This window comes from Ixodes scapularis, unplaced genomic scaffold, assembly GCF_016920785.2.
Source record: "Ixodes scapularis isolate PalLabHiFi unplaced genomic scaffold, ASM1692078v2 PGA_scaffold1__304_contigs__length_218370807, whole genome shotgun sequence".
Lineage (NCBI taxonomy): Eukaryota > Metazoa > Arthropoda > Arachnida > Ixodida > Ixodidae > Ixodes > Ixodes scapularis.
In genome coordinates this window covers 62,143,964-62,216,052 of record NW_024609846.1, presented here as the reverse complement: position 1 = coordinate 62,216,052, position 72,089 = coordinate 62,143,964, and the positions used below count along the sequence as shown (strand labels likewise).

Sequence of the window (72,089 nt, the reverse complement as noted above, 5' to 3'; positions counted from 1 at the left end):
GACGCATGTTCATGGCCCTCAGTCTACACATCATTTGAAAGACTAGGATGGATGTGCGCCATGCTGACGCCAACGTCCGCGAAGTCAGAAACAATTTCATTGAAAGTGTTGCAAATATTCGTGCTGTGTACCAAGCGAAACCTGAACCACCCGACTGAATGCCTGTTTTAAATGAATTAATGCAGCTGAAGGGATTTTGGTATAATAAAGTAGAAAGAGAGAGTATATCGCGCCTGCGAGTATATCGCAGGCGCGATATACTTGCGCCTGCGAAAGTGAAGCCGACGTGTTTCAGCTTTTTTTCGTGTGTGTGTTGTGTGAGGTTAGTTCATGTCCATGCAGAAAAAAAAAAAGAATAAAAAAAGAAGGGGATCGATGGCTGGGTTATGGTGGCTAAAAGGTACGTGTACCTGACGCCCCTTTAACCTGGGAAAAGTGGCGCCATTCATACTTGTGGAAATGCTCAAGACACGTGCCGCGCGTCGCTTCTGGGAAGAACATGGCGTCTGAAATCTAGCCCAGTGCTGCACTGTGCCGCCATGGTCTTCCCTAGAGCCACTCTATATGGCAGCGTAGCTGCCAGAGTAGCGACACGACGCAAAATTATCTAGATGCACGACGTCAGAAGCGCTGATAGTGATCTCCATTTTGGGCCTGGGAGGTTGCCATGGTAACCATGCTTCTACCGACGCCAAGCGGCAACCTTTGTAGTCTAGTTGATATCTCCATTCGTTCATTGAAATGTGGTATAAGATGCTTGGCATCGCGGTACGGCAAGAACCTCTGGAGGAACGGTGCCTGTTTTCTCTGAAAAGTGAGACGATTTGAAGCCCAGGGACTGTCGGGCGACAAGAGCTGCTATGGTATTGTACGTGCACGGACAAGGCGAGTGGTTTTCGGCGCCTTTGGGATGGCGGCCGCTTCGTGGGACGAACGTACCGTCCTAGTTCTTTCGGACTTCGCTCCGATGGAACGAAATCCGATTGCGCCGGCCTCGACGGGACGATTGGCTCGGAACATGACTCCTGCTCGACTGCCCTATAGTGAGCGAGTATATATGTTTAGCATCATACTTCTTCAAGACCCGATCATCCCTTCAAGATGAGATTTTGTAACCGACTGGTGAGGAGCGACGTCGACGGGGTTCAACCAAGAAGTACGGCATGGTGGTCTCTAGGGAATTGTTGACGGCATAAAAAGAGACGGACGCCGGATATGAGGTATTCTTGCCGACAGGCCAAATGGTCGTTCGGAAGTTTACCGGCATTCAAAAAGTCAATATTTTTATCTGGTGTAGCACACACATCCGTGTTAAAGGGGCCACGAAATTATTTTTAAACTTCTTCCTTACCTGTAATCCTCAACTGAGGGTGAAGCGCTTCAAACGCTTCAAACTAATATCAAACACTGCAGCGAAGTTCTAGTAGATACTACTGAGAAGGGAACTGTGAACTCACGCAGTCGTGACATGCTAGGGCACCGGTGCGATGACCCCAAGCTTTCACCGTGCTTTTTAAGCACACCGTAGAACTTGGCATTCGCAAGCAATGATATGTTCCGTCAGGGCACTCATTTGACAGAAACGCGAATTCAAATATCCATGGACGAATTGATTGCTGACGAGCGCATACATCCGAGCGACGCAGTTTTCGTGTCCAATGCGTGAGTTGGGGTCGGCTGACGTCATTTTGGCCTTTGTAGGCATTGTAAAGAGGATATTTAGAACCATACACACATGATGATAACGTCATAGCACAATGACATTAAGGAGCACAAAACGGGCCCAGCTACAGAAAATAAATATTACACGCGTAAGAAATAAATACGTCTGTAACTTGATAGTTACAAAGACGAACACACCTCTGAGCATCTAACTCAAACTCTTTATTTCTCTCCGTTTGGAAGTCTAATAGTGTGTGTTGATGCATTGTCATATAGCAGGACATTTCATATACGTCACTTGAGCAAACGCCAGCTTTTCACTTGAAGAACAAACAAAAAAACACTGCGATCAACGAAAGCAAGTTATATCGAAATCTTCAGATCTGCCGATTCGTAAAATTGGCGATTAGTAAAAAACGTTAAAGATCGCAGGAGCTTCCTCGCTGAAAAATGCTGTGATTATTCGGTAACCCAGGGCTGAAACAACTTCCCCTAGGTCCTACACGCGCCGTATACCTTTCTTTAGGATTCTCAGAAATTCAGACTTTCAAAGGAAGCTAGAAAAATGCGAAAATTTTATCCTAAAAGCTATGTGGAGCACGAACTTGTGCTCCACATAGCTTTTAGGATAAAATTTTAGCATTTTTCTAGCTGCTTCTTTTTGCAGGGGTTGTGGTGACGTCAGAACGCCAAGATCTGAGTGGCTCCGATTGAATGAGAGTGGGTAGACCTAAAAGCAAGCTGCCTTGAGGTCTACCCATTATTCTTTAATCAGAACCAATCAGAGCTCGGCATTCTGACGTCACCACAACCCCTACTAAAAGAAGCAGACGAACGTGCGCTACGCAAATCGTAAAATCGTTGATTTGTGTACTTGGGAGTTGTGTGAATATTTATACAGCGTGTACTTGGTCAGCCATTTCAAAGTTGCGACGAGTCACTCGATGTAGATGAGAAATTTAGCCAATGCAGTATAACCGCTAGCTTTATAGGTCTTTAACGTGCACCACGCAGTAGTGATACACAACCGCAGGTCGGTACGATGCTCATCCAGATCGAAACGGGCAGGGGTGGGGATTGAACCCAGGTTCCCTGGTTGATTAGTACAAAACGTAAACATTGCAGGAGCTTCCTCGCTAAAAGTTTGTGATCATGCGGTTACCTGTTGCTGAAACAAATTCCCCAAGGCCCAACATGCGACGCATAGATTTCGCATCGATTCTCAGACACTCCAACGTTCAAATAAAGCTAAGAGAATGCGAAATTGCATGCTAAATGTCTTATCGATCCTCAAACACATCCGGAAACCCGAGCACCGCTAAGGCGATATTAATGATGCTGTCGCACAGGTGCTAATATCCAGAGCGCTCTTGCACAGAAAGGGTATAAAGTATCATTCTTTCAGATCTTCACGTTATACCTACGTCAGAAAGCACGAAGAAGCCCTAAATCGTCGGCAAGCTGCGGCACATCACAACTCCGCGCATCGAACAAACTCGCATCCACCAGCTCTGGGCGCTGCCATCTTACCGATGACATCACGGCTCTTGAGAGGTCACATGACGAGTCGTCACTCGGTTGCTACGGAAACCGAGCCAGCTCAGCTCGTTGCTATGGTACCGCGTGTGACCAATCGCGGTGAGAGGCGGCACAGGGAAAAGCGTGGCGCTACTCTGGCAGCTACGCTGCCATATCGAGTGGCTCTAGGTACACCTAAAGCCCCTTCATGTTTTAAAAGTAGCTCAAGGTGCGTCGATGCACGAGGCACGTGCAGCGTGCAGCCCTTGGGAAGACTAGGGCCACTCGATATGGCAGCGTAGCTGCCAGAGTAGCGCCACGCTTTTCCCTGTGCCGCCTCTCACCGTGATTGGTCACACGCGGTACCATAGCAACGAGCTGAGCTGGCTCGGTTTCCTTAGCAACCGAGTGACTACTTGTCACGTGACCTCGCAAAAGCCATGATGTCACCGGTAAATGGCAGCGCCCAGAGTTGGTGGATATGAGATTGTTCGGTGCGCGGTAGTCGTAATGTGCCGCTGCTAGCCGACGATTTCGGACTTCTTCGTGCTCTCTGACGCAGGTATAACGTGAAGATCTGAAAGAATGTGACTTTATACCTTTTCTGTGCAAGATCACTCTGGATATTAGCACCTGTGCGACAGCATCAGTCATATCGCCGTAGCGGTGCTCGTATTCCTGGATGTGTTCGAAGATTGATAAGACATCTTGCATGCAATTTTCGCATACTCCCAGTGGAATGTCTAAGAATCAATGCGAATTGTATGCGTCGTATGTTGGACCTTGGGGAAGTTGTTTCAGCCCCAGGTAACCGCGTAATCACAAACTTTTAGCGAGGAAGCTCCTGCGATCTTTACGTTTTGTACTAATCAACGATCTTACGATATAGCTTTTAGGATAACATTTTCGCATTTTCTAGCTCCCTTTGAATGTTGGAATTTCTGAGAATCGAAACGAAAGGTATACGTCGTGTGCAGGGCCTAGGGGATGTTTCAGCCCTGGGTCACCGAATAATCACAGCAACTTTAAGCGAGGAAGCGCCTGCGACCTTTAACCTTTTGTACAAATCGACGATTTTACGAATTGACAGTTCTGAAGACTTTGATAAACGTCCTTTCGTTGCCAGAGCTTGCATTTGATCGCAGTGTTTTTTGTTTTTTTTTCAAGTGACATGCTGGCGTTTGCTCAAATTACGTATATGAAATGACCTGCTCTCAGTGGCGTACCAACTTGTTTTTGAGTGGGGGGGCAAACCAGACCCTCTCCCCCCCCCCCCCCCCCCCCAAATCGAAAATTCGGCGCAACTTTTGTCCAACTTTTCTAAAGATTTGGCAATGATTCGGCAAAATTACAACGTTACCAGACTTAACATTAATATTTTGTTTTTCCTCACGAAAAAAAATTTGCTTCTTCTTCTTAAAATAAATACAACTTGTAGTGCCTATTGAAAGAGTTATGACTAAATAAGGTGATATTCTAGAAGATAATTGTATCGATGTCGCTTTTGTGTGTTTACTTCTAATTTCGGTGTATGCTTCCAGAAAGTGGCGTGACAACGAGGTTGGGTAGTAGCCGGCACAGTCACGAATCACACTACGAGAGCTTTGATTTTGAGGCTTCATCAGCGCACGCCTGCAAGTGTGTTTACATTGTTAAAATAAAGGCAATCACTGCGCTCTTACTTTCTCTGGTAGTCGCCGTTTCGTGCGCGAAAACGGATGCAACAGTTGCTGAGCCTTCACCAGAAGAGATAACAATATTGTAAATATGCATGTTTTTCGATTTGAGTCACTTGACGTCAGCTTTGCATGAAAGTACGCGTTCCATATTCGCAACGTGCCGTTTTTAACCTTTAAAATTCCGGTTTCTGGTGTTCGGACACACACGGACGTTTAGGAAGATGGGGAGAGTTAGGAATGGTCGGATGTGCAACGTCGACCATGATAGTTCTGTGTTTAACGAATATTTTTCATCAGTGTTTACTAACGAGTGCTTGGACTCCGTCCCCACTCTGCCTGAAGAGCTTTACGAGCGCATGCACCCTATTAACGTTAACTCCGCCGGTATTATAACATTGATTGATAAACTAAAACTTACTTCGTCCGCTGGAACCGATAACATCAACTCTAAAATTTAAAAGAAACACCAGTGTTATTTCGAGTGAGTATTTAAAACTTATCTTTATTCAGTCCTTATCTCAAAGGTGCCTTCCATCTGACCAAAAGGTGGGAAGGGTAATTCCCAGTCTTTAAACAGGGCAGCCGCTCTTCCGCATCTAATTATCGCCCTGATTCATTGACTTCAATTTCTTGCAAACTACTTGAGCATATCCTCTACTCCAATATCATGAGGCACCTATCATCCCATTTCTTTTCTTTAAACAGCAGCACGGTTTTCAAAAAGGTACACGCTCCGGCAATATGAAAGACCCACTGGGAGCGCGTGGCCGAGGCGGTGGCTGGCGGGGGCGCTGCGAGCCCTCCGGGCAATTCCATTCTGCTTCGAGGGGAGGACGCTCACTCGGGCTCAGATAAAGCGAAAGGCGCTTATCAGTTTGTGCCGAGTGCCGAATGAGCGTCCTCCCCTCGAACCAGAATGGAACTGCCCGGAGCGCTCGCAGCGCCCCCACCAGCCACCGCCTCGGCCACGCGCTCTCAGTGGGTCTTTCATATCGCCGGAGACTGTACTTTCCTGCGAAACACAACTCTGCGACTTCATCCATGACTTGCACACTAACCTTGAACCTTGAACCTTAAAATGAAAAAACTGACGCAGTTTTTTTTTTTTTTTTTTTTCCAAAGCGTTCGGCCGTGTTTTTTATCAACGCCTTCTTTCTAAGCTATCATCTTTTTGCCTCGACCAAATAACCGTTTGCATAGATTCGTGACTTTCCTTTTTCCCGTGTACAGGTCACGTCCATGATGATCATGAATCTTCCTTAATAAATGTATCTCCTGGTGTTCCCCTGGGGTTCGTACTTGGGCCCTTACTCTTTTTAATATTTATTAATGACATCCCCATTGGGATTTCTTCAAAAAACCGCTTTTTCGCCGACGACTGCGTCATCCATAACAAAGTCACTTGTGTGCAAAATAATAACCAGCTTCAGGAAGATCTAGAGAAAATTAACAATTGGTGCAAAGAGTGGATTATGTCATTAAACAAGTATAAACGCAAACTAATCCACTTCACCAAGAAAAAAAAACACTGTCATTTAATTACTTCTTGTACTCCGATCTGATTGAGACCGCTACTGTGTATAAATACCTTAGTGTAAGACTAACATCTGACCTTCCCTAAAATAACCACATTGAAGTCATTACTGCCGATTCATCTGGAACTCTTGGACTAAGCAGACGTAACTTAAAAAGGGCTCCACCCTTTGTTCGTAAGCTAACCTTGGACACGTACGTCAGACCAAAAATAGAATATGCTTCAACCATCTGGAATACCCATCGACTGTACCTCAGCAATACCCTGTAGAGGCAGTTCAGAACAGAGCTGCTCGCTTCATTTCATCCACTTATGACTTTTTTTTTCAGTGTCTCAGCGCTAAAAACTGAACTAACCATGTCCTCTTTGCAGCTTCGCAGAAAAGTCTCTCAGCTGTGCTTTATTCACAAAATCTACTACCACATTCCCGACCTCAAAACCACTTTGTTATTACCCCCCGACCGAACATCTTCTCGCCTCAACAACGTCTGCACCATCAAGCACATTTCTGACTCTACTAACGCTTTCAATTGCTCATTCCTTTCTCAAGCCATCAGCCACTGGAACAGTCCCCCATCCTCAATTGTCACCATCTTGGACCCTGCTGATTTCTCCTCTGCAGTAAAACTACAGCTTTCTTGGCCCATGTGATGGTGTGCGGGGCTAGGCAGATAGGTGAAAACCCTTACGCAGAGCGCCTGCCGGGCCAGACTTGTACGTAGTTCAACTACTTTACTCAAGTTACTGTAGTTTAACTACTTTTCTGGGTAGTTTAGTAACTTTTAATTACATTTATATTCTAGTAATTCGTAGTTTACTTTAACTACTTTTCCGAGTGACTTCCACTCAAATTACAAATTACTTTCTAATTTTAGTGGTTGTTTTGCCTATCAACACAGAAAAGATGTCGGAAGGTCAGCTGATATTTGCAGAAGGGGAAGCATGCGGAGTAGAAAAGGGGGGGGGGGGGGGGGATGGGAAGGAAGAAAGTGATTTAGATAGTCCAAAAAACCCCAAAATTTTAACGAGCCCCCCCACTGCAACAACACTGCTACGAGGCGCGGGGAGCGAACAGACACGACGCAAGAGAGGTCGAGTAACTGTGGGATTAGCTCCGAATAGTGGCGTTTCTTTGTATTCCGAAGCTCAAGGAGACTTGACGCATTTGAAGAAAGGGATTGTCCCCGCTTCTCTCCAGTGTAGGAATTCTTGCCCACTACAGGAGGTGCACACACTGCTCCTTTTACGGTGCAGGCGATAGAACCCCTAACAACGACGCTCACGCCGGATGGGCTGCTCGTGTATCACTCGAAGCGCGTTAACCCACCCCCGCGCCTGCGTTCACGCCGCTTCGCGGTGACGGTGTGCGGCTGCTAATTACAAATCTATTAACCCACCTAGCCCCCCCCCCCCCCACCCCCCCCCCCCCCCCCCCACCCCCCGTACACGCCGCTTTGCGGCGTCCGGTCGGCAACCCAAGCCCCGCTGCCCCCCATGCACTTCCGTAAATAGAGTCGATACGATTTAGTTTAGCGATGTTTCGTCAACAACATTCGTTTTCTTAGTGTTAATGGTAAAAAAGAAATGTAAATATCGCCAAATGCCTCGACAAAACAAAAAGGTTCGAGAAAAAAAATAAAAAGAAGTAAGCCGGCCCACAGCATAAATAGAACCCGGGTCTGACACGTATAAGGCAGACATCTCACCACTAAGTTACGCTACCTCTTCGGAAACTCGCATTGCATCCGCTGCCTATGTTGACGGCGGCAGCGCCTATCTCCAAGCAAGCAAGCAAAACTTTATTTTGTGTAAGGGCCTACGTCCTGGTCTGGACGGCCCGTCCGGCACATGTCTCGCGGATGGATTCCGTTAGGTTACCGTGTAGCCTTGTTCGTGGGGCAAGGCTCCACAAACCAGCCAATCCGGCGTGCGTGAGCACCGTTGCTAGGGTTTGTATCGCCTGCGCGTTAAAAATATGCCCGCGCGGGTCGGGGGGCAGTGCCCTTGGTATTCCTTGGGCGCCGCCGGCCTGTGTCTGCTCTGCCCAGTGGCGGCCGTTTCAGGGGGGGCAAAACGCATGCCTTGCCCCCCCACTCTGAGAACTGAGGGGGCAAGTGCCCCCCTTGCCCCCCCGGTTGGTACGCCCATGCCTGCTCTAGAAGAATGCATCAACACACACTATTAAATTTATATGCTCAGAGGTGTGTTTGTCTTTGTAATTAACAAGTTACAGAAAATTATTTTTTACGAGTGTAATATTTATTTTCTGTAGCTGGGCCCCTTTTGTACTCATTAGTGTCCGTGTGCTATGATGCTATCATCATGTGTGTATGGTTCTAAATATCCTCTTTGCAATGCCTCCGAAAGCTAAAATGACGTCAGCCGACCCCAGCTCACACATCTGACACGAAAACTGCGTCACTCGCTCGTCATCAATCAATTAGTCGATAAATATTTGAATTCGCGTTCGTGGCCAATGAGTGCACATGAGTGCACTTGCGATTGACAAGTTCCATGGTGTGCTTAAAAAAACACGGTGGAAGCTTGGGGTCATCGCACCGGTGCCCTAGCATGTCCCGACCGCGCGATTCCACTGTTCTCTTTTGAGTTGAGGATTAAAGCTAAGGAAGAAGTAGTTAAAGAATCATTTCATGGCCCCTTTAACACGGGTCTGCGTGCTACACCAGATAAAAATATTGACATTTTGCACGCCGGCAAACTTCCGGACGACCACATGGCCTGTCGGCAAGAAAACCTCATACTCGGCGTCCGTCTCTTTTGATGGCGTTAACAATCCTCATGTAGACCACCGTGCTGTCCTTCTTGGTTTAACCCCGTCGACTGTTCATCGCCCAAAACGAGGGTGATACCGTCGTCGACGTCGCTCCCCGCCAGTCGGTGAAGTAATGTCATCTTGAATGAATGATTGGGTCTTGAAGAATTATGGTGCTAAGCATACATTCTCTTACTATAGGGCAGTCGAGCAGCAGTCATGTCCCAAGGATATCGTCCTGTCGTGGCCGGCGTAATCGGATTTTGTTCCATAGGAGCGAAGTCCGAAAGTACACAGACGGTACGTTCGTCCCACGAAGCCGCCGCCATCCCGGCGGCGCAGAAAACCACTCGCCTTGTCCGTGCACGCTGCAAACCGTCTCATTTCACAGAAGAAACAGGCACCGCTCCTCCAGAGACCCGTGCCGTACCGCCATGCAAAGCCTCCTTTAGGTCTTTTACCACTTTTCAATTAACGAATGGAGATATCAACTAGATAAAGGTTGCCGCCCGGCGTCGCTAGCAGTGCGGTTACCATAGAAACCCCCCAGGCCCAAAATGGAGATCACTATAGGCGCTTCTGACGTCGTGTATCTAGATAATTTTGCGTCGTGTCGCTACTCTGGCAGCTACGCTGCCATATAGAGTGGCTCTAGGTGTACCGAGCGCTCCGCATTCTTGGGTAGTTCCAGGTGCAGCCGCTTCATGACGAAAAAGTGGCGGTAGCAGGCTACCGGTGCATTTCTGCTCGAAGGGTCGTGGCGTGAAGCGTCTCAAGTGTTGTGCGCGAGCGCACGGGGCACGAGCGTCTCGCACTCCGCGTGCTCGTGCAGGACGCCCTTACAAGCGTGTTGCCATAGTACGCCCCCCGATGGCACCACGCACAGGGTACCGGCTCTGGGTACCGGTAGGTACCGGTGCCATCGGCGTCATGAACAAGTTGCTTGCTAACGATTTTCTGTTCGGCTCACTTCCACCATAGCCAGGTCAGCCTAAGGTCACTGAATCCTGGGAAAGTAGCGCCAAGCGCCCCGTGTGGTCGTCATATTGGTCCGTGAAATTAGCAAGCTCTCCTTGACACCTCCGTTCTTGGTGAGCCAATGAAAATTCGCGTGTGACGGGAAGCTTTATGGAGACGTTTCTTGTATACCGAGATTTTGCTATCCACACACAGGTAAAACAAGCGCACATCTTCTTACCACCACCACATGCTGTGCTTCGAGGCACTGAAAAATAAGTTTACTGTTTTAAAATACGCAAAAAGAACAATATATTTGTAAGAGATCCGTGGAGATGGGCATGATTGACAAGTTAGTTGCATACACAGTGCCAAAGACGCTTATATTTGTGAGGAACGCTTCCAGCACGATGATACATCATATTGTACCTACGCGACTCTGACGACCTTGGCGCGGCGCTACAGTACTTCACGACGTACGGCTCACCCTCAAAGCCCTCAACGAGCAAAAGAGCAGAGCGTTGTGGGCCAGCCGGCCACCAGACCCAGCCTCCCCGCTCCCGGCGACTGGTGTGGTGAAGATATCCTAGGCGTAACGTACAACCCAATTGGAATCTCGCCCGAGATGTAGACCCGCGTTGCGCGCGACATCACGGCAAATGTGGATCGCGCCCGCGACTACGCTCTCCTTATGGCCGAGCGCCGGTACCTGGCCCAATCGGTGCTCTGCGGTCGTCTCTGGTACCTAGCGCAGGTGGAGGTGCCACCGCGAAGCTTAATCAGAGAAGTGCGAAGTTCTCTGTCCAGATTCTTCTGGATGGAGAAGACCGAGCCCGTCACTCGTCAAGTGCTCTCCCTCCCGCGCGAGAAGGGAGGATGGGGCTTCCCCTGCGTGGATGGCACGTCCGCGCTGCCCACGTCCCCGGCGCACTGGAAAGCGCTTCAATTGCACCGCCACCTCGTGGAGCAGGCGGCACAATTGGACATCACGACAACACCAGCATCACGCCTCGCCCAAACCCTGTTGGAACCACAGCTCACTCCCGTGCAGATCGGTATCTCGTATTTGTTCCCATGGGTCCGCCTCACGTCCTCCAACCTTCCAGGACACCTGCGAGACTTCGAGAGGTAGCGCGGCTGGGGAGTGGTTCCCACACAAGATTGGCTACTTCGGTGGGGCATGTCTCGCGCCGATCAGCGCCCGAACTGCGACGACCGAGAGACGAACGTGCATGTTGTGTCGGAGTGTGTGGTCTCAGACAACACTTGGACATCCCCAGGATGTCCTCAGGACAACCTTTTGAGGACATTATGATGTCCTGAGGATGTCCTCAAATGCTCCTGGAAACATCCTAAAAACGTCCTATTGTCCGGCCTCAGGACATCCTTAGAACGTCCTCTGGAGGGCAGCCAAGGATTTTTTTAGTACATTTTTAGGACAATGCACTGCAGGTGCAGCTGTTCACTGAGCTGTTAGGATGCTTTAATTTTTATTGTTTCTAGGTTTTCTCCAACTGGATTTTGAACCTGAAGATGCCTGCAAGAGCTGCCTGCAGAAAAAAAAATGCATTGTTGTGCACTATTTGAAAGAGAAATTCACACACTAATTCTAGATTACTAGTCAGTGAGAGGCTAAGAACACAGGGAAAGGAAAGGAGGAAGAAAGCTGGCGGAATGCTGAAGAGAAGAAAACCTCTCACCTCCAGCATCCCGTCGGCTTTCTCCTCTGCGTATTTCCTTGCGCTATGTTCTTAGCCTGGAACTATGAGCATGATCGTGCCATTCATTATTGCAAACAAAGGTAATTGTTCAAGAAATACTTTATTGGAGAGCAAATGTTATACATGACTTTTTTCAATGTCTGCACCAGACGTGCAGTCTGGCTTCGCATCTTGGCCAGCACTAGTCCGAATATTCAGCGGGATCTACAAAAAAAAAAAAAACAATTTCATAAGCATTAATAACAAAACAGGTAATGTGAGAAACTTACCATTATGTCGAACACCTCCGGCCTTTGACTGCAGCTTTTTCAGTTTCTCTTTAGCGTGGCGCAGCCATACTTTGATGATGGTCTCCACGTCAGCTTTGTTGGCGCACTCAACATTTGATTTCACTGATCCTAAAACACTGATTTGTGATGAAAGTCACGGCAGAAAGCTACGATGGTCTAGAAAAAAATCACAATTAATGTTCGGCGAGGAAGATACCCTTGGTACCGAGTCTACTTTCGCACAGTTGAAAAGCTCGAAGCATTCGTTTACGCGCCGGCATCTTTCGCGCCGAAATTGCCGTTCATTGCTTTCCGCCATTTCGAAGAAGTACTAGATTTAAAAAACACACTAACCTTTGTCACTGCCTTGCATTGCTGCCATCATCAATTTGAATGGAACAGCGCGGATATACAGACTCGCAGCGCTGACTGCACTCCGTTTCTCCTTATGTTGTACCGCAGCGAAGGCTAGAAGCGCGAGCTCAGAGCGTTGGCAGCTGCCCTTGGTGCACGAGAGCTTGTGCCGCCGCGATGTGCCATAGAGCAAGGAGCTCGCGCTTGTAGCCTTTCCTGCGGTACAACACAAGCTGAAACAGAGTATAGAGAGAGAATAGATCTTTATTAAAACAAAACGTTCAAAGTGGAGATTTTAGCAGCTGCAGAACCAGCGCCGGCTACTCCAGACCATTGATTGAAATTACAAGCAGCATATAAATTTTACAAAAAAAAAAAATTATGTACATACATACATACACATACATACATACATATACATATATACACATATATACATATATATATATATATACATACACACATACACGCATACATACACGTACACGCACATACATGCATATATATATGCAATAAAATAATCATTTACATATTTACAATATCGAAAACCCGACGTCACAGTACGTCCGACCATCCCTGGTGGGAGGCACCGTCCGTGGACTAAGCAACCGTCCTCACTATGAGGAGGTATCCACCTTGTCCTCGGACCGGCAGCCTCTAGAACGGTGTCCTGTCCCTTCCAAAAATAGGCCGCAGCACAGTGACGGCATGCCAGGAGCGTACACTATATGAAATTTGTTGTTGTCAATAGTTCTCACTTAACTTTGTGTCCTCCAGATAATCTACAAGATACCCGATCACAGTTTGTTGGGTCCTTCGTGTGTTCCATGGACCAAGGAGTGTTGTGAGGGACAATGGGCGGTTATCGATAGTAGACATTCGTTCTCGAAGATGGTCTCGTTCATCTGTGTACCTTCGGCAGTTGATTAGTACGTGTTCTGCATCGTCTATTTCGTCACATGTGGTGCACAAAGGGGAGGTAACTTGTCGTATTCGATGTAGGAAGTGTTGTCCAAAAGGAACACCTAATCGAAGTCTGTGTATCAATGTTTCAGAAGCTCTTGAAATGTTTCTTGGCATCCAAAATTTTAAGTTAGGGTCAATCCGTTCGAGGTGGGAGTTTTGAGGAGCGTCTTTATAACAAGTAGCCTCGGATCTTTTCCTTGATGTCCTTCTGAGCAGGTTTAATATGTCTCCTTTCGTGAAAGTAATTGCAGTCTTGGTATTTATATTGTGGGCATTTTTGGCTGCCCGATCGGCCGCTTCATTTCCTTGAATGCCACAATGTGCAGGGATCCATTGAAAATGAATTTTATGTCCAGTTTCAATAGCTCTCGAGAGGTGGAAACAAATATTAATGGCAATAGATGAACTTGTTGGTGATATGTATTTTATCATGTTCAGTGCGCTCATTGAATCCGTGTAGAGAGTCCAACTGGTAATACTTGTTTTCTGAGTAAAGTAGAGAACCGCTTGCAAAATAGCAAATAGTTCTGTGTTAGTTGAGCTTGTCTTGTGTGAAAGTAAGAAGCTTTTTTCTATATTTAAAGATGGAATTATAAATGCTGCTGTAGATGATAAATCGCTTGTTGACCCATCCGTGTAGACCGCAGTAACGTCCTCCGGGGCTTCAGAAAGCATTGAAAGTGTCATTTGCTTCAGCGTGGTTTGGTTTAAAGTCGATTTTTTCACAACTCCAGGTACTGATGTAGAAATATTTGCAGAGTAAAATGTCCAAAGCGCAGCTGGAGGTTCAAATGGGAGTGCGAAGTTTGCGGGAACTATATCTGCATTAGCCATTATTACCTTATGTACACTGGAAAATGTCCTACGGCGGATAGTTGCAACGAGTGGGTGATCATGATGTCGTGTAAGAAGGCGAATGAAATGTCGGAGAGTTTCCCGTTCACGTAGAATCGGTATTGTGAGGGCGTGAGCTTCTGCAACCACCAAGGAGCTTGCTGCGGCTCTTGGTACTCCCAAGCAGATTCGGAGGCTGCGGGCTATCAGATGTTTGAGTCGCGCTTCAAGAGTCCGGGAGAGCCCACATAATGCTGGAAGTGAATACGAAAGGGACTGTGTAACGAGTGCTCCGTGGAGAGTTAAAAGTGCTTTCGAAGAGCCACCCCATCTGGTTCCAGAGCAGCAGCGTAAGATATTGATGTATGGCGTAATTTTTCTTTCTAAATATTTTACATGAGCTGTCCAAGACAGGTTCCGGTCAATGTACACCCCTAGGAAACGATGAGCCTTCACCAAAGGCAAAGGTTTCCCTCCAAGCGTGAGTTCAAGGTTATTGAGTCTTCGTCGTGTAAATGGAAGGACCGCAGATTTCTCAGTAGAAATCGACATACCTCGTTCAATGAGAAATTGTTCAATTATTAAAAGTGAAGTTTGGAGACGAGTCTGAATTGCACTGGGATTAGCATCTGATGACCAAATAGATATGTCATCAGCATACATGGAAATTGATACATTATCTGGTAATAGACCAGGAAGTTCTGTCAATACAAGGTTAAATAATGTGGGACTTAATACGCTTCCTTGAGGAACTCCTTGTGAAACATAGTGCTTTGATGTAAAACCATTGGGCGTCCGTGCGTACACCGATCGATCATGGAGGAAATCACTCATCCAGTTCACTAGGTGGTCACTTACTTCTAGTCGCTGAAGCTGTCCGATAACATGGCAGTGGCTAACAGTGTCAAATGCCCGCTGAATGTCTAGAAACACTGCTACTGTGATTTTGTGAATGCTGCGTTCGTGTTCTACACAGGTCACGAGATCGAGTACAGAATCTATAGCTGACATATTCCGCCTAAAACCGGTCATTTGGAACGGCAATATTCCACTGGAATCTAACCACCAATTTAGTCGCTGTAAGACCATATGTTCCATCGTCTTCATCAGCACGCTGGTGAGGCTCACTGGACGAAAAGATGAGATGCTTAGAGGGGATTTTCCAGGTTTTAAAACAGGCACTAAAATTGCTTCTTTCCAGGCAAGGGGTATATAACCACTAGCCCAGCATTGGTTATACATATCCAGTAAAAAGGGCATTGCGTGCTTCCCAATATTCGTTAGTGCAGCCGGAGTGATACCATCTGGTCCTGGGGCACTTTTTCGCCTGAGCTTTCTCAATGCCCATTTCAGTTCACTTTTGTTAAATGGCAAATTCATGATATGGTTGTGAGCTGTTGATAGCCGCGGGGATGGGGTTTTCTGATCCGTGTTTGCTATGGCTGTAGAAACGTGTTGCGTCACTGCTCTGCAAAATTCTTCGGCTATATTCATATCGCTAACACCTCGATGAAGTGCCAGCGCGCGCAATGGTTGGCGTTGTAACACCGGCGATTTTAATGAGCGAACTATGCGCCATGCTTGTATTTCCGGGGTGTTCGGTAATATTGAATCCCAAAGACTCTTCCATCGGCGTTTTCCCAAATATTCGAGCTCGTGTTTTGTTTTCGTCTGAATTCGTCGGGCTTTCATTTGATCTTCAAGTATTCCGCTCCTTCGAGCTTTTCGTTCCGCCTGTCGGCGTTGAGCACGCAATTTCTGGTACTCAGGATCTACCCCTAGATGTCCTTGAGGGACTTTTAACGTTTGTGATGATTTCTCAAGGTTAATTTTTATCCCAGAAACGAAATCATCTAGTGTCTTCAAATTTGTCATTGAGTCAGCGTTCAGTGCACGGAACTTGGACCAGTCAGTTAAAACTGTATGTCTATGTTTCACAAATGGATGTAATTTTGTGTGACTTATATAGATAGGTAGATGATCGCTTCCCCTGGTGTCGCAGTCGGTATACCAATTGGCCTGAGCTACCAAGCCTGCAGAGCAGATGGTCAAGTCTAAACAACTAGTGTATCCGTCTCCTTTAAGGAATGTCGGAGATCCGTCGTTTAGAACGCAAAGATTGTTTGAAATGAGTATTGAGTCTAACATTGATCCTCTCTTTGATGTATGAGAGCTGCCCCAGGTTGGACTATGTGCATTGAAGTCTCCACACAGTATGTAAGGTGCATCCAAAGAAGCAATGAGACCTTCTAGGCGTTGTAAGTCTGTTGTGCTTCCTGGTGGTATATATACGCAAACAATATTAAGTACCAGGCCACGAATGCGTACCTTACAAGCTACAAATTCTCCAGAACTATCAATGTCACTCACAATTTCTACTGATGAAAGATCGGATCTTATACCTAACATTACTCTTGAGGAACGGAGCTGAGCGTTTGAGGGATATAGCACGTAATCAGGCAGGCGAAATTGTTCGGATACGTGGCCTTCACAGATAGCTAAAACCGAGAATTTGTAGCGACTGACAAAATCCTTGAAATCGCTGCGTTTTGGCATTAGGTGACGTGCATTCCATTGTAATAAAAAGGAAGTGGCGTATACCTCAGTTAGATGAGTCATTGAATGCCGTTGAGAAGTGGTTCCATGGCCAACAGAGCTTTGATGGATGATTTGGAACCGATTTTCGGGTATTCTTTGATGATTTCTTTTATGACTTCCATCATGAGAGGTAGGAACATGTGAAGGATGCCTTTTGCACTGCTTTCTTGATCTGGATGGGCAGACTCAATGTGATGCGCGGTTCTAGAACTAGTACGGCGTCGATTATCCAGATGGGAAGGTACTTCCTCTTCGGTATCTGCAGTTGCTTTTGGGTTTGGTGGTATGACGTGGGAACTTCCTTGTCTTGTCTTGTGATCTGTTAGTGTTGTGTTGCTGCCGCTTGGAATTCCTTGCAGAACGTCGGAAAAGGTAGGCCGTGATGTTTTATTTTGCGTGGTCATTTTGTCACTTGCCCTAATAACATCCGGATTAGGAGCTGGAGCTTTCCGTGGAGTAGGTTTGCCATAAAAAAGCTCATTTTTCTTAGCAGCATGCGCCGCCTGTTTTCGTATACAGCCTGCATAGGTTGATACATGGCGCGAGCCGCAGTTTGCGCATTGCGGTTCACGTGGTGTCGGGCATTCTTTGTGGTGATGAGGACCTGCGCAGATCTTGCAGCGACGGGAGCTGCGGCAGTCGCGAGCCAGGTGGCCATATCGTTGGCAGTTGTAACATTGAGTTGGTGCCTCGCAGTGTTCTTGCACGGGGAAGCTGTGGAATCCTAGTTTGGTTCGTGCAGGTAGTTGTAGGTCTTCACGAAATTTAAGGATTACTGTTGTCAGTGGATGTTTTGTTACGGGACCATCTTCCCGTCGAGTGTACTTCATTTGTCGTTGTGCAGAAATGACTCCGTCGTCTCGTAGGTATTCACCGAGTTGATCATCACTGTAGTCAAGTGGCACACCCCAGATTTTCCCCAGATTTTTCGAGTACGACTGTGGTACAACGACATCCACCTTGATTCCCGCGAGGGCGTTTAGTTTTAGCAAATTATTCGCTGCTTCGGCGGACGCCACAGTGACAGTTAGTCCTCCATTTTTGTCAATTCGTTGAGACAGGACTTTCTCTTGGGATGTTGCGACGATTTCTTGCGCTAACTTATTAGGGTTGACCTTCCAGAACGACTGGGATGGATCATTGAGTTTGAACAACACCGGAATGCCAGCCTTGCGAGTCTTCTTGTAAATCACCTCAGTGAAAGGTGTCTCCTCATCGGTGATGGACTGCTGATGTTCCATAGTTTGAGCAGGTGGCTCTTGATATTCATCAGCGCGCCGTTTTCTCGGAGGTATGGCACTTGTTTGGGCAAGGCTTGAACCCGAGTCATGGGATACTGCGGTTGGTATTACCACAGGTTGGGAGGTGCGTAGAATTGTTGAGGAGGCATGTTCGTGCGGTACAGTGCCAGCGGGGCTGATGACAGATGTCATCGCCACAGCGGCCGGTAGTGGTATACCGATTAACTGTCACTAATGGGTATAAATGCTGAAAAGCTTGCCGAATGGTAGAAAGAACAGGTTGCTTCGATCGCACTTCTTCTTTTTCTCCCCTGAAACAGAGTATAACAACTCGGTGATATATTTCTTCTTCCTCAAATCGTCATCATCTTCTCCTTCGCCGTTAATGAGAACATTTTAAATTTTTAAACACAAGAAACCAAATAGCCAATAAACATTAATAAGTAAATAATAAATAAATAAATGACAGCTAAAAATAAATAAAACTAAGAAAATGGAAAAAAATAAAAAATAAAGTTAAAAAATATTTTTAGAAAATAAATTACAATGAAAAAAATTAAACTTAAAAGAAATATTTCTTTTTATTTTGTATGTTTTATTTCTTTTTAGTTATCATTCATTCATTATTTAATTTTAATGTGTATTGGCTATTTGGTTTCTGGTGTTTAAAAATTTTAAATGTTCTCATTCACGGCGAAGGAGGAGAAGATGACGATATGAGGAAGAAGAAATATATCACCGAGTTGTTAATCAGCGCTGCGAGTCTGTTTCCTTCTTATGTGCCTGTGAGTGTGACTGTATACTCGCGCTGCTCCATCCAAGCATGAATTACCAACTAGCCCAAGCACCCACATTATCAAGCCATCATCAACCTGGACGCTATTTCTGTTTCTGTCCTGGCTTGGCTTGGCTTGCTCGAGTCTCTCGGATGGGTGGATAATTGCCATAACGGTACACCTTGTAGTAGGCGGTAGCTTACGTCACCTAGATTGAATGTTGCCAATAGAACTGAATTTCGAAATACTGCTCAAATAAAAAACTAATAATAATTGTAGTGCGTCCTGGTTTTATTAAAGAATTGTTTGATGAAAACTATAGTTAAAATATGTCCTAAACTTACACAACTACATGTAATAATTTGTATGTGAAATTTAGTTGAGCAGTGAACGTGAACTGTGTATACTACCGCCATTTCATTCATTTATTTTGTTAAAAACGTAATCAAATTGAGGACGTATATATTACTTACAACTTTGTATCCTTCGTCCTCAATAAGTCCTCGAAAGGACGCTTCTAGGATGATCCAGCGACTGACGTCCTCAGGATGTCCTGAGGACGTCTTGAAAACCGTGAGGACGTTTGTACCTTTCGAGGACGTCCTGAGGATGTTGGGTGTTGTCTGGGCGCGCCCGTTCTGGCGGGTGGTTCGCGCTAGTTTCCGGGGGTTGGGTGTGGCACTGTACCTCCTACGCAGACGCTGTCCTTCAGGGCTTTTCGCCTGGGTCTGCTCGCCGCGAGCGAGTACGTCCTTTGGCGAAACCGGTGCTGCGCCGTGGGACAGGGATGGAGGTTGCGTGCGCTCTGGCCGCTTTTATTCAGGCTACGGCGGGAGCTCGTGCCGCACCTCGAGGAGACCTGGGGTGCTAGGGGTAAAACCTTCACGGACCACGGCGCCAGTTTGCGTTCCTCAATGTGCGAGTTGGGTTCGGCTGACATGCTTGGGCACAACGGATGCATCACAGTGAAAAGGCACAGAGCTTTCAAAGGAAAGGAGGTACGAAACAGACTGCTATATTTTCAAATTTGCGTACCAAAAAGCAGGCTTTAGCGGCTTTAGGCTTTGCACGCTGATGCACTATTGGTTATAATTTCGTGCACTAAACGATATCCGATGAGTGAAATCAGAATTTATCCCACCCGAAAATTCATTTTATGGTATCTTTAAAGGGAAACTTAGTCGGTTTTGTATTTGAGAAACAAACACTTAAACCATCTTCATTTGTCCTCCCAGGCGTGATACACATGTGAGCAAGAATCGGGTTGAGTCGCGTTGCCAAGTAGCGTAACCATAGGAACCGCCACCGACAGCCCAATGCCGTGCCGTTCCGTGATAGCGTCAGCGATGGTTGCTATGTTTACGCTACTTGGCGGCGCCATTTTTGCTCCCATGTGCTCCAGGCTTTATCCGAGCAGTCAAAAGCGCTACACGCGCTCCTTCAAAAGCGGCGTGCGCAAGACAGCTGAAAAAAACCCCGTAAGCTGTTTTCCTTTTTTTTTTCTTTGCGTTATGTTTGGGTCAAATGCTTGTGATACTCCAATGCACAGGACGAAAATACGTTTTAGCGTGTTTTCATGGCCCCCGATTTGCCTAAAAAATTTGCCCAACACACACAAAAAAAAAAAAACATGCTGAATTAGTAACCTAAATATTAGGTCGATATAGTATACAAATATTTTTTTTCTTTTTTTTTTTGTGAAATCATTGAATTTACAATTTTCTCCTTCACCCTGTTTTGCAAGCTGAGTCTCTACTGGTAATAAAAAAAAAAAAAAAACTGATGCTAGTGGCAGGCAGGGGTTATCTTTTTGGACTGGAATAAATTACCTACGCATCAAGGAGGATGTAGGGATTGGTTTTCCACGCGCCACACCCGCACGCCTTCCCCGTATAAAAGATTCGAAGTAAATAGCCAAAATAAAGCATTGACGAACGCGTGTGCAAGATGCAATTTGTTTCAGGCATTTGCTTTAGAAAAGGTACTATTGCTGAGGCCAGCACGTGCGGCACGTGGAACACCAAATCCCTGCATTCTCCTTGATGCTCGGGTAATTTCGTAATAGGCCTATTGATCACAAGCAGTTCCATGGTATCAAATGAATGCGTTGAAGCTCGCTCCAGCACCCGCGCAGCAGCGTAAAACAAAAGATCTGCATAGTCTGTTTTTTTGTTTTTTAGACTGCCTGCCAGTGACATTACGGCCCTGAAAAGTGTGGGTATTTTTTAATGTTGGTTTTGGCATCATTTTCCATTTACAGATTTCACAATAACCATTTTGAATTTCGTAATACTAAATAGCACACGGGAAAGGGTAAAGGCATATCATGCGGAAAATCTAGTTAGTTGGAGTAACTCGAAAAATCGCCTAGAATACCCCTTTAACACAACTCAGCTGAGCACAGTGCAAACAGTAAAATTACCCGTGAACATATCTGTGTTTAATTAATTGAAGGTTGCCTCGTAACCATCTTCAAGCTATCAAACAAACACACTGAGGATTAACTGTCGCATCACAAAACAGTGCGCAGCAACGAAATCTCTTTTTGACATTTTTCGAAAAGCTATAGACTTAAGTGCATGGCACTTCGCTCATTCATTTTATTTAAAATAAATTACAAAAAATAAAACGTCAATTTATTGTAGGAAATTGCTTATAAAGATGACAAGCTTGATGAAGTCAATATAACTGTCATGACAAAGGGAACAACCACAGCCAGACTCGATAAATTGCTGCCCCAAAACAAACTGCCCACTCGAAAGGTTATTTACAAGATCTCAACGCGTAAATGCGGCTCCCGCCAACAAATCTATAAAAACAAACAAAAAAGAGAGCCATGTGGGAAACATCCTTGTTTTTTATTGTTTTTGACACGTCGACTGTTCATTTCAAGATCTCAACACGTCGATCGTTTATTTAGCCGTTTAAGAACAGCAAAACATAATCTCAGTTTTGCTGCACTCTATTCCATTCAAGAGATTCAAGAGATAAGCGACACATTCTAGCCCTTATTGCTGCCAGATATTCAATAAGGCACCGGAAGACGGTAAAAAAATAAAACCCCACATCTTACCTGTGTATGGCACACTCTATGCCAGCTTGAGATAAGAGTTGAACAGCAGAAAAGATGCCTGCCCAAATTTCTACCCAGTAAGCCCGCCTCCTTCATACACCATACACCTCACATGCACTACTCCCAGGCACTTCATGAAACGTTTCAGCCAGATACAGCCCGTTCCACCTTACGACGGACCACAGAGGACACGCTTTGGGTCACCTGAGGCAATCCAGCGCACTGCGAGTGCCACGCGACTTTCGGGAGTGGTCGTGCAACACATTCGCAGTGCTGGATTGGCCGGGATGTCTCCTAGTGCTGCTAGCGTCCACCATAAGGTGAAATGGAAGTGTCGACGCACGGACCGGTACAACAGATGAAGGGACGCACCGCTGCACTTCAGCTGTGCAGATGCTCTCGCAGGGACGACGACACCGAGGACCAGGAAAACCCGCGCAGTCCCCAGGACACCGTCGCCCTCGCAAACGTCAGCAGCGCTAACCACACCAGTCCCAAGAAGGCCACCAGCAGGGGGCTGTAGCCCCACGTGTAGGCGAAGAAGAGCAGGAACCCCAGGAAGCCGAGGCCCTGTTTCTGGGCCAGGGGCCTGAGGCAGACCCTCGGGGGAAGGCGGATTGTCTCACGTACAGGGGCCCGATCCCCTCCGGTCTTGGTCACCCTCTGGTAGGTCGTGGGCGGGCAGAGCAGCTGCCTGGCCAGGTGGCCCGAGAAGCTGTCCCCCTGGTACAGGGCCTGCATGACCGGACCGTACTGGCGGCGGTCGGGCACGGCCTTTAGTTCCCTCGAGATTCGACTCTATAATTAGCATTATTTCATGAACAAACAAATTACCACATTTTCCGGTCTCGAGTCCTTTGCATACGTCGCACGCCCCTTATAAACAACCGTTTTCACGAAAAAGTCGTTTCTACTATAGCTATGAGAGAAATGGGCCGCTGCAAGTGTCGTGACCACCGACTCTCTAATCATTGAAACAGTATGTACTAAGTTGCACTTATATATTTGTACAATCAATGCACCAAAACTACATCGATAATCCCGTGCAGGGAGAGACAGAAAAATAAATTATGGTTCTGGAGAGATTGCAGCTTTAAAAACGGTGCTGGATACTTTTACACTCGCACATGTGTATTATAATCGCGACATGTGTGCAAGCAAGAGCAAGTTTCAATATTCTCGCCAACGAATGGAACGAGAAATATAATCCCCATGACAAACATGAGCAGTTCAGGTCCACACCCCTCAATAAGACGTATTTAAAATTTATTTCAGTTGCACGGCAATGTAAAACGCGCCAGTGGAAAAGAAAAAAAAAGAGCAACTTACACATAGAAAAATGCGGTATATCTGGCAAATGTTGAAAACATCTGTTTGTTCCTAAATTGCGCTTCTACAAGAATTAACAACAAGGTGCCCCAGGAATTGGCCGGCTCAACCCAGTTTGATGACTACAGGCAAAATTAAATTGCTCTCTACGGTCGCCGCCACGAAGAGAAAGGCAGGAAGAATTTCAAGTGTCCCACTTCCGGCATGAGCTTCAGAAGCTTCCCACTTTGACAGCACATCGACTTGCCGTGAGCTTCGTGCGTGCACGCACAGCCAAAGCACACCGAAATGGTACGACGAGCCTCTGCCAGAAGCCGGGCGCCCAAAAAAGACCATTTTGGCATTCTCGTCCTGTCAATGACCACAAAAGCAGAAGCGCGTTTATGCGCACTTCGTCGAAGATAGCGGGGCGCTTTTGTTGTGAGGAGATTGCCTTAGTCTTCCCCGTCAAGGTGTCTGCAGAGTGGGTACTCGCCGTCGTAGAGCGGCGATGAGTCGCCGAATGGGTGCTTCCACGAAGCTGTACTTTGGCGCAAAAAGCGACCCCACCGACCGGCGACGCCGACGTGAAACGCGAAACGAACGAAGAAGCGTGCGCAGCACCAAGTTGGCGCTCAAGGGCTCAAATTTGTGTTTCGTTTGTATAAAGAGCCTAGATTTAAGAGAGGGGACAACTGCTTGATTGAGGTCATGTGGTTCGTGGGTTGCGGTCGCAAAACGAGCCCGCAAGGAGTCAAAAGTGTTTTCCGTTTGCTAACGTGTCCGCACATTTAAAGGTACACAGCTCCTTTATATGTGCGCCTTAGATGATCCACGATTTTGAATATATTTGGTGCAGATAGTTTGAACGCCACATGACTGTGGAAAAAAGAGTGAGCGCTTCTGAAACTGGTCAATGCTCGACCGGCGGCGGTTTTCCGGTGGAAAGAAAATGGATTTCGAGCCACAAATTGTGTTCTGCATAGTTGGGCTCTTATAGGTCATGTTCAAACAAAAACATCGGCAAGCATAAGTACCCTGTCAACGTCCCTGTAGACATTTACTCTCAGTTCCACCTTCCTCCGCCATTTTTTATCCGCAACAATCCTAAAGAAAAGGCGAGACCGAGCCAGCCCCCACCTTGTCGTTGAGGTAGCAGGAGAGGGCGTGGAGAATCCGGACGAGAAAGGTGATCTCGTAGCTACGGATCGGCTGGGTGTCTGGGTTGCCCTGGTAGCCGACGTTGCAGGGCCTCTGTCTGGCCACCCTCTGCACGCTCCGTTGGAGGAAGCTCAGGTCTCGGGAGTCCGCCACGTCCCTCCCCGGCTCGGACCGTGTCAAGGGGGAGTCGAGCGTCGTTGATCCGAGGCTCGAGATGGACGGTAACTGGAGCTGGGGTGCAGTTTGTATTTGAGTGACGGCAAAATGCAAGCAAATTGCTGGGCAACTACATTAACCGTGAAACATGTGGTTTCAGTCCAATTCCTCCGGGATTGATGTCTATGCTCTTGGCACTCATCGTTGGTTTGTTTGGTGACTGGCGTGTTCACTCTATACCAATTCCTGTAATGGAGATACCGGCGTTGACCCGGGTTTTAAACCTCTGGCACTCTTCCAGAACCTGAACCAGCCAATCGGCCTGGAGCTAGGGGGTGTGACATCATCACACGGCTCGGCCAATCAGCATTGAGTTAATTGGCGGCTTCACTATTCAACTCCACAAATTTCTAGACCCACCCTGATGACAGAAAGCATGTTTTACGTGAAGAGTGTGTGCACACTAAAGGACGAAACATGCTTTCTGAAACAACAGCCGGAGAAGTTACTAATAGTTCAGTTCTGCTTTTTCTTCTCTCGGAAACAAGTCGTTGCTTGTTATGAATTTGTCATGTATGGGAACGGTGGTCCGGCAGCGGGCCTACAAATGCATTCTGAGAAGAGCTACGCATTCACAGGCAGCCATAACAAGAGGAACAAAGGACAGGTTGCAAGCTAGAAAAAAGCTAAAAAAGATCACTTTATGTACTGCACATCTTCCAGAATCATGATACGAGGGTTGTACAAAAGGTAACGCAAAAGTTTGCATTTTTTTTATAAACAAACATGGATAAGTAAAATGACACTTTCTTCAGGTAACTCTTCCTCTATACAAAGGCTTTACCCAGCACAGTCTCCATCACCAGCGATGTATCTGCACCATCGCTGAGCCCTATTTTAAAATTTTCTTCGAAAAAATACACAGAATGTATAGTTACAGTGGAATCTCGTTGATATGGTTCTGCATAATGCATTTTTCAGTATAATATACTTTTTTTTTTTATCCCTTCTAAACGTTTTATAGGAACAATGTATTCCGATACGGCTGCTACGGTCATATTTTCGCTTGGGATTTGATAATACGACTGCAGAAATGGGTTCTCACGAAAAAATATACCTGTATATTCCAGTTACTCTTGTCAGTGACAGGTTAAGTGTACTGTAGAGTGGAAGCTCCTCCCACCCCTTTCCACTTTAGCAGAGCTAACAACGCTGGGGAGGAGGTCCCCTCCTCTTCAGCATTCACTCTACCCAAGTAAAAAGGGGTGGAAGGAGCTTCCACTCTACTCTTAACCTGCAACCAACTATAGCTCAAATCAGATTCTAAAAAACAACAAACGAACTGTTGTACAGTCAGCGACAGCGCGGCTGCTACAGCCACAGCCAGCATGGCTAGAGAACCACAGTTAGGGCTAGGGTGTTCTATCATGGCCGCCAATGCATCCAGCCAGCCGGCGGAAAGTAGAGTAGGTTTTCAAGCATGTGACCACAAAGAATAGTTACGTGTGGTGCATCCAGTAGAGCTGGAGAGCACGCCTTTCTAGTGCAACTAGCTTCCCACACCTCCTCCATTGTTCTCTGGTTGGATTGTAGTCAAGCATGTTTTCTCCCGGTGCTCCCGTTTGTACACCACAATTGACGGCCCTCATGGTACAGTAACCACCGTGAAAATGTAAAACAAATGAAAACCGCTGACTTTGACAGAAAAACGAGACACATTTGCAAGGTCGAAGAAGACCCAACGAAGAAACAAGTAGGTCCGGCAAGCGAACTTGGTTTGCCGGTCCCAACACTCAACATTATCATAGGCAAGCGGGAAGAAACCCGCAAGAAGTTGCAAGTCTTCGAGACTAGCGTAAAGCAAACAAGAGGTGCGCAGCATGAACAGATGGAAGAAATCCTCCTGGCTTGGTTCAAAAAAGTATGAGTGGTGACGATGATGAAAACACCAAGGACTCGGAAACAACTGCAGTAATCGTCGTACAACAACTGCCAGCGACGCGTTCGAAGTGTTGGACACTCTTCGGACTTTCGTCGCAAATGCCGAGCTAAGCGACCAAACTGTGGCTCTTCTTTTTAACTTTTAAAAGCACCTGTTTATGGACACTGAAAAGAAAAAAAGTCCAGTGGAAGGTGACAAACTATTTAAAGGTCTCAGAATAAAAGCAAGTTTCTCAGCACGTATGCATTTTCATGGTTTTTAGGATACCGTTTGACTAATACAATTTTTGAGTAATATGTTTTTGTTTTCTTTTGGTTAACATGAAAATTGTATTAAGGAGATTCCACTGTATCTGCTTATCTTATGTAGCATAAATGAACTCTGCACAAATTTTGGCGCCTCGATTCTATGAACATCGTTGTGCATATTCCTGAAAGAAAACACTGCCAAAGCTAGCGCTCTAGCAAGAGTGGAATGCCGAGTCCTGCTAGGTCTACTGAAGACAGATGTCGAAAAAAAAAGAAGGCACATAATACAAAGCAAAATTATCTTTCAAAAATTGTCTTAACTACTATTTCAATGTTTTGACAAGATTGCCAGTGTTCTGGCAGCTTGACTAATAACTCTCCAAGAACTCTGGGTTTCTTTCCGCCGGCAGATGCCCCCTACCAACCTTGAAGAGGTGGCAGAGGTCATTGGTGGCCGACTGAAGGTAGGAGAGGGTGCGTCGCAGCTCCAGTGCCTCATCCTGGGGACCCCAGGCCCCCAGGAATGTCCCCAGACGGCCCCACCAGGAGACAGACTCCTGGGGCCCATGGACCTGGCGCTCTATGTCCAGTGCCTGCCAGGCCTGGGACAGCAACCGCACAAGTTGATTCACCTGGAGCAGACAGTGCACCGAAGTCAGTTTGCACGCAGAAGCCGGTCTGCCAATCAGGAGCACATTAGACCCTTTCGGAAATTCAGTGCCACCTGGTGGATCGCACGTCGGACTAAAGTTTTGAGCGCTAACGGCGGTAAAAACCTAGTATCTACCAGGGCACCGTCACTTTCGTACGTCACTGTTTGACAATTCACCATATTGTTGTTATGAGCTGTCTGGGATATGCAGAAAGTGAGCATTCCAAGGATTCCCATAGCCTCAAACATGTAGCGCACAGAAGCTTACAAGTTTCACCACGCTGATGTCGAACAATAAAACAGCTGATTAATGTTTCAAACGCCCAGGTTTGGCACCATTCCTATATCAACTCAGTTGTGGAACTTTCCATAGACGCCGTACATTGGAGGCAGTCCGAAATCGTGTCCGATTCTTTTGCGATGAGGTGGCACTGCCGGCGCATTAATCCGCACAATTTTGTCTGCTACGGCTCCGCGGCCACCAACCGCTGCAACTGTTTGCGAGTCCCAACCCGACTTCTCGGCGACCAGCATGGTTTACGGTTGGTTTTTTCCCTTTCGCCAGTAAAAATACAACTTGAGCATGATAAGCGGCAGAACCATGACGGCATATGCTTTGTATTATTTCAAAACGCCGCCGCATTAGCTGTGCTGACAGCACGAAGCGTTTCGAACAACCCAAATTCGTTGGCGCCACAATCCGGTGGCGTCGACACTCTGGTGCGCCAGCACGCCACCGGCATATTTCAATAAGGTTGTACACTCACGGATTGTCGCTTCATAAGTTTTGAGCAATGTGTGAACTCTGATGTCCTGGTATAAGCTTCTCTGCGTTGTTTTTCCAAGGCGTGAAATGTGCGGACGTTCCCGTCGCAGCAGTTGCAAACAACCGAAGGAACGTTCGCGCGCGCGCGAACATTATTTTGCGTTGACAGCAGACGACACTTGGAATGTGGTTCAGAGTCAACAGGAACACAGATTCAATTTTTATTGGTTAAAACAAGTATCGGAATTTCTCATATGTGACTACCAACTGCAGCAGAAACAATTCAAAAGTAGTCTGCTACTGTCAGAAAAAGCGCCACGAACATCCGTAAGCTCAGTAGGCCAGATGCAACGGCCACAAGCGCGCCGTCAATGATGATGATAGTGAGTATTAATGCGGAGCGCACGCCCTCTAACAGGCGCCACGCAAAGGGACCCCCCTCCGGAGCGGAGTTCCAGAACTGAGTTGGTTCTAATAACGTTGCAGGTTTAGCACAGATACCGGTCTTCAACTTCTTTCTTTATCAGTCACCATAAGGCCACCATTAGCAGGGACGACGACACTATATGCTCAGATGATGAATCATCAAAGTGGCCAGACTGAATGTTAGAAAGGGACCATTACTCAAATGTTTTCAAGCTCGCTCTTCAAACTTTGGAAAAAGCAAAATTTTGACACATAGCATTTATTATTAGTAGACCTTGATTTAATAGACCCACCTCACCAAGCATTCGGCGCATGCGTGACGCCGCCATAACTTTAGTTCGCAGGATACAGGCAGCAGTGCACAAGACGGCTTGTGCCGCATCATGCTCCACACGCACAGAGCTCCAGCGAGGTTGTCGCACGTGCAGGAAGACTAAAGCTCCCTCGATGCATTGTGGCCGCAGTGGCGTAGTCAAGCTAGCTGGTGAGATCTGTCTATTCATTTATTCAAAAAAAAAAGGCTATCCCTTTTTATGGCACAGACTTGAGGCAGCTACTTTCCTGCAGAGTCGCGGAGGCAAATCATTGGAACTAACAAAAGATGACCGCTGACTGCCGAGATGATTATGATGTATTTTGGGTTCAAACATTACTTTCATCTAGGATGACGAGCATGACATTCCCATACCAAAAATCTCAGAGCACATCTAATTTCCGAGCCCCAATAGTTATCGGATGGCGCCTCGTCCTTCACCGGGTAATGCGAGAAATGATAGGCTCCTTGTGGGCATTGTAGAAAAGCATGTGTGAAAACTTTCTGCATAAACATATTCACCTACAATTTTACAGTAAGTAGTCTAAGCTCATTACAACAGACCTGGTCACAACAAACATTTGGATATAACATAGTACTGATTTGTGATGTTCAGTTGTTTTTCCTGTATGTACCATTGACTAACTCCATATCTGCATAAAGCATACTCCTTTTACAACAGACCGAAATCTTTGTCAAAATCAGGGTCTGTTATAACGAGCTCAGACTGTACAATATTTGCAATACCTATGGCGATTCCAGAAGCAGGCTACGCAAAAAAAAGGGAAGTGATGGTAAGAGGCGCACACCTTGGAGCGGACGTCCTCGCCAAACATGGGCTGGTAGACGAAGCCGGGCTCTTCCAGGTCCCCCATCTGCTGACGCACCACGTTGGCAGTTGTGGCGCTCACAGCCCGCCGCAGCAGGGTGCTGGCCCCCAGCTGGGGCGAGCTGGGCACGCTGCTCCCGCCCATGCTGCCTTCCGCTGTGAACGAGAGACTGCAGTTCAGCCGAAGGCGACTAGCGCGACCTTAGTAGACAGTTGTGGAAAGAGTGTAAGCATGTCAGAGGCAGCAGTGTAAGGTTTTCACTAATGATGCGAGTCTCCAGCACTCCAATAAAGGTGCACAACTTCTCATGGTCAATAATCGATCACTCTCATCAGCCCGCTTGCAAACAAAGTCCTAATCCAAGGATATTCGCGCTTTAAGGCCTTTCTTAATCTGAGCCGTGACTAACATAACATATGGCTGCTTTTTGGTGATGCCCTAAAAAAGGTGAAATCCGGTAGGATTCTCTTTAATCGTAAGCCATAGGTGGGGCTCAGTGTTTTCGGACTTTATTTTTTGTCAAATTCGGAGGGTGTTTTTCGGAGTTTATTTTTTGCCGAAGATTCTGAGTTTATCGGAGTTTATATTTTTTTAATTCCCAATTCTCCGAAATTCGGAGTTTAATTTCGCTTTGTGTCCTTTTAAAAATAAATAAATAATTAATAACCGAATGTAAACGTATGCCAGATAAAAGTGGATAAAATCCACGACAAAAATCACACACAAGTGACGCTTCGATAAACGTCGATACCCTAAAATCAATGAACTCCCGGAGGTAGTCGCTAGGATACTTGTAGTCATCGCATCCTATTCCATCAAGCTAGCCCACGGCCGTACGAAGTGGAGTGGTTAAGGAGGTAATAGAGAGTTCGAACTGTCCCTCTTCCCAATTTTATACAATCCCTATGGTCCATAGCTTTCACTGTTACTAAAACATACCCTTTCCTTTCTCTAAATCACAAATCGCATAGCCCGAACTGGACACCAAAAAGAGTGGCTTTTGTCGTGACCCGAATGTACAACGAACGGCCTGTTCCCCTGAATCAACCTTGAAGAGACAAGCGGCAAGACCCCTTTTGACAACAGTCCGAGACTTGAAAGATAGTTATGGTGGAATTTTCCCAGGACCATTGGCTCTGTGCTGATCAAACTGTAAAAAAAAAAAAAATAATAAAGTCTTTTACACTTTTTTTTTTTTACCCGGCGGGGGGGGGGGGGGGGGGGGGGGGGGAAGGTGGGGGGGGGGGGGGGGAGTGTGGCATTGACACATAAATATTCAGTTTATCGGATAAATGCGAATTGACCAAAATTTTACCGACAGGTGTTTTTCGGAGTGTTTCGGATTTATCCGAAAACACGGAGCCCTAGCCATAAGGCAGCTTCTAAATCTAGGCTCTCGAAAAGGGAGACTACTTGGTTCAGTCATTTTTTGACAAAGTGTTTCTCTAGAAAAGTCTCCACAGACAGAACCTCCATAAGTACTAAACATCCCAAACTCACCTTCCATGATCATGGAAGCAAGGTTTTCCTGCGACAGGACCTGCGGCACACAACACGACGTTAGTCCAAAGGAAGAGTACTAACTAAGTGGAGTAGTTCGTGGACGACATGCTTCTGGACGGTACATATTAATCCAGCATTTTATGTTGCCAAAAGCTATCCAGTTTAAATGTTGTACAGCTAGTGCATTTGGCTCCCATTTAGGCCATTTGGAAATGCAGTCTTTCCAGTTGCTTAGCACAACGAAACAACCAGAACTGAAAAGAAATGAGTGAGACCATGGTATGCTCGCAATACAAACACCAAATTAATTAATGATTTCCCAGCACATGCACTGATGCAAAACAATGTTAACCTGGAAGAGATACGAGCACAAATGCCACTAGTGTCACCCCATGCTGGCAAGTCAAATGACCGGCAAGGACTTCCAGTCCTTTACGAAAATTACGAAAACAAACACCAAGGATCATAAAACATAAAAGAGCCTTTTAGGCAAGAAATCCAGACATTTGCAAATACGTACAGAACACAGCATTTGGTAAGAATTTTTTTCAATCTGTTGTTTGGTTATGGCCTCCCCCAAATGCTAAGCAATAGAAGGCACTTATACAGTAAAACTAGATCTAGCGAAGCTGAGGAATTGTGCGAATTATTCTGTTAAATCGAGAATTTCGTTAAATTGAAGATGTCGTTTTTCAGCCCTAAAACCTAGCTTTAACGTAATTGCATGTAAAGAGCTTATACCACGATACTGCAGACCTGAAGTGGTCATGTGCCGAAAATCTGATTTACACGTGAATGGATTTAGTGTGACGACGACCTGCACCACTAGTGCGTGGAGAAAACCATAACATTCTCGAGGAAACGAATTAAGGTTTCTTTCTCACGCCACAACCTGTGCCCCTTGATCCGCCAATTGTGAGAGCCAGCCAGGGCTCTCTTTGAAGACCACATACCCGTCAGAGACATGAAAAGGGTGTCCTTTTAAGTCCAAGCACGAATGATTTCGACAATAACGGGGGGAAGGGGGGGCGGGGGGGCACCACGTAACCGAACTGAAACTGAACGACGGCAAACTTCATTGGTGCCATCTGTCGCGTGCGACATTGATCTGGTTGTTGAAACATTCTACAGTCGCCGACCAATTTTTCAGACGCCGATAATTCAGACTTGTTTGATATTTCGGACCTAAAGGAGGAACCATGAGCTACCCGATAGAAATAGCGCAAATTCACGACCGATGTTTCGGACAACTTAAAATTTGAACATTCAATTTTTCGGACAAAATCGTCGTGAGTGATCAGCGGAAAACACCACCGCAAAACGGACGTTTTGAATTCTATGTTGGCTGCACATGGATTGGCTTGGCAGGCCTAATTGAGTACTGCTAAGTCCTACTGCTAGGTGATGATGTAAGTTGTTTTTTTTTTTTTTTTTTTTTTTCTAGCTGCGTATTATTATCATTATTTTTGTTGTTACCATTTTGCTTTGTTAATTCACCACTGCAGTCGTGAACTTGCACCTCATCTCGATCTCGTCTCGGTGAATCATGTTTTCGGACTATGCTGGCTTGGACGTCATTGCCCATCTGTTCTTCCGCCACCGCGATGTGTCACTAAGAAGCGCAGAAAGTATTTGACCATAACGCTAGGAAAGGAGGCGGCAGTTCTCAAGTTAATAGAAAGTTGCCAAACGCAAACGGAGGCATAACCTGAAGCAAGGCACTATTTATGGCTTTTTTAAGCCCGCTTAGACGTAATAAAGGCAGGTTTTTAATCTGTTAATTTTGCCGACTGCTCTGTTATTCGGATGCTTTTTTGGTCCCTGCAAAGTCCGAAAAATCAGTCGGTGACTGTATTTATATGAAAATTAAATAAGCACCCGTCTCCCTCGACTCTAGTCATTCGAGACGCTTGCGGCGGTAATGAAACCTTGTGAAACGGCTCTTTCCATCTGGTACATAACTGACTAGAAGCCCAAAGTGTAGAGTTTGTTTTTTCGTAAAAACGAAACTGGGTTCGCATGATCTTATTGCTGGCATGTGAGCAACAAACTTTGAGGCCTTCTAAACAAAATATTATTAAAATTACCCCTTTTTTTTTCACTTATGATTTTTTTCAGAAATTGGGTATGCAGCTAAATTTATTTTGTTATTTCTAGTTCATAAAAGCACTGAGCCTTATGGGAATCGGGGGAAATTAGAATTTGTTTGTTAAATTATGAAGTTCGTAATATCTGGTGTCGTAAATTCAACTTTCAACTGTAGTCATGTTAGTAATAGTCATTAGTTAAATTATAGCAACACTTTGCCCAGTTACTTATGTAGGGTTTACTGCTGAAAAAACCTGTGTATATAGTGACACTCCTGTTGCACAAGTCACAAACTGAAATATCCAAGAACAAGCATGGTGACTATAACTGGATTTCAAGTCAGTTGCAAGCTCTCGGATGATATGCATCGCTGCCTCGGGTCCAGCACCAGCATGTGGTGCGGAAAGGGATGCGGTGCAGCCCACCTTGGTAACCCTGTAGAGCATGAAGGAGTTGCGTCGGCTGGCCAGGTCCATGCGGAAGAAGCGCGGCAACAGAACACCAAACAGGGCAGTGTAGAACAGCAGGTTCTCCTGCACAAAGGGCTGCCTGCACACAGCCAGGGCACAAAGAGCAACAAAATGCCCGGGGTCAAAAGCAAGCAACCACGAAACAAGAACATGCCCATTCATCCAGAAACATGAAGAGTACAACAAAAGGAGCGCTCTATTTTACGCGTCTCGGTAACCACGACCAAACTTCTTCATCTACAGCATATCCCGAGAAAACATTTACAAGGTTTTTATCCACTACAAAAATAAACGACGCATCACCAAATGCCGAGTCTCTGCCCAAATGTGGCGCTGACAGTTTCAAAGTTTCAGAACTAACCGTTACCTCATTCAAAAGTTGGAAGAAATTTCCTGAAAATTCCAATGGGAAAATAAGACCCGGTCTTGGTAACTGGCACCATTCAAGTCACGTATTCGAGGGCTCCGTCAGCCAAATTTCAGAAATCACTTTAAACTTTTTATTAGGAGAATGGTTTATTTTGAAATTTTGGCATCTGGCTCAGGCTGCTAGTGCTATTCGCGACTCTAGCGAACCATAGGGGGCGCCACCCCCAAACAAACATGGCGGCAGAGTCCAGGTCGCGTCGGCTCGGCCGGGCCGCCTGAATGGGTGGCGCATTCAATTTAACAAATTTTCTTTTGTTGAATGCCCAATTTTATGGGTATTTGAACTGAGACGGTCAAGTGTAGCCGGTGCGCATAAAGTTGCCGAGCATAGCTTTGTTTTGCCGGTGTTTTTTTGTTTTTTTCATGTCAAACTTTCGTTTCGGAGACTTCGATCAAAACCGAAACTATGGGCTCCGGAGAAACGGTAATAGACTCCAATTAGTTTTGATCACCTAAAGAAAGCGGCGAGGGCTACAAGATTGTTCCACCGAGAGTAATTTTTAGCTAACTCGCATGCCTCGACCATGCGACATATATGTCCGCGATATTGAGTTTTTGTGCGTGTCCGCGTTTCAAGAAACAGCTCCAGTCGTGTGCTCGGTCAAGAACACAGGCTGCAGGAAAATTACAAAAATTAAGCAAGCGCTTCTTGAGCCAAGGAGCATGTCAACTCACGGGCGCTTCACTAAGCAGCTGATACTCGTATTTCAATTCAGGTTTTAGTAGCAATCGAGAAGTCATTTTAACGAATATGCGGATTATGTGTCATATTACGTACTATGGTCCCACTAAAGCGATATTAGTATATTCTTTGGGTTGAAATATGAACTTAGTTAACTAACTATTATGTGAACTGCTGAATAAAAGTATATTTAATAGACAGAGAGATACTACTTAAACTTAGCCAAATGGTTCTAGCCGGTAGAACGGAGACGAATGCGGACAAACTGAGGAGAGTCTTCATCGGAGATTCACTCAGGCCTCTCTGCACTGAACTTGACTTCGAATCCTGAACGGATAAAATGAGTATTTTTTGTGGCCGGTCAACCTAAGCAATGTAGACGTATATTGCTGCTGGCTTCGACAGGGGTTATAATATAAATATTGAAGGGCGCGATAGATCCTAATGACGTGACAGTTTCTAACTTTGCGAGACGCATCCCCCACCTTCTGAAAGCAGATAATTTCCCTCATTAATCATACGCAGCGAGCAGGTTTCCCGAATCAAGTAATTGCGAAATTAGCCAAACTCCTTCAATGTGGTCTTTTTCAGCTAAAAGCCGCCAAGATGAATAGCCAACGCACCGGCCGGCGTTAGTGGCTCAAATTAACTTGAAGCTAATCGGCTAATCGAGCACAACCAAACTCAAGGAAAGCAGCTATCGAACCTTCCCATTCACTTGACTGCAACATTAATGTTCCCTCCAGCGAAACACTTTGTCTGTCGACCTCAGTCCACTGTTCTAGATCCTTATAAAGAAACCACTTATCAGTTACCAAGCAGTCGTCCCTTTGAATGTGATTAGAGACAGACGAGAAATCAAAACGTTTTTCCGTGATTCCTCCTCATCCAAAAAATTGAAAGAATGCGACCGTGTGTTGTGGAGTAAACTGGCTTTCAAACACGTGATAGAAAGAAACAATCTATTGAGGCTTCACCACACTAATGAACACTCAGGCAAACTTAAGAAATTTTCGGACCTTCGTCAAATTACATTGCTCGCCCCCGCGCCAACAGCACGTGTCCGCGAAAGCCATCAGAGACGCGGCGGGGCGCGGAGTGACCCGGACCGACTGGTTCCCGGTTTTCCCGCTTGGCGGCGTCCGTTTTGCTGGAGTCGCGAATATTGTCGCACATGGCCTAACGGTTATCGTGCTTGCCTCCCACGCGAAGAGCCAGGGTTCGATTACTGGAAGTGACGAGTCCTTTGTTTAATCTTGCAATTTAGTGTTCTGGTAAATTCGAGAATCCTGTTGCTTGTTCGAAGTCCGAATTTTCTAAGCGCCAAACTTTCTACACTGATTGTTCCAGAAGCCCATGCGTGTACATGTGTGCCGAGCCGCAGTCAGTCTCGCCTCAGCGTTCAATCCTGCTGCTTCACCGACTATGACGCCCACGACGCTTTGTTGTTAGCTTCATCCTTTTTGTTTTGGGCACAAGTTCGCCCCATTAAATGTTTAGTTTCCTCAGTTATTCTTTGCTTCATTATCTCTTCATTGGTGACAATATTTAAGTGAAGAATAAGCATTCGGCAGCGCATGGCTCATTTAAGCAGTAAAAAAAATACTGTAAATTTTTTTTCTTGGGGGGGACACCCTGTACAGGCAGTTAACTCTTTGCAAACTCTGTCATAAAACACAAGCTATGAAGCTTCCCTCAACTAGACAGATGCCCCTGACCAAACCTGAAATGGCACTGCATTAAGGGGAGGCACTCCCTTGGAGGGTCTACTTTTTAAGTATTTGTGCCAGGTCAATGAAATTTTTAGGGTATGTTAGACGTCAAAACTTAGGAGGCTACACCAACTTTCAACCCAAAAGGTTTATTTTTTGACAAGTTACAGCCTTATTCGTTGAAAAAAATGTACATGTAGCAGTGCCAAAGGAAAAAAACTATTGTTTCAAAATATGAATAAAAAGGCACAATTTCTTTGTTGGGATATAACGCTGAATGACTAAACTAATCGGTAGTAGGCTTGAAATAATTTTTAAGGCCATATTTCACGTAAAAATTAACTTTCAATAATGGTATGAATTTTTAATTTTTTTCTTGTTTCACAAACGTCAACATTTTTGTGTGAAGAAATAACAATTTGCAAAAAGTAAGCGCATAGCCGAGTTCTCCAGTAAATTTCATGCCAAAAAAGCCATACATTAGACTTGGGGGCGCTTAACTCATCAAACGATAGTTTTAGAGCTGTGAAAAAATGGTGAAAACATGAAGCTGAGAAAAACGGGTTTGGAAGTTCGAACAGTGTTTTAGTTTAGATGGGGCTTGCCATTTCATCTAAAATGCTCCAGGGGCATATGTCACTCCTTCCTCTGCACAGTCCCTCTGTGCCTTGGCCACAGCTTCCATCTTCCTTTTTTTGTGGGACATCTTGGAGGACTCGAGCGCTTTCACTTGGGCCTTCGCAACCTTCATCTTGGTGGCCCTCTCCGTATGACGCTTGGTAGCTCCCTGGCTGTATGCCCATTTCCAACAGAGCTTCCTGATTCGCTAGGACGAGCAACGTGACGTGGCTCGTCCTAGCGAATTGGAGCTCTTGTTTCGCCAGCTTGACCAATAAGAGCGTGCACAGCTATGTTTTCTACGGGGTTTTACGGTCTGTGAGCACGATATTGCGAACAATGCTGCGAACAGAACGAAAGAGGGCGAGACGCTCATTCCAACGAGGGAGGCCTGTCCATGCTAGTCGTAAGAAACGCGGAGGGAGCGCGCTTTGAAAATGGCACATTTTCGTAATCGGTTGCGTCGTTGGCGCGCACGTGCGGCCACCAGCACTTCGAAAATAATTTATTTCGGAGTAAATACTTTACTTACAGGAATAAAATTTTTGGACAGCATTCTTTACGAGTTGTAAAAGCTGGTCAGCCTATTTTCTAAAAATGTGACTTTTTTTTAAAAAATCGCGATTCCTAGGCCGTGCCTCCCCTTAAGAGAGTTATGTTCTAAAACGCCTACGGCAGAACTCACCAGCGGCCCTCTACCAGTCGCTCCTCTTGCTCACAGTCCCTACTGTACACGGAGGCATACCTCCAGGGCTGCAGAAAACTCAGCCAGGTCTCCAGAGGCTGCAGTTAAGCATGGGACATACTTTCACACTGGCAGAATCTATCATGTTACATGCCACAAGCACGCTATCTAACCTCCCCACCAATAAGTGAAGAAAGCAAGTGACACTGAAAGTATCAAGTCTGAATTGTCCATTTCTGGTTTCTCACCTCTCACATGATCAAAGAGAAAATTATAAAAAAAACAATATGACAAGTGTTCAGTGGCGCCCCAAAGGGGGGGGCGGGGGGGGGGGGGGGGGGTGCGGATTGCCCCGGGTGCAGGGCTCAGGGGGGTGTCACAGCGGGCCACGCGAGAGCGGGGAAAGGGGGGGAGGGGTGTTGCGTCAGACTACCGCATCGGGTGTCGCTTACCCTTGTGACGCCACTGCAAGTGTTGTGGAAGGTGTATGCATCTGCGGCTCAGTGCTACGCGGTGCTGGAAGCGGTATTTGACCTTTTGTAGCAGGTTCTGTAGCAGGCCAAATACTGGTTTAGAGCAGCCACTGATGCTTTTGGAGCAGATGCTAATATCTGTTAGCACATCACTCGAAAATGTAAAAGTGCTAGATAAGTTAACCTTATGATAATGATTGTGGGTTTCTATTTGGTACGGGACCAGATTAATTATTAGCTTTTGTACTAAAAATAGGTAGGGTGCAAAAGAAGCAAAGAACCTTATTTTTAGAAATAAGGTTCTGGTCAGAGTAGGTTCCATTTACAATGGGTACTAAAAAAATGGTTGAAAAATGAATCATAGAACAACACTTCATTTGGGATAAAGCATCTCTCCCCTCCCCATTTTTACACCCGGTAATTTTTATTTAGCCTGTGAAGATATTTTTTTGTAAAATGACTGCAAAAACCATCTGCTAAGGTATGTCTATCAATAAAAATGCCACCACCACCCCCTCCTTTCAAGTTTTAAGAACCTACCTAACTCAAGACTCTAATATTAAAAACTGCAGAAACAACCACCAACAAATATTATGAAAACCTACAATTGTGCTTTTAGGGGCGACACTACCCAGAAAAGGAATTTCTGCAAAAAAAAGTTGATTATGAAAAATGCCATATTGACATCCATCAGCATCTAGAGAGTATTCCCAGAAAGTTTAATTTGTTTTCACTGCATAGTTATTTTTTTATAAATTATTTTTGGTTCACCGATGCTAAAGAAAAGGAAGAGGTTGGAGCACGTTGAACGCATTTTCTCCATTCCACTTTTCGGCATAAATTTCACTTTAGGAAAACTATTGTTTTCGTATGAAACTATCAAGATTAAAGGGACCATGAAATGACCTTTTTACTTTTTCCAGATAACTTTTATATTAAACTGTCAATGTTCACTGAATGCCGAACAGGCATCCGTTTTCGTCTCGGTTTATTAACTTTTACACAAAAAATTATTGAAATATTGACTTTTTCATTCTCTCCAACTGACCGCAAAAGAAGCCGTGACATAGGCCGTTTCCGGAACCGGAAGTTCTCTCGGCAGTAGGAGAATGGGAGTGTTAGCGGCAACGAGTTGGGGTGCGCCGGTAGGTTTTACTGCGCTGATGTCACCGACGTATTTCCTGAATCGGCACCTCTCATCGCCGCATCGCAGCTGAGCGAAATTCAATGAGATATGTTGCGCTACAGCGACAGCATGGGACTAGTCCCATACGCCGGTATGCCTGTTGGGAAGTGCAGCGAGTCTTCCGGTGAAGACTCCAGAAGTCAACCACCCCGTCATTGTTGGCAGAAGGGCCGGCCCGTGTCAGTCATTTGCAAAGCGACGTAGATGGCGTTTTTCGCGGCCTCGGAGATGCAGGAGCGAGCCGACGTTAAAAAAGATACGTTTGAACTAAGAGTGTCAGCAAGAGCCACGTAAATACCTGTTTACACTCGGAGCGGACGCGCGCGCTTGATGGAAGTCTTGTATTCGCGCTGTTTGTAAGCGCTTCGGGACCGTTCTTTTACGATTGCAACTCGATACTGACGCGACACTCGGCAAAGATAGGTTGGACCGGAGTTGTACGTATACCTCCCACGAACTGTTATAGCTCGACAGTGACGTGCAGTCTGTCAGAATAAAAATGGCATACCAATAACAAGGTGTACATACCGTGTTACGAAGGTAATCCATACGGCGTTTATTTCAGCTCTATATCACACAAAACAAGAAGATAGAATCGACGAGAGTCCCTTTTCGACGAGTGTTCGTCAACACTGCCTCGGAAAACAAGGGGAAGAGATTGACCTCACCTCTTAATCTAGAATTGAGGTCAGTGATCAAACTATAATACGGGAAGGGTCCACAAGGGTCGCGCGGGCATATTCCATTTAGCACGCCAGCCGATCGTAGGCAGACGGTCTTGCGACGAAGCAACGCAGCGCCGAGTCGGAATGCCTGCGAGGCCTATACGCTTCGTCGGAGTCGGTGGATCCAGGGGGGCTATGTTGCGCTTTTTGGACTCCCAGGAGACTTGGAAGAGGGAAGTGACGTCAACGACTAGAGCAAACGCAGATTGGATGTTGACAGAAGAAAACGAAATCAACACCCAATCTGCGTTTGCTGTGTCGTTGACGTCACTTCCCTCTCCCTAGTCTCCTGGGAGTCCAAAAAGCGCAACATAGCACCCCAGCGTTCTTGTTCGTCGTGGTCTGTTTTAAGTACTGTTTTCTTGCTGCTTGAAGTCGGCATGCGCGGGAAGAACACGTAGAAAAATAAACGTTCAGTCAGTCAGAGTTTTGAGAGGAAAGAAAACAAAGAAAATAAACGTTCGTCGCTGGCCGCCACCCAAGTAACTGTCGGCCCTGCCCTACTGCGCACGCGCAGTAGTTGCTTCGTTTACCAGACGATAGATGGCGCCTGGCTCTCAGCATTATCAAATTTGGCAATTTTCGCCACACATCTCTAATTATGCTACAAAATGTGCGTCTGAATATTATTTAACAAAACTTTTAGGAAACATTCGCCGGCTATTTATTGTTCACGATCGCGGTGCTGGTGAGGTAGGCTCTTACCCAATAGGCGACCTGGATTTGGCTGACGTGCTCCATTTCCACGGATGCATCGTAGTGAACAGGCGAAGGAAGGAAGGCGCAAAAGAGTCCAGTTTTTTTTTTAAAAGTTCTATAGCAAATAATTTTTTTTGGCTCCCTATTTTTGTGTTTTTGTGTTTCTTTTCACACCTTTTACGACGTGCGGTGGATAAAACTCGATTTTAAAATCATTTCATGGTCCCTTTAAAGGTGACAGTGAACTTTGGCGGCACTGGAACGAGAGTGAAGTTAAAGCTTGCTGCTCTTTCGATCGACAGCTGCATGGGAACTACCTTGACTACCGCATTTATTCAGATAGACCCACATTATTTTTTTTTCTGTTCTATTTATAAAATTAGAGATCAACCTAGAATCAAGACTGAACAAGGTAAACCTGGAAGAGTTCTCAGCATAATTTTTGAACCTATCACATTAACCAGACGCTCACCCATGTCAGCCGCTGCTCCTAACACTCGGGTGCAAAGTAGTAAAGCTCGATGCGTGCGCTGGTAAGAGGGCGGTGAAAGGCGGCACGGAGGAATGCGGCAGACATGATAATCAAGTAATCTCATCAGGAGCACAAGACCCTGGTTCTGTCTTATCAGAATAGCCACCATCCTACTCTTTCACTATGTGTTCTTGTGACTTTCAGCTCCTGACATCGCCGACACCATCTGCAAATTTTGACGATGTCGGCGATCAACCTGCCAACGCATCAACCCGCCAGCGCAGTTTATGAGCAATCTCTAAACCTCGTTTCACCTTAATTCAAAGCACAGCTGATGCTACGAGCCAATGGGACCAACCAAACAGCATCAAAGCACGAAATCAAGGCATTCGTCTGTCTTCCCGTGTGTGGTCTTTCATAGACTAAATCAATCAAGTACAGCGAATGCCGCATGACTTACACTTTAGTATGTGTGTTTGTTGTTGTATCTGGTAGAGCCTTCGATTATGCTTTGACCTAAGTAAAATGAAAAAGTGTAGGGCGAGTAGAGATGCTGTGAAATATATATTTGTACCATTTTTCTTTCCTCCTACTTCTCTCAATACTATTAGAGTTGATCAATAAGAAAATAATTTATTTTTTGCTTTGCTTTAAGGCAATCTAAAGAACTATTTTCCACAGGGTAGGAAAGTCCTCCTCGCCACCCTTCCCATTTCCTCCTCTCCTACTGGTATCTTGAGAGCAAAGGAGTGAGGAGGGGTGGGGGTGCAAATGGCACAGCGCTTTCATCACTGTGTGCATTTGCTGGCATGTAAGCAAAATGCTAGCAAACCCAAATCTCTTATTTGAACCGATTCCTTTGTATTGCCACTGGGTCTTCGATGAGTAGTATCAAGATGCTGAAAAAAGGTGAACCCAAAGGAAGCTGGAAATAAAGAATGAAATATTACCAATCGGAAAGATGCATCCAATGGCCAAGAGGTGAGAGCTTGCTTCAGGAAGATGTACAGCTTCTTTCTCAGCAGCTGTGGGATCAGTTTGCTAGAAGCAGAAAGAACATAAAGGCTGACATTCTTGCTCCACCTCAGTTAGTCAACAAAGATGTCAAGACAGAATCGTTTAATGTAAACTAAAAAATACACTAAACAAATTATTTTAAATACTGCAAAGTAGTATGTGCATTGTTGTTTACAAGGGCTACAGGCCTTTGCACTGCTTTATTGAGTTAATGCCAAGAATGGGATGGGACAACAGATCGAGAGAGAGAAGGAGAGGTGTTCCTCAAGATGGGGAAGTTTGAGAATCCCTGGAAAGAATCCCAGCTGTAAGAATGTCTACCGATTGTTTCTCCAGAAAATAAAAAAAAAAAATGTTTCTCTCTTTCTCTCTCTCTTTAGAAACATTAAAAAAGGCATACTGAGAAATATGAATACAGTGTAGACCGCATATAACGTATGTCTCGGGAGTCGCGAAAATCCGCACTATAAGCAGTACCGCGCTATAACCAAAACATCAATTTTTCAGGCCAAAATACATGTCATGAGACAACTTACCTTTGTAAAAGAATTTATTTTATGTTAGATGAAAAATAAAGCTTAGTTTGAGGTCAGTCTTTATTTCACCAGACTAGTACAGTTCTGTCTCAAGTGTGTCACACATTTTGAAAGAAATGAGCGGCTTTTGCCTGGCGCAGCCTTTTAACAGCGTCGCGGGTTGCGGACGGACGTTGCGAGCGTCCAGGATTGCTAACCCTAATCACTTTTCTCCGGAGATGAAAACGCGTGAAAATTCGCATCCTTCATACGGTACGCGCCAGTAGTACCTTGAACTTGAGCACATGCATGAAATGCGCCAAATAAGAAATCCGGGCGATGTTAGAGGACACAAATGCTTAGAAAGCACCACCGTAGTCGAAGTAAACAAACACGACGACACAGGCGTTTCTGCCGTCTTGAGAGCGCCGCCACGACATTGCCGCACGAGTAGGTGGACCTTCCCTTCTAGTACGTGCTGGGTTATCATAGCGACACACAACGAAAATTCACAGTCAAGGATAGCGCTTTTACGCAGAACGATGAGATCCTGAACGCCGTCTTAACGACGATCACAACCGACGCCATGTTTGCGGATAGAAGTAGCCGGCTCGCGACCGGAGGAGGAGAGAAGCGTTGTAATAGAGGTTGGGGGGGAAAGGAGAGAGCCAATCATGCAACGCGCGCGAACACTTCTCCTCGACCTGCGATTGGTCTGTCGTTGCGGTTTGTTTCTTTGTTTCCAACTCAGCGGAGGGACGCACGCACGTGAACGACACGTGCGTGCGTCCCTCCGTCGCTACGGCAACTGAAGCCTCTCTCACCGCTTCTCCCCGCGAGTGCCCCTTGCAGCTCGCGCCGTCAGCGCCGTTATCTACTGTCGCACAGGGAAGCGTGCTCGCTCGCTCGCTGCTCCGGTCGGCGGCGCGGTCGGCGGGCTGTGCCAAAAGCCGCACTATAACCGGTATTTCCCTTCGCGCGCCTGCATTTTAAGCGGTACATAATTACATGGAGTTCTATGGGAGGCGAACCGGTGGTTTAAAAAAAACCGCGTTATACCCGGTCCTGCACTATAAGCGGTTATGTTGTAAGTGGTCTATACTGTATTCCAACTGGTTATAAACAGATTCGCTCAGCTCCCTGACCTCAAAGCTATAAAAAATTGGCATTTGTTTAATAATAGACAGCAAAACAGGAAAAATACCAGCCAGATCCCCATGGTCGCCAACAGGTCCTCTCCCTTTCTTAACACTTTATACGATACCGAATTGGACTTGTGTGTGCGACCATCGTGCCCTTGTTTTCAAGACATCATTATTCGTTCCTACTGCTGTGGGCCTATGGGCCGAGAAATGGAGGGAGAGTTGGAGACGAGAGCGTGCGGGGCCGTCAGAACGCCGAGCTCTGGTGAGAATGATTAGTGGGTAGACCGAAAGCTAGCTGCATTTATTTCCACTGCACTCATTGGACGCGTTCGAATGCGAGAGCCAGACGTCAGACGACGGCGTTCCGTCTTCTAACGTGTTTGACGTGTGCAGCGGAGACAAAGGCAGGTAGCTTCCGGTCTAGCCACTGATCCAGGGGTTCTCGAATGGGGTTCTGCAGACCCTTTGGGGTCTCTAAAGGCCTTCTTAGGGTCCCCAAGGTCCTCAACTGAGCAATAAAATATGTTTTGTTTTTAAATCGATGCTGACGACCTTACATGTGCATTGAGTGAGTAGGGTCCACGTTTAAGAGCCTCAAGGCTGGCTTGCATGCACTTATGGCCAATTCGTCTGGGCCTGCACCGCTCCCGTCCAGTGCAGTATACTCTTTCCACTCTATACACGAAAGGCTGGCGGGGAGAGAAGGACGCTTCCCTCTCCCCTATAGCCTTCCGTGTACCACGAACTGCACTGCACCGGTGTGGTGCGAGCCCAGACGAATTGGCCATTAGTTTTTTTTTATTTACACTTCTGTCCTCGTAATTGTCTATTACTGCCCCTCCTCTCCAGTGGATGGGGTCCCCCAAAACATTAGCAGCTGAGAGCCACTGCACTATAGTCTGTTACAACTCAAGAAGGTGGAGCGAGGGTAAGACGAGCTGGGGAGGAGGAAGCAGACGGAACGCGAAGAAGAGAAGCAGGTTTCCCCCTCTCTTCTCCAGCCTTCCGTCTGCTTCCTCCTCCCCAGACCCATCTTACCCTCGTCCTACCTTCTTGAGTAACAACGGGCTATAGCAACGTACACCAGAGCTCGGCGTTTTGCCGTCCCTGCGCACTCTTGCCTCCACCTCTTTCTCGGTTTCTCGAAGCATAGAGCAGCCTTTGCACAAGCCAGAGGAGAGACTTCAAAGGCGTGCCCCCATGCCCACCTCCTGAGGTCGTCCAAAGGTCCGGGGATAGTGCACGGATAGATGGTGGCCGGCTGGGGAGGGTCACAGTTGGTGAAGAAGTGCAGGTACTTGACCAGGGACCGCACCATGCGCATCTGGTCCACGTTCGGCAGAAAGCTGTCCTGCAAGGAGCATGCATGATGTGCATCAAAGGTGCCACATTTGCGACACAAAAAAGAGCCGTTACGCAAGTTGAGACGAGATAGTCCCCCGAAACATGTCAGTAAAATTCGTAGAGCTTCCAAAACATTTCAGATAAAAACAATATACTTATTATCACAAAATTGTCAGTCCCTTAGCAAGTGAAAAGTTTTGCACTCATTCTCATCGCTCCAGAGTAACTTACATGTTTTTCATTTGTCTTATTTGGGCTTACTTTAGCACATACCGTATTTGCACGAATATAACGCGACCACGAATATAACGCCAGACCACTCTGGAGCAGACACTAAAAAATGTGCAGGCAGAAAAAATACTGTTGATCCCGGTACACGATCACACTTCTTATTCTGGTCCCTCCCCATAAACAAACACCTTGTGTTGCATGATTGCATAAACACGGTCGGTGGTCTTGGCTTGGTTTGCGATGACTTGACTTGGCCTGGCTTGGCTCGGCTCGAATGGGCCATGCTACACATTCCCGCATGGCATGCGCGCTGAGTTTCTGCGGCGTGCACGCATTGTACAAACACAAAAGCAATATCAATGCTTTTTTATGTTTTCTATTCGCCCCTTCACGTGGCCCAATAGCTAATAAATTCCCTTCCACATCCCAACTTCTTTTCCCACCGGATCTCCTGCATTGAGCCAGAGAAATGGCTTTCTCCTCTGGCTTTCTTCAAACTCACGCGCCTCGTGGCTAAACTCAATTCCGAATATAACACGAGGTACATTTTGGAGAACGTAATTCCGAAAAAAAACCTCTCGTTATATTCGTGCAAATATGGTACTATATGCCGTCCTATTTAATGCAACAAGATAGCCTATCCATTGTTCCGAACCAGCTTCTGATGCCCAAGCGAAGCAGCCGTCCTGCTCTCTTTTTGTTAGATAAATCGGATACAAACCACGGTCAGCAGATTATTAGTGTTAGGAATGTAGTTGGGTACACGAAAACCATTTCTGGCGGTGGGAAAACAAGTTGCATTTTTACCGAACAGTAACTATAAAAACAACATTCAAAGATCTCATTTTGTTGTTGTCTAGAGCAGTGGTTCTCAACCATCTATGTTTCGCGAACCCCTTGGGCATCGGCGGAGATGATGGAGGACCCCGTTCGTGGTGAGAGGAGAGGAAAGGTATAGGTTAGATATACTAATAATGACTTGATAAATGCACATAACTAAGGGCTAATGTGAACTAGACCTCTCCTATTGACATACACACGAGAAAACTCGCCCGAAAACAGAAACATTTCTTTTAGACCTGAAAAAAGAACTTTTAGGGTCTAGCCTTGTCCATCCGTACGGCGTCCGTGCTCACATCGACTGCACTGCCTCCAGGATCGGCCCACTTTGAAAAAAAAAACATACCTACGCCCACACGGGGGTTCGAGCTGAGGACCGCTTGCTTAAGAGGCAGACGTCTTAACCACTCCGCTACACTCCAATGTTGCATGTAGCCGCTCAACGTCTATACAGGAGAGGGCGCTGCGGTCAAATGCGTATATAATCGCGTTAACCCCTTAAGTGCCTTGAACAAGCTGAGCTCGTCGGCCACTTTCTGGCTAAAAATGCCGTGGACAAGCTCAGCTCGTCCAATGGTCTTTTCGGTTGCTCTGAATTCCACGGACGAGCTACGCTTGTCCGAGTAGTTTTGCGGCGCTGATCATAGATGGCAGCACTCGTATTAGTCGGCAAATATTTTGTTCGCCTCCGCTGATTTTTGCGTAATAAACTTTTCAAATTTTATGTGTAATACTAGAGGAGTAAAAATTCAAAATAAAAAAATCTGGCACTTTTAGGTTACTATTGGTAAAAAAAAATTTGGCACTTAAGGGGTTAAACTTTGCATGCATTGGCTCAATGTTTATAGACGAGAGGGCGCTGTGGTCAAATGCTCAACTGTGTATATAACCATGATCCATACCACAGATTCTCTTTCTGACATGGACCGTTGACTTAAGCTGTGGAGATGCATTCCCAAGGCTTCCAGTGGATCCAAGGTGATCCGCTAGAAGAACCACTGGCTCTGCATTTCACCGACCATAAAGCAGTAATAATGAAGTCGAAATGCAACCCGGAACTTAGCACTACCTATGAGCAATAAAAACAAAATCAGCATCATCAGCACTACCTATGAACAATAAAATCAGTATCATCAGCACCACCAGAGCTTCGCCCCAATCAACATCATTCACCACGTGGAGAGGCGGCCTCTTTTTTATTGCCGAGCTTGACTGATGAGGCAGGGCTTCGCAGACCCCTAGAATGCCTTCGCGGACCCCAAAGGGCCCCCGCGGACCCCTATTTCAGAACCACTCTACTCTTAGAGATAGTACCAAACATCTTAAAAAATAAAAAAAAAGTTTTTTGCGAGTTGCCATTGGGTTTAGCCCTTTTTCCTTTCTTTTTCATTTCATTGAGGGCCCTATCTTACCACTAATATTTTTATCTACAAGAACAAATCTGAAGTCATCCACCAACACGTCTGATCACAAATTTTCAGACTTTGATATGACGGCATAATCGCTAAAGCAAGAGCCACAGAAAATTAAGTTCAGCAAAGTTCCCCATGGACATCACACAAAATGGCATTGTAGCAATCAAAAGCAGTCTATGTACTAAAAAGTAAGCCATATCTAGAACTATCTTAAAGGTTCATGAGGTATGTATCTGCATCTGCAGATAATCTCAGAGTTGCAACAGTGAAATCAGGCAAAAATAGGGTTACCAACCGTCCCAGATTTTGCGGGACTGTCCCGACTTCTGATAAGCGTCCCGAATCCCGCATCGTCCCTATCGGCACAGCTATACCGGATTCGGCCCAGGCCATCCAGTTAGCAATTTTATTTGTGATCCCACGCATGGCCCAACAATGTGCGTCATGCTGCGCTATACGAAGTTGGCACGAATTGCACGAAACAATGCTATGGTGGCTAGCGTTACTGCGAGAGGTTTTAGCCCCTTTAGCATGCAAGCCATGGCAAGCTGGAAATCAGGGCTACACTGGAGCCGCTGGAGCCGTGGCGAACAGTGCCTGTTATCATTATCATTGTTCTTATATACCCCTTCGTGTTTTCCTTCTCCCTTGCGTTGCACTCCTCTCTCACAATGCATTCCCCCCCTTCCCCCTCCCCCACCTTGACTTGCTTCATTGAAGAGTTGGTAACCCTAGGTAAAACTTCCCAATCCGCTGCGGCTGCTTTGAGACCAAATATGTCGGGAACAAAATTAGTAAAGAAGATAAGGCTCACAACACTGTTCTAGCAAAAAAAAATTGCACCAAACAAATTTTTCTAGAAATCTTTTACATCTACAGCTTGTATAGGAACTTCTCAGTCTCATCTACAGTGGCAGTGTTGTGCCAGGCAGAAAACACCAAATCACGCACGCTCACACGTGCAGCACGCCCACTTGGCTCTTGCCAGGCAGCAGTGCCTTTTACAGTTGTCAGGAGCCACCACCACATTCCTCACTGTAGAACTCGGTTTGTGTGTGTATGCGACAACTTGCTTTGGTGGCGCCACCTGGCGGGCACCCTCCTGTGATGGAGCTGATGGGACGGGAACAGACAACGCGCCATGTCAAAGCACAAGGTGGCTATGTTAGTTTGCATATGTGGCGATTAAAAACGGTTTATTTATTAAAGAAATTGTACGACTTTTTTTGTGTAACAGCACATAACAGCACCTCAAAGTCACTATTTATAATAAAAAAAAAAGTTTAAAATGTACAAAAACAAGCCTGAAGCTTCACATTACAGTTTCCGCAGCATGCGTTAGACCTATTCAAAGCCTCTCTGATTCTTGTTCTTCTGGATCTGCAGAGGCTAGTGTAGAAAAAGATTTTGCATTCACCAGAGAAAATGATGTGCTGTCCTCTTAGCTGTGTACGTGCGCACAATTATGTTTATGTTGCAATGCGCTGCACACTTGTTTTAGCTAGATCGAGCTTGCCGATACTGGCACATCCCAGTAGGACTCAACAGTTGCTGACGAAGAAATGCTTGTCGGCAACTGCTCCTCCGTCGTTGAATATGTAGCATTTGTTATAAAGAGGTTCAACAGTACTCTAGTGACAAGGTTGTGTTATGTGCGATCGAGTGGATACGCATAAAAATGGGTGTTACTAACTGCAATAACACTTCTTCACACGCCGTGGTTAAAAGTTGAGGAGATTTCAAAGCTCCGATTGTTTGTCTCGCAGAACCTGGGATCGACTCGCCCGATTTCAGAGAGAGCTTCCGGAGGCACTCACCGCTGCCGGCGCAATGCTGTGGTGGAAGGACCCCACGGCGGTGACGGTCTGGGGTGCGGGCCTGGGGCTCTGCCTGCCCAGCCAGAACTCCACTAGGAGCACCAGGAAAGTCTCGGAGCACCAGGCCTCTCCCCCCGGTGACCCCGGTGCGCTCCCCAAAGGGCTCTGCCGAGCGGGGGAGACGGGGGACCCCTGGGGACCCCCCAGTCCCTGCTTGAGCAGGCTGCGGCGCTGGTACAGCTGCGGGGGCTGTTCCGGGGCAAAGGGGGTCGAGGTGCGCGGAGATCCAAAGGGGTCGGGTTCCGGGTACAGCGGACTGCGCAGAGGCAAATTTGGAGGGTTTAAGTGACAGACCAATTAAGCTGGTCTGTCGTAGAAGTGGAAGACAACGATTTAGAGTCAACTGGATACTGGCCATTCACCGCAGACATGAATGGCACAAGGCGAATGTGGGCTGCCTCGTTTATTTTTTTTTTATGTTGCTTGAAACGCATCTGTGGTGAGATCATGACATTTTCTGTTCATTTTCTCGTTTTCTGCCCAACGAAATTGTAATTGTACTTCGAATGAGACAGCTGTTTCCCTGGTGGTGGTTCTTGGAACCGCCAACACATTTGTGGAGTCGAAGCGTGGTGTATATGCTGCACCTTGTAAATCATCAAGAACAAAACGGGTCGAAGAAAAATATTGAGATTGGAAATGCAAATGGCAACGGGGCCCTATCACAAGGAAACCTCACTTCCAATAAGTAAAAGATGTACAAAAGTGTTCGAAGTCACTGATAAGGTTGTGAGACAGTAAGCATGAAAACGGGACAATCCACTCAAAAGGGGGCAAAATACCAGCCTCCCTATCCTTGCCTAGCGAACAATGTAAACTGAAAAACGTAAATTGGGAAAGTGAGCTCAGGCGAGACAACAGAAAAACGTGCAATAAAGTAAGTGCTAGTGGGGATACACCGGAGTTGCTAGCCACAATGAATTCCCTTCTGCAGCTCCTAGGGCTTTGTATTACCCAGTCTTGGGTAAGTTACTTTTAAAGAGTAATTCGTTACAGTTAGTTACTTTCAGGAAAAGAGTAGCGAAGTTACCGCTCCAGTTACCGCAACAAAAGAGTAACTCATTACAGTTACAGTTACTTTTAAAAAGTAATGACATTACTTTTCAGTTACTTCTCTATAACACAAAAAATTAGAAAAAACTAGAAAGTGCCCCTCACACCGTTTTATTGCATAAAATTAAGAAAGTATGCTTTTTACTTCATATTGTAACTTAGCAGCAGTTGCTTCTCGAAGTTAGTGTTTGAAAGTTTCCACGTCAGAGTAGTGGCGCTAATCAAAATACGAGACATGCACAGTGCCCTCCACGTGTATTGTTGTTTCACGGTTGGTTCACCCGATTAAAAAGCGTTCGCACAGTAAAAGAAAAACCACAACATAGATAGTGCTTCAAGACACTAAGATGTAAGTGTTCAGTCACAAAATACAAGCGCGTGCTTAAAGAAGACTAGACATTTTTTCATAAAATCTACACGTGGCTATATTTGGGTCGTGACTCGCGAGAAAGGACGTAGTCACAACTTTGTACAAGGCCAACTTGACACTCGAAATGTCGGAATAGACGATTTGGAAAGTGCAAGGCATAATGGCTAAATTGCACCTTGTTCAGTGATATATTATTCATAAAACACTGGAAAGTTATGACAAAAGCAACGTCGTTACTTTCATCGTTACCTCAGAAAAAAGTAATAGAACTACAGTTACAAGTTACATTTTTAAAAAGTAACTCATTACAGTTACAAGTTACCAAAAAAGTAAAAAAGTTACAGTAACGCGTTACTAGTAATGCATTACAACTCAAGACTGGGATTACCTTGGCTCCTCACATTTTTGGTGGTTGTGAGCCTAATGAACCTGCAAGAAGACCACCAAATGTTGTTTTTCTAATTTTTTTTTTTTTTTTTTTTTTTTGTACAAGAAGTTTGTGTTTGTGGCGACAGCTCACCTGACTCATCCCGATCTTTCTAAAAACAAGTTACATTATCCAGTGGGGCTGTCTACATTTATACCGCCTACGAAAGAATAAATAATGTTTTTCCGCTCTCTACCGCTATCGAAATTCGTGTGGGTCACTTTGACGGCTGCTCCTCAGCACGGCGCAAGTGGTAACGCGACAATGCCGGAAGAAATTGTTCAGTTAACATTTTGCGTCTCTATTTGTTTGTTTGTCTGGATATGAGTTCTCGAAATGGCCATCGTGATGTGACAAACTGCTTTTCTGCCAGTGGTCTGTAAAGAACGGCTTTTGGACGAAAGGGCTATTTTTACTTTAAGGATCGTGGGGTGTATGGCAAAGCTCGAGGACAGGCTCGTGCTCCTGCTAGGAAAACCCGTCGGGCCCGGGTGGGCCCCAGGCCATGTCTCTACCGAGCCGAATCTGATTGGGCTTGGAACCTCGCTTGTACAGTGCTCCGTGTTACGCAACCCACTTGCCTCAGCTGGGGCGTAAAGGACATGGGGAAGTAGCCAGGCAGGGCGGGGAAACTGCTGCGGTCGGTTGGCAGGTAGAACTGGAGGTAGGCCTCCAGCAGCGACAGGTACACGGCATCGGAACCACCTCCAATGTCGCCAGTGTTCCCCTGTGAGCAGACGCAGAGACCCCGCTCAATCAAAGGTAATTCCGTCGACGCACAAATCCCGACATCGAACGCAAGGCCGAGGCAAGACGAGAATTTTTGGAATGTCGCCTGCAGAGTCTGGGAAAAAGCCTAATTTAAAGAAGCCCTCCGGACACCTTTGGCCGCACCCTGACCCTTACCAAGCGACCGCCCCTTGCTGCATTGAACCTGTGGCGGACACTGGGTGCCATTTGAGAGTAGGCAATATGTCTTGTTGAACTGCGACGACTCACCTGATTGTGGTTTGGGTTGACGACATGGTACGCAAAATGAAACATGTAGAATTCAAATGCATCTGGATCACGAGTCAAAGGTACATCATGGTTCAGCGGAAACGAGTTGTGCAGGTTGTGCCGAAGAACCAGTCCTCAGTCGGCCCTTTCTAACCCTTGTGACGCTAAAGGAGGTAATAAAGGTATCGTACAGTTCAATCGGGAACTGTCAACTTCAATATCTAGATGACAGACGGTATGCTCCGTACCGTCATTCCTTTCTCAATTCGTTTCGGTTTCGACGGTGACAAAAGAAAACTGGTCTGAATAAAGCATGCTGACCCAACGTTTGCCAACAGAGTCACCCGACCCAAGACTGAGACGAACACTGATGCAATGCTTGTATCAAATTCGAGCGTCGCACAGCCCCGACATCTCAAATGGTCTGCTCAGGAATGGACATGCCTTTCCCTTTAGCTCGAACCAGAATTGCAAAAGACAGAATTCTTTTTGTCTGAATAGAACTCATCGAAATTAGAAGCTTTTGTAATTTTTCAAATAATGAAGCAATAAGCGTATAGACTCCCACTAGGAAGGATACTGAGCTGCAGTGATGACTGCAGGTTCCCGATGCCGGTGGAGTAGATCTTGGAAGCGTACAGTGGTGGAATTACACCCTCACTGAGGGCTTTCTGGGTGGCAGACTGGAAAGACAGGAGCAAAAAAATGTGTCCAAGAGTAAGTGCAGATCAGATTTCTCGCAAAAAAGGTTATTGTGAATTCCAGAACGAAGTTGAGAAACAAGGACAACACTGGGGGGAAAAAAATATAAACTTTTCTGGTCACTGCAACTTGCTTTAGTATTCGTAAAACCGAACAACAAGAGCATAATAAATGTGACATTATATCTAGAAGCGGTGAAACAAATATGTCTCACTGCTTTCATGTTTGACTGCAACAATCTAGTAAGACAAATGCAGAAAAAACCAAAAACAAAACCCAAAAAGTGCTTGACGAATCATGGCTATCTTTGCTTTACGTGTAAAATACCTGCAGACTATAAATACTTTAGAGACTGGCATCTGACAACTACCATCAGAGATAAAAAAAATTGTAGCAGCAGAACTTGATATACTCTAACAATACCCTGGCCAGACGGGTTCGACAGCCAAAAACAATTATTCTTCTTAAAAACCTTTACGAAGTGGAGTTCTACAAAGGCTCGGGCTAGCTTATGAGGATGTCCTCTAGACCTCTGGTCAAGGTCGGACCAATTTATGTAAATTACATCAGGTTTGGTTTGAGACACCGGGAGCCAATGGCTCAACCGGCCTGATCTTGCCAAACGTAAATATGTAATTCTGGGGACCTTGCCAATAACATCCCTGAACAAATAAAGTGTAGCAGAAAGTCTGTTTAAACTCTTTCATGGTCGGGTTGTTTTTTTTTTCTAAAAGGTATTTCACAGTGGTTGGGTTTTGTTTCTGAATGAATAGTAATGAATAGCACAGAAAAAATCCAATTCATTTCTTTTTCTTTTGCATTAACCAAACAATAGCACGTACAGTGCTTGTAAGCTGTTGAGGTTGGCAAATATTGAATGAAAATATTGAGGGCAAAATGTTGTCGCCTTTCTCTAACTCAGATTACTTCTGGGACATTCCGACACTCTCAGGTTCTGAACCGGTGGTACTTTACAGAGCTTCTCTACTGGCCAATGTGCTCACATCCTCCAAGTGAAATTCTGAAAAGCGTGAAAAGTATAAATCGGAAGAGCCGGCACATCGGTTGTCAGTAATGCCAGAAAAGTCCACACCAAAAACACGCAAAGCAACTCCCCCATGATATCACGTGTGCAAAGCCTCTAATTTTGAAACTATAAATAGGCCTAGCAAAGCTAGACACTGAGCGAATACAGTGTGTATAGTTTCCCAAAGAAATAACAACCAGCAGTGCTTCCCAGGGTGCGCGCAATTTAGTGTTTAGGCGAAACTTTAAAATGTGTAATTGTCGTAGTATGTGTACGACAAAAACCGTCAAAGGGTTAAAGGGGTATGAAAACAAAAATTGAAATATTCAAATTTCATTCGGAAATAAGTTAAGCATGCTGGATACTAACCGTGAAGGATAATCGCATGTTTGTATTTGGAACGACTGGCTATATTTTTCGTTCCAAACGGTGCACTTGACCAAGCGCTCAAAGAGAAGCGAACGGACAGTGCAATGCGTCATTGGATATCCAGCGCAAACAAAAACAGAAAGAAAAGATTCCCTGCATTCGTGACGTAGCAAGGGTGACATGGTTATGAGCTTTGCCCTTGGTGGCGTTGTCAGTGTTCTGGTGTCGGGGTTGTGGAGTGGTGGTGTCAATAGCGTCAGTGCGTTACAACCTATCCGTTCAAAGTACTCGTGGGGTGAAGAGCGTGTGGCTGGCCCAAGGAGCACGTAGCTTGCACAACACTGTCAGCTTAGGGCTGAACGGGGTGGGGAAAGCAACTTTTTGTCCGAGTTTTGAGCGACGAGCTAATCTTCTAGGGGGAGAATAGCCCTGTCCGGATGCACGAACGAGGGTCCGAGAAAGAGGGGAGTCCTTTCTTTCTGTCTTCTTGAACTGTCTGGTACAATGCGCGATTTGTGAAATGAGGAGGAAAGCTAAGAAGGAAAAAGTTGAAATTCCAAAGAGCGGCGCTGCTCCGTTGGAACTTGCTACGTCATGACTACGTAGCAAGTTCCCTAACATTGCTAGATTACCTCCTAAATAGGCTCCACATGCATCTAGCAGGTGCATATTGAAAGATTGTTTAAATATCCTTTTGCCTTTCAACGAAAGACTGGTATTTTTGAGGTTATGCTGCAACATGCAACACATTAAAGCTAAAAAATGAGCACTGGAATTTGGTTTCCGTACCCCTTTAAGAACTGTACAAGAGAATGTGGCGATGCTACTATTGTGCCGCAAGCACTAAAATTTATTTCAGAACCTGCACCCCTAAACAAGGTGTTTGTAATATGGCACGATGCATAATGCCTGTGAAGTTTCAGCTTGCCATAACAACCATTCATTAGAAAAATTTAGCTTCAAGTGTAATATGTTTTTTGTTACATAACTTTAAGTAAATATTTTACACTTTTCATGAAAAATGTGTTTTCTCGTGGCTTCGTGGTACCGCAACTGGTGGATCGATTGGCATTCAGTCTTTCGAAGGCAACTGGATACCACGAGCCAACTTTCACGAGCAGAGCAGGCTAAGTTGCATTCCAAATAATATTAATGAGGTTTCTATAATGGTCCCAACTAAGCATTCCTACACCTTTGTCATTTTAACAATTCATATACCCTTTCTATCACCTAAATTTCTTACAAAGCACAGAACGACACATCAAATGGCACGACGATGTCACAACGAAATGTCAATCGGGTCAGACACAGTTGGGCCAGCAATGCAGTGGAAATGCGGCGAGAGATTGCAGCAGGCGTGCAAGTGGCCGAGTGAACGAGGAAGCGGAAATGTCTCTCACGGGAAGGCAGCCCACGGGGAAGTCATACTTGAGGCTCCCGTCGGAGAGCAGCCGATACAGGACGCTGAGCAGGGGTCCCTGCGGCCCGAGGAAGAAGCGCACGGCCGAGAAGTCGTTTGGGTGGTCTCTATGCACCAAGGTCCTCAGGCCCCAGCCAAGCTGGGCCCCAAAGCCGAAGATGCTCTCCACCAGCATCGGCAGGTAGTGCTGCAATTCCTGCAAAGAGGGGGTGGATCAATTTGAGATGCCAGAATTTATAAAAAGAACTCCTGGCTCCTTGCAGTGTCCTGCAAATGAATTGCGCCAACAGCGGAGAGGCTGCCCGTGTTAGAATTTAGCGGACTTGAACCGCGCTAAACTTAGCGAAGGGTATTTGTCCAACACGGCGATATATTGTGACACTGTGAAGTCGGGTGGTCCCGTGATGTTATGCGACACTAAATTCTTGGTAAACTTGGCAGAAAAATTTTCCCACTAAACTTAGTGGAAAAAGCTTCTCGCTAAATTTAGCAAACAAATTTTGCCATTAAATTAAGCGGGAAAATTGTGACGTCACAATGTTGGCACTGTGATTCCCCGCTAAATTTAGAGGGCAATTGTCCCAATAGGCTTAACAGACCACCATGTGCAAACACGAAACACACGCGGGATCCGCTGGAAAACATTGTCTATAATGGCTAGCGCTGAAAAAATGAAATGCTAGAATATAATGACATCTATACAAAGTGCTTATACAGTGCAATCCACTTATAACAATACCGCATATAATGAAGTACCGCTTATAACAATCAGTTTTTAGAGTTCCTAGATGAGAAATTCTAAAAATATGTAATGTGAATTTTGAGTGCAAGTACAGTGGCTGAACCCCTCGCCTTCTAATAATGAGTGTCGCTCGTACCACTCCTTACGGACCATAAACCCCGACCGCAAGTATGACTCGCGTTTCGGTTTCGGCACTCATTTAGCACGCTCTCTGTCAGATGGCAAAAGCCACCCCTGTTGTTCCATTTACCTTGGGCAGTTTGCTCATTTGTTTTGCAGTTTGACAGCGAGAGAATGCTCCATTTAGCTGAGAAAGAAGAAAGCAGACGCTCGCGAGCGTTCACGCTCAAACAATATGGCTTTAACATGGAGGTCCACTTTAGCTGACAAAGAAATACAAAACCTTGTTTTTGAATGGGATTTAGGCTCGGGCATATGTGACGATTGATTATTAGGTGTTTAATGGCGCAAAAAGCAACATTGGCCATGCTGCGCCAAGATGTCATATGTGACGACCAAGCCTCCGGCCTTTCCGAATTTTAGATATCGGACAACGGTTTGATGAACAATGACAGGAGCGATGAAAACTTATGTGAATCCTGCTAACATTTCATCAACTTTGGCATCTGCACATCAGCGGGACTCGAACCAGAAATCCTGATTTAGAGCAACACATGATACCCAAAAGTCGAAGAAATATTTTTTTTATTTTAATGGAAGTTACTTGTTTAAAATAAAATTTATCTCGACGTTCCTTGAAGAAAGAAGTCAGTACAATTGAAACTGGAGGAGCAACCGTGCGCTGAAAGACGGCCGCGTGGGGGCGCTTGTGCACGCAGCACCGTGGTCACTGCAAGGGATACGCAGTGGCCGACGCTGTTGTGGGTGTCGTCGCTCTGTATACATGCTTTTCAACAGCTGACGATGGTGTTCTGTCGGTCGCCCGTGATCGTAAGTGGAAGCCATTATCATGAGCCTTACTCTGACACATGTTTCAATCGAATATTGGTGCTACCTAAGCACTTTAATGCACGCGGATGGTAGACCAAATGAGACGGCGGCTTAAGTCCCTTGTGGTCGTGACGGATTACAGGGCTTCCCATGATTATTCTTCGGGCGTGTCAACAGATGCTGGTTAGGTCTTCATTGCCAATTGGTACTTATAATAAATGCAGGTGTACCACTTTTATAATCTTGTTCTGTACCCATTACCTTCTCTGTGAAGTCTTTTTGGCGACCATATGTATGACAACTAATGCACCACCTGTTTTTTTTTCTTTCCTATGGCCTTGATATTACACCTTTGAACAGTAATTGCATAATTAGTTTGTCAACTGGCTCCGCACACAACCTCTGTTATCTCTTGCACCATACCACAAAAAAGAGTGACGAAGAAATTGTAAAATTTTAGAAAATGCACGTTATTACTTATTATGCGAATCATACTTATAAGATGATAGAATGTTAAAAATGTATGCATAATTGTTGCTAATTGCTTTGACAAATGATAAAACGAACGAAAGATATGCACAGACGCTTAACATTGCCAGATAAAATGAATGAAATAAGTAATAAAATTACAGTAATATTGTGGGGCATGTACGGAGGCTTAACTGCTAGCTTTAACCAAGATAAAATGAACAAAGCATTTAGGTAAAATAAAGCGGTACAATAAAGTAAGGGGTGCATGCTTGCTTGTTTTGAAAGATGAAAATACAACAAATAATCACGCAAGGAAATGAGAAATAAAGCCACGTACAGCTCGAGCGAAAACCGTTAAATAGCAAATTTTGTTTTGTAGCTGTAACCCGAACAAAACTTTTATTTTGATTTGCCGATAACCGAAACCCAAATAAAAATTGAAAACAATTACATGGTAGCCAATATATTATGGCGGTTCGACAATAACAACATTTTGGCAAATATTTTCTATAAGAAAACCCACAACATGGGTTTCTGCCATACTTTATTTATGTTGTTAAAATACATAACCTGTGGACGAACTACAGTTTGGGACTGCCGGCGTGACTTGTAGAAGTAAATTGAAATAGATAAAACAATCCCTTTTTGATTGACTGTTTGACGTCTATTTTTAGGTAATTTATTGTTGTATTAATGCTACTTTTCTTCTAGCAACCTGCTATCCGAGAGGCTCACGACAAACAAAATGAGATAATACGTCTGACCTTTCACTGATGGAGATGAAATCAGGGGACAGAAAGAACTCAAACAGTAGCTGTAAATAAAGTTATCCTTTTTGCATGAAAAGCCAACACTAGAAAATTGGAAAGGGACATTAATTTCCTTATCACATATTTAAAAATAGTCATCTACCGTTGCGCATGGAGTCAGTGAGAAACCTTCTGCATTTACATTTTTTTAAAAGCAACTTTTCTATGGGCCTCAAGGGCAATCAGGGTTGCTTTTGGCCTAATTTTTGCGTTTTACTTCTCGTCCAAATTAAACTCGAGCAGCGTGGCAACAGCGAGCGGTACCGCGGCATATGGAAGAGGTCTGGGCTGACTCAGCTTCTTGTTACCGTCCTGACCCCGACCAAGTTGGTGGTCATCGTGGCGTCGGAGGCTGGTCAAGTGACCAAACAGGTAGATTCTGAAACAATATGTTTCCCGAAGCGAGTTTCTTGTTTTTTTTTTAGCTATTTGGAAACAGACGGAGCAAACATTAACCAATTCTGAGGATGACTGAGCAGGCATCAAACTTGGCGTTCCAATTGCTGCGGTTTCTTTCGCAGTTTTGTTTGCGCGGTTTTAGAGACACGCAGAAAAAAATAAAGTGCGTGTGTACCACAAGATGCGAGGGTAATCCATACCTTGTTTATTTGAGCTCTGGTTTAAGAGAGCATCAAATTGAATCGATGAGTGTATCACTGCCACCATCGCGCAACACTTCGAAAGTGACGAGGGGATGACCAAGACTCGGCTTCTAACCGCAAGATCTAGGTCAAGGTTCAAGCTGTTCACACAGAAAGGGTGCACATACAAAAAAGGGTCACGCAAACATCTTTCGTTTAACGAGGCAGCCGATCTTAGGCTGAGAGTGACGAATGCCTCGCTAGGCCTTTACTGTCGATAAAGCTGCGGCTGCTCAAGTCGATGGGACGGTTGTCGCTGCTTCCACAATCCGTGGATCGAGCAGCCTTCACCACAAATTGTAGCTTCAAGTATTTTTCTTTTTCTTTTGCTGTTTGAATTTGGGAAGCACTCAAAGAGCACGTAGAAGTATTCTCGTTGGTCTCCACGGCAAAGTATCCAAGCAGTGCCCGCGGCGATGAAGCTACCGTAGAATTCCGTCGTAATATACACACAGAACTTCCGTTTCCCTTGGCATATTCGTATAAATCCTTAAATTTCGCGTCATGGCAAAAACAAAAAAAAATTTACGTTTAAAAATTTTTGTAATGCGAAATTAGAGCACAGCTCTTGAGGAGGAGGAGGGTAGGGAACCTATTCCCCTTCTCTCCCCTCCTAATCCTACGTACCCTACCCTCCCCTCCTCCTCCTCCCCCATATCCTCCCCTCCTCCCACAGTTTCCCCACTAAATTTAGCTGGAAAATGGATGCCACATGACCTCAACACCAATTAAGTTTCCCCGCTAAATTTAGCGGGGAAAATGACATCACACGACTTTCTGTCATTCTCATCCATGAACCAAATCCAGTTTCTCCGCTTTATTTAGCGGGGAAACTGATGTCACATGACCGCAACACCAATCCAATTTCGCGCTAAATTTAGCTGGGTGGCTATGCCGACGGAAACGGCGACAGCCACGCCGGTATACGCGGAAACGGGCACCTAAGAGCTGCAATCTAAAAAGATATACTTAGCAAAAAGATTCTGCAGCTACGCGTTAAATCCCAAAACCTAAGCAAGGCCAAACGGAGAAAATACCTGGCCCCGGCACGTGATGCTGGTCACTATGTCACTATTCCCTCCCCCCCCCCCCCCCACCTCCCCTTCTGCCCCAAGTCATGGACACCCCCAGCCACCACGCCACCCCAAACAAAATTTCTGGCTATGCCACTGGAAGTGTGGAATGATTCCGGATCATTCCTACTGCGAAGTGGCAACTTCGCAACACCGGAAAATGGGAAGGCGGTTCTCACCTTGAGAGAAAGTTCTTGGAAGAGGTGGACAAGCTCGGCACATCGCTTCTCAAGGGGAAACCTGTCCAGAGCAGCCACCACACGATCCTATGCAAGAAATAGAGACTTGAGTATAGACCAGTGTCCAAAATCCTAGCCCCCAGCGATAAAAATGGGGAACAATAATCTCAAACGCAGGCTCTTGTGGAAAGAGGGGCTGCACATAAAAGAAGACTTTCGCTTTTTACCGCACTCTTGGCATCGGTGTTGTTCTTAGAGTTTCGTGACCATAAATTTTACGGTTTCTGCAAAGGTTTCTAGAAACAATGGAGTCTTGCAAAAAGTGCAGCCCCCCTACTGTGTAATGGCATCAGCATAAACAACATGGTGGCACCCATGGAACAGAGCAGACACTGGTCAATATAACTTGGTCACTAAATAAAACAAAATTTAAATCAACCAATATTAGGCAACATTGTCTAAAGTGGCAAGCTTCAATGTAACTTAAGAAATACCGCCATGGCATAGTGCTGTCTGACAACAGTTCATCAATAAGTAATCTTGTAGCCACAGTTCAACCTCGATTTAATGAAGGCACCACGACCCTCTAATTATTAGTTAAATCGAGAACTTTGTAAAATCGAGAAAAACATTTTTCGGGCATAGGCTGCATGGGGAATCCGAATTTGTTCGTTATATCAGGAAATTCGTAAAATCAAGTTTTGTTAAATCGAGGTTCAACTGTACAAATCACTACGGGCCCGTTAAAGGGAAGCTACGGAGCTTCTTGAAAAAAATGAGTTAGAAGTGAGTTCTAGTGGATTTTTACCTTATGAACCCGAATACCCAAACCATTTGCTGCGCAAGAATTTGTTGAACGCGAGAAAACGCGAAATACAGTCACTGTCCGTGACGTCATCAACGGATCTTTAGGCTGCCCAAGACTAGGGAGGCGGGGCTTCAGCCCTATTTTGACATTGCTCTTATAGCTCTCCAGCACGTCGCATTAAAATATAATTGTGATATCTGTTATTCTAACGGCCAAATGAACACAATTAAAGTGTTTTTTCTCAAATGCAGAACCGCTCCATCTTCCCTTTAACAAAACAACATTTGGCTAGACCTTGTGGGAGCTTCGAGACATGACTGTTAGTTAGCAAGGCAACCAAGTGTCAGGTTGCTTGGTTCCCATGGTAACCTGTAGTCATATTATGACGTGGTCATACATAGGTAGTTGAATACTACTGCATTAATGTGCCTCTATACTTAATGGTTTCTTTGCAAGTTGGAAACAAAGACTATCTCGATGAGTGATCTACTGAATGAGATTTATGGGCCCTTACGGAAGACAATATATTCAATCGCCGTGCTCGAGTCTTGCCGACATCAAGAAGTGCTTTGCAAAACTCTCCAAAGGAATGATGTGACCATCCTAAGCACGATGAGCATCCAATCAGCCTATCCAAAAAGAAGCAAAGAAATGCAACAGGGGACAACTCATGCCCAAGAAAAGGGATCACTTCTCATGGGAGTACCAACCGGGAGGCAAGGGGTGTGCTTGCCCCTCATAGTTCTCGGAGTGCGGTGGGGGGTGGGGGGGGGCAAGACGTGTTTTGCTTGCCCTTCTTCCCCCACCTCCCTGAAGCAGCTGCCGCTGGGCAGGGTAAACACTGACCGGCGGCGCCCAAGGGATTTGGCTCAAAGGAATTCGGAATTTGCTCTGCCTCCTCGCGCCGCCTAAGCAAAGGATCCTTCCGGCTCCTTTGCTTAGGAGGCATGAGATCTCGGCTCGCGCTCGAGATCGGCTAAAAAACAATAAAGCAACCTAAGCCGCATGCAAGTGTTAATCTGATTATCAGTAGCATCAAGTTCTCTAGACCAATAAGCGCTAAAAATCCTAATTGCTGCTTCAAAAAAAAAAACTCAGTTTTTTTATTTTGGTGAAGAAGGAAGACCAGCGGAGCTGTACAATGGAAAGTAATGGCCGGCCGGTGGTCGACAAGCCAGAGTAGAAAGGCTGCCGCCATCTATGAGCGATGGCGGTAACCAGATACGTGGCTTGCCGCCGTCGCTCATACATGGCGGGAGGTGTCCAGAGTTCGTTGTCTTCATTTCTTTGCGGAGGAAACGACGCTGGGAAAACTAGCCATTAACAGCTTTGCTGTAAAACTCCGCAAAACTAAGATCCCTATTTAACTTTACATCATTGCTACTTGCAGTGTAAAAGTTTGTCTTCACTTTATAGAAACCAGGGGCACCGCCCCCTTGGCCCTTGGGGGGGGGGGGGGAGAATCTGGTTTCCCCCCCCCCCTTTCAAAAACAAGTTGGTACGCCAATGGGCACTCTCTTTTCTGCAATGTGACTTACAAGCACCCAACATACAATAAACTGACACTATGGCAAACACCAATGGTAAAACCCTTACATTTTGTCAAGGATTCTTCAGATGTCATTTCCATTGTAAACAGAAAACTGATACAATGAACAGATTCAGTTGGCTAAGAGGGGAACTAGATATGGTGGCATCTGACAACGATGATATCTGCTATTGTGAGCGGCCAATCATTATAATTTATAAAACATTGTTTTAGTAACGACAATATCAAAGCTTTTGTAAGCTTTAGCAAGCTTTCACAAAAAGGGGTGCAATGAAACGTCAATTAACAAAGCTCACCTTGGCAAATGGTCACGGCCATAACTCAGTAAAATATTTTTCCTAAGGTATTTACAAACTGGTGTGGACAAGTACTGCATGCTTTTAATCAGTGTGCTGATCCTTGAACAAAAACACCCTTATCCCAGATATGAGGTAATTTGTAGTACACTTTGAGTCAGTAACAAGTGTGTCCTTTATCCTTCTGTAGGCACTACTCTGGAATTCAGTACCAACGATCGTTGGGACTGAATACCATTTTGGCCAGGCCTAGAAAAAAAATGACTGCCTCAAAACACTAAGTGAATGTCACTCATGAAAAACATTAGACTAACAAAATGGAAAGGGTCTTTGACAAAGCATAACTGAGTGAAATAGTTACAACACTTCAATTCATGTTGGCATGCACAAACTACGAGGATTGGTCGCTCCACAGAAGGCAGAAAATATAAATCCTTTGTGCGTGCGTCCTCGGGTGTTTGTTTCCGCGACACAAAAAGCAAGGTTGTGACAACAACACCCGCTGTCAGAGAAAGTGACTTAATTAAGCGCCAGAAATGAGCACTAACATTGAAGTCGCGAAACTGTACAAAGATTTTCCATTGTCAAAATAAGTGCACGCGAAAACGTGAGCTGACGTACCCCAAAATCACAGCCCATTTGAGGTTTGAGTACAGTTCACGCCCAAAACGAAGTCAAGAACACGCGTTGTTTACGAAAATAATTTTACCGCCAGGAAACTGCACTAACGTAGTCGCAAAAGTATGTGAATATTATTCGAATATCAAGGAAAGTTGGAGTGAAGACGTGAGCTGCCGTACTCTTAAATTAGAGCCCGTTCGAGGCGCGAACACAGTTGACGCCAAGTTCGAAGGCAAAACAAACTCGAGTACAAGTTTTAAAGCAATCGCATTTGAAGGCCGGGTCGTGATACCTGACAAACGGGACCGGGCGGATCGGAGAAAAACAACCCTGAAGTCCAACTCCGCAGCATGACGCCTGCTTTCTTGCCGTCAGGATCTCAACAACCGAGCACATCGGCATAAACGCGGTAGAACTCCAAGGTGTGCGAGTGCGAGATTCTGCGGGGGAGCACCGGAAATTCGTCGGGTAGCGACGGCCAATGCAAAGCCGCTGTCAGCTGCACCGCGACGCGCATACCTTGTAGGGCACGAGCGGTAGATTTAAACCGGAAGCGAGTTCACTTTGCCGGTCAATCAAGGCCGAAACTTGAGCTAGTGTCTCCAGCTTCCTCAATAAGCACGCGCCGAAAGCCAACAGTCGAAGATATGTGCTAACTGGGAATGCACGCCGAAGCGGAGCAGACCAGAATTTCGAGCATGGAAACCAAACCAGAAAGTCCTCGCTGAAGTCGTTACTGTCGGCGTCCCATTTTCGATTAGCGAATCATAACGGGTACTTATCATGTTTTAGCGTTCTCCCATTGTTGTGTTGAAGCGGTGTGCAGTGGAATGTATAAAACTTACCGAATATTGAACGGTACCCCCAGCAGCCCGGCCCGTGGAGGCCGCCATGATGTCCGTATATGCACAGTGTTGTTAGTAATAATTTGCCCAGATCGGCGTGGCAATGTTGGCTACTTTTAGCGAAGGGAGTTCTACCCTAGTTCTACTGCACGTGACTCAAATTCAAAATTTGTCTTTTTAACTCCTTTCTTTAGATATGGCAAGCTTATAGAAATATATCATAAACAGGAAAAGAAAAATTTGGAATTGTATCAAATTCGCAAACAAACCTCATAGTCGGTAGCATTTTTTTTTTTTTACTAGACAGATTAGTCAGGAGCAGTGGTCAGGAGCTATGATAAATGTTATACCAATAAACTCCGACAAGTTAGCAAAAAATAACAATAACGGGCACATTAAGTGTACTGTAGTTCCTGTAATTTAATCGGCTTAGTTCCAGCCAACGTTACTAGAACCACTCAGTTAGGAAACTGCCATAGAGACTGCTCTGAAAAAGTGGCCCAATTTGTCCACCAGGGGCCTAGGCTGGACGGTTGGCGAAAACGACGGCGAGAAATCTGGCGGCCGCGATTGGCCAACGCCACACTTGACCTTGGCGCCGGCCAATCATAGCCGCCGAATTTCTCGCCGACTTTTCCGCCAAGTATCCAGATTAGTGCCCCAGAACCGAGCTAGTGACGAACACAACGCCGCCATTTCTCCCGCAGCGGCCACTCAAGGAACTGCACGTTACTTCTATTTTGGCTTTAATCGGCCATTTTGGCGCCGAACCAGATACAGCGGAAGAGAAGTTACAGGGGTGCCACCTCCTTCTCCCCAGCGGACGCGCCGCCAGTTTCTACACAAGTTAAAATGCACTTAGGTCGGGACACGCTACCTGAAAGGACCGCTGAGGCATGGTTGTATAAAAACAATATTAATTGTTCCGCAAAACCTTGCAAACTAACAGTTATAAAAACATCACGCGCCCGCCACTTGGTACTAAACTCCAATAAATTCCATACAAAAAGAGTCTTTTCCGTTTATTTTTAAGCAAAAACATGCTTTCTAAAAGCTCAAGGTGACCAGAGTACAGACAAATGATAAAGATCAACAAGGCGGTAAGTTGGGCTAGTTGGTTTAACATCGTCAAAGGTGAAAACAGCGCAAAAAATTGAACAAAGGACAAGTGAAAGGAGTGCACGGACAAAGCGCTGACTGTCAACTAAAGTTTAATTTTCAGGCGAACCAGAAAAATAAACACAGAGCATAGGAAAGAACCAATAAAGACACAAAAAATTTACAACCCAACCGACAAGATTTCTACCACGTCATCACCCTCACACATGCCTGCCATTCTCTCTGATAAAAAGGACCTCATCATCCCCCAATTGTACCGACGGTGCGCTCACACATTGCCCTTCCCCTTTAGATAAAATGAAAAATGCCTCGTCAATCTCCCTGGCGGTCTTACTTTTATTGCGCGCCAAGATCGTTGTCATGAAAAACAGGTACGCATGCCGCACCTACTGCAATGTACCGCTAAGTGGCCAGCGGGGGAGGAACAGAGAGAAAGGGAATGTTCCCTCGCCCTCTCGTTCACGCACCTCCCCGTTTGTCCAATGTACACCCTACCACATGTGAAGGGGATCTGATACACAACCCCCACTGCGCATGGTACAAAAGGAGTGCGGTGGTTTACATCACATTGCAAATCACTGTTCCTCCGTCGGTTGACAGCAGTGCACAGGCGTGACAGCTTCTGGGGTGCCGAAAACACCACTGGCACGTTAAACTTACGCGCCACTCGCTTGACCTGATGAGAGAGGGCGTGGAGATAAGGCACCACCACCGGTCTTGTTGTCGGTTTTTGTCTAATCTTAGGACTGGGTCGGCCCCTGAACACCTTTATGAGGGACTCAGCCACGCCCACAATCAACGTAAGAGGGTATCCCGCCGATCTCAGCCTAGATACCTGAAACAAAAGACTGTTCTCACACCTATGATGGCATGACTTCAGCAGAGAAGCGCCTTGTTGATCTTTATCATTTGTCTGTACTCTGGTCACCTTGAGCTTTTAGAAAGCATGTTTTTGCTTAAAAATAAACGGAAGAGGGCGGTTACTACGGGGTGTAGTAACCGCCCTCTTCACAAGCTTAGAGTGCGCTGAACCGAATGGAAGAACACCCTTCTTTGAACGTGGCTCATAGGACCAACATATATGCGACGGCTGCTTAGTTAGCCTCAGGTCCAAAAACTGTAGTGCTCCTGGTGATGGTGTCTCGAACTTAAAGGATAAACCGGGGGAGCACTTCGTAAAGCAGGCCAAGAAATCGAAACACGCGCCTTGAGGGCTCACGTGAAAGAGGGAGAGAAAGAGAGAGAGAGATACGGAGAGGGAGGTAGAGAACGAGATAGCGATATGAAAAAAAGACGAAGATGGAGAGAAGAAAGTCAACAATATCATCATGCAGTAACTCTGGGCTTGTTGACAGTAAAGTCACTCGATGTGGGAAAGTAGCGCCATTGCATTCCCACCTGCTGGCCGGACACAAACAAATACCAACATACAGACGACAAAACCACTGAAGGTAATTGGCTCATTGCTGTAGGTTACCATGGTGGTCGCCATTTTGGGCCCTTTCAAAGCTTCGAAGCTTCGAAAGGGTCGTTAAAACCAGTCCCACCAAGATCGCTATGAAGCATCATCGTACCGAAAGCGTTCCTCGGCCAATATGAGCGTCTTTGGCACTGTACATTCAATAAGCTTATCGTTCAAGCTTATTTCCCCAGATCTCTTACAATAATGTTGCTCTTCTTGCGTGTTTCACGACAATAAAATTATTTTTCAATTCCCCCAAGCACCGACGCCACGTGTGATACCGTACAACTTCGTACCGCCATCACACGCAACGTCAGTGCTTGGAGGCATTGAAAAATAATTTTACTGTCTTAAAACACGTAAGAAGAACAACATAAAATCTGGGAAAATAAGCATGATAAGGTTTTTGTATGCACAGTGCCAAATACGCTAATATCGGCCGAGGAACGGTTTCAGTACGATGATGCACTCTAAAAAAAATGGAGGAAAAAGTTAGCAACGCCACATTTTCTTCCCTTCTACTGACGCGCCCCCAAGCGGACACGAGAAAACGAGAGGAACGAGACGTTTTTCCGTTTTTCTCCTCCTCCAGGCAGACGCGAGAAAGCTTCCGCCTTCCCGACTCATCTCCATTCGGTTTTGTTTTTCGAGGACGTCGCGCACGTATGTTGTTGAGTTGATTCACCTTCAGCTGCAGCGAAGGCCGCCTGAAATTCCGTCTCCCAGTCCGAACGTGTAAAAGATTTCGGCTGCATTGACGTTTTTATCACTAATTTTAACAAACGAGCAAACGAAGCCGCTAGAAACAGCGAAGTTCCGGAGCAGTGCCAGCGGCGCTACGTACACTGTGCTAAGATGGCCACACTGATCTCAACAAGGAGGATAGAAGGGCGTCGATTCTTGGTCGGTATCCAAGCGCGCGAAGGCACTGAGACGCGGCACTTTGGCGTGCCAAGGAAGCTTTGAACACGCCGCCAGACCCTTGCTTTCGACGAGTGGTGCCTTTTTCCTGCGACACTGCGCTTTCGTAAAATTTTCCACGTGTTCACAACGGCAAGTCTCAACAATACACAGAGTCTCAAAAAACTTCTTCGGCGAATGACGACGATCGAGTAGAAAACGTGTCTACAGCACGCTGGAAAACCGCAGCAAAGGGCTAACTAAACCGGAAATCGTATCCCAGCGAGGTTGCGTCCGGTGGCTTCACTTGCGGAAGCGGGAAGCGCGATCCAGCAATTGTCATTGAGATCAGTGGATGGCTATCTCCAGATTGCGAAACCGACGCGAAACCATGCGGACCCTGCGGACCACGCGGAACGATATGTCCACATCGGATGTGTCGACGTTGACGACATTATGGAAATCGCGGAAACTGTGTCCAAGACAGGTAGGTTTTGCTGCCGGGTGCCTGGGTGCCTTCCGTGCTGAGTACGGTTCTGTTTTCCGATGCCCAGTGCCAACCGGCAGTCGGGAGGCACTCACTTGATCGAATGACGTTTTAGCGAACGCCCACGTGTCACCGAATGACACTTTAGCGAATAGTCGGACGCCGCGAAGCGGCGATCTCGGGTGGGTCAAATGGGTTCGCATTTTTGTAATGAGCCGCCGCAGACTGTCGCCGGCGAAGCGGCGTCAGCGCAGCGCGGCGGATGGGTTAACACGCGCCCCCGTTATTCGCTAAAACGTCATTCGCTCATGTGATATGGACCCGTAAACTGTCTGGCATTGATGCCGCTGGTCGGGCCGTAATCAAAGGGGGCGGGTGTTGGAGGTTGACACTCCGGTTTACATTACAGAGTTTAAGACCATTTGAGGGATAACCTGCAATCGATCGACGTGCGGATAGTCATGTTGGAACGCTGGTCTGAACCTTAGCTTCTATCGTACAGTGACCAATACTGTCGGTTGCCTCCTCTCAGTGTGCGATTGCGCTCTGGGGAAAGGACTGAACAGTATAAAAATATGACGGAAAGTACGTATATTTACAGTTTGGAATTTTAGAATTAAGGAAAGATGGTAGGTAAGATCGAGAAAAAAAAAAGGAAAAAGAAGAGAAGCTACCCTTTATTTTGTTGTTTAAATATACTAAGGTTCCTGGAGATACTGCCCCCCAAGTGGCGCGCTGGGATGAGAGCTAGAAGTTTACGAGCTCGCCACGGCGTAGCTCCGTACACTTAACACCTGCCGCAAGTCGCGGCTTTGACTGCATTCAAGTTGATCGAAAAGTGATTGCTCTGCGCGTGAAGCATCACTTTCAGCTGAGTGAATATTCGCTCTACAGAGATTCATTCAAGACGACAATTGCAGCCGTTCGTGAACAGCACAAATAGAAAAACAAACACTACAACAGAAATACTAGCTACGACGTGCCTTGCAGGGAAAGAAACACATGGCTTGGGACCGCATTGGAGCGGCTTGATTCATTGGTTTTCAAATAATTACGGCATGAGTGTTTACTTTTTACTAAGAGGTTCATCCTCTGAGCCGTTCAAAATACCCTCAAGGCCCGTTCACACTCTTGCAAACGAGTACGACCGAGAGAGACAAGACCTGTTGAAACCTCTTAAGTTTTTTTTTTCCCGATGTTTTGTACTTGTTTTTTTTTTTTTTTTCATTGACTGCTGATGCAGTGTACTGAGGGGACTGGGCCTCGTCAGGCAGAGCTTATCTGCCTTTTGTCCTTTCTCCTTGTGACCCTGTGTCCGAAATAAAACAAGCAAACAAACTTATAGCCCCTGGCATTCTGGCGCCATCTGTGCGGTGACCCTGAAACTGCATTTCGCGAGAGTGAAGGTTTTGTGGGAATTTCGAGGTCGAATGTCCGTCATACCTATAAGAATGGCTCGTTTATAACGTTGACAAAAGTATTTCTCGCCAAGAAAGAAAAGATAATGCGCGAGAGAAATAGAAAATATGCGGGACCGCCAAGTTCACACTGCTACCTAGGAGATGCCGCCATTGTGTCCTCTCGTTTAGAGTACGGGAGCCAGAGTTGCGCGTTCATCTCCGTAGCGCCGTCTTTCCTGCACGGCTTGTTGATCCCGCTCCTCACGTGACTGAATTCGGCGAATAGCGGCGCCGCGCGTTCGAGGTGCGCGGCGCGCTCAAAAGCAGGGGAACGTACGCGGGGCGCGTGCTACGTCTACTTTCCTGCACGGCACTTGATCCGGCTCCTCACGTGATCGGATCTCGGCGAATGGCAGGTATTCACTGGACGCCATATTTGAGGGCGATGTTTAGAGCGCGTGCTCAGAACGAGCTCACATTAGTAGCCTGCTAAGATTGGCAACCTTGATGTTGCTAAATGCATGCTCCAAAAGGACTACGGAAGCTCGCCATCAGCTTGCGCTCAGTAGCAGCGCACACGGATATGGCCGCCAGTAAATACTCCCCATAGCGGCGCGCCGCCCGTGGAAAACAGACGCGCAACTCTGGCTCCCATAGGGAGCCTATACAGGAACTCGACTCTCATTGTAAGAGGTTTTAAGGAGGTCGCAAGAATGTGAACGGGCCTTCAAATGAATGACATTGCTGGAAAAAGCAACATGCTGGGTATATTTTTTATTGCTTAGGCGGTCACCGAGATATTCCATACGTTCAAAACGACCAGTATAAAAGACGAAAACGCAGAGTTTGGAAGAATCAGTCTATGCTGGAAAAAGCGGTGGAGAAACTGCCTCGTGACGTCGCCGGTGGGAGGAGCCCAATCTCCATCGCCAACAAACTACATCGGAAGAGAACTGCACCGTGACGTGTCTGGTGACTTCGCCGAACTGTGGCGATTGAGTTGAAACTACATCGTTTTCTTTTTTTTTCTCCCTACAGGGAATTTCGAAGAATCGCTAAACTCGGCAGTGAAGGGTTCTAAAAAACAATACTCTTAAGTATCCGAAACGTATAGTGCAGAGCAATTTAATGAACCCATTTTTTTTGTGCAAATATGTCACATGAAATATTCAGTTTACTTAAGTTACACAAACACTATTAGCATTAGCTGCAGCCCTTTACTTTGCACAGGCAGGCAGTCATGGCCGACAACACGAAGGAGCGGAAGTCCTCGCGTGCCGGTCCACCCGATTAGCCTTCTGAACGACTTTTTGACAGAAAACCAAGTTTTAGTGAGGGCCGCCACTGACAGTCCTCTGACCAAGCCTGAGCGGGACGAGTTGTGGGACAGAATCGTGGACGAGCTGAACACCCAAGGCCAGTCCACCAAACGCGAGCAGAATGGAAGGGCCGCTGGAATACTCGAGCACGGGATTTGGACATAGCG

The 72,089-nt window shown here is 45.9% G+C and overlaps 1 protein-coding gene and 1 pseudogene across 2 annotated transcripts; one reads left to right on the top strand and one right to left on the bottom strand.

The window, feature by feature from the left end:
- Nucleotides 1–15,186: 15,186 nt before the first annotated feature.
- Nucleotides 15,187–15,804, top strand: LOC121835938 (annotated as a pseudogene).
- A 5,917-nt stretch (nucleotides 15,805–21,721) lies between these two features.
- LOC8039686 (sphingomyelin phosphodiesterase 4) lies at nucleotides 21,722–65,325 on the bottom strand. 2 transcript variants are annotated; one of them, XM_029982617.4, is made up of 16 exons: nucleotides 65,236–65,325; nucleotides 61,117–61,203; nucleotides 56,231–56,446; nucleotides 53,313–53,415; nucleotides 52,733–52,794; nucleotides 52,315–52,460; nucleotides 49,824–50,139; nucleotides 45,385–45,527; nucleotides 42,450–42,540; nucleotides 37,945–38,042; nucleotides 33,774–33,897; nucleotides 31,258–31,297; nucleotides 29,737–29,912; nucleotides 27,196–27,402; nucleotides 24,404–24,655; nucleotides 21,722–22,708 (listed from the first exon to the last, which is right to left on the bottom strand). In XM_029982617.4, the coding sequence occupies exons 1-16, from the start codon at nucleotides 65,281–65,283 to the stop codon at nucleotides 22,337–22,339; spliced, it is 2,481 nt and encodes an 826-aa protein (XP_029838477.3). In that variant the 5' UTR covers nucleotides 65,284–65,325; the 3' UTR covers nucleotides 21,722–22,336. The 2 variants fall into 2 exon arrangements, with proteins under 2 accessions (XP_029838477.3, XP_029838475.3); XM_029982615.4 differs by having other exon boundaries at nucleotides 64,683–65,243.
- Nucleotides 65,326–72,089: the final 6,764 nt, after the last annotated feature.

What these genes read in the sequence shown, in the direction of transcription:
- LOC8039686 (XM_029982615.4), bottom strand. Translation starts at nt 64,742, where the DNA reads ATGCTGCGGAGTTGGACTTCAGGGTTGTTTTTCTCCGATCCGCCCGGT. An exon ending in TCCTTTACGCCCCAGCTGAG is followed by an intron (nt 50,140 to 52,314) that starts GCAAGTGGGTTG and finishes GCCTCTGCGCAG; the next exon opens with TCCGCTGTACCCGGAACCCG. An exon ending in GCGAGGACGTCCGCTCCAAG is followed by an intron (nt 27,403 to 29,736) that starts GTGTGCGCCTCT and finishes TGTCTGCTCCAG; the next exon opens with GTGAATCAACTTGTGCGGTT.